Raw genomic sequence first — 72,089 nt, forward strand, 5'->3', positions numbered from 1 at the left:
CCTATATCACGACCGGTTTCGGGCTAATAGATGACTGTCATTAGGTGTAATATTACTGAAAACTAGCAAGAGATAATGTTGAGGAATTATGCTTGTAAGCAGAAGGCAGTGGATACCAATAAGATCTTCCCTAAACCGCGCTGTCGTCAAGTATCGAGAGCGGCGCAAGAAGTATGTATTACCGCAGGGATACTGCACAACAAAGTTGTATCACGAGGAGCCAATGAGACTCTAGGAAGAAGCCACCGTCGGGCCTCTGCCCAGAAATAGTGTCGCCCCAAGTCAGGAGGGCCGTTTTGTTCGAGATCGGATCCTGCCCAGTTCCAGAAATTCCTGTTGGAATTACGTCGTAGTGCTGCATATTCGCCGTGGCACAGCCCGTGCCAACCGTCGGGGAGTGAAGAGACTTCCGTCTCCTATGAACTGTACCTAAGCGCCAACGCTATCAGAACTGTCACAACAAATGTTGACGAACTTGTGTTTCCTAGTGACTGTGGTTGGTTCAAATGGCTCTGAGCACTATGGGACTTAACTTCTATGGTCATCAGTCCCCTAGAACTTAGAACTACTTAAACCTAACTAACCTAAGGACAGCACACAACGCCCAGCCATCACGAGGCAGAGAAAATCCCTGACCTCGCCGGGAATCGAACCCGGGAACCCGGGCGTGGGAAGCGAGAACGCTACCGCACGACCACGAGATGCGGGCTAGTGACTGTAGTTATTTATTTAATCGTATGGTGATTTTATACAATATACAGTTTATATAAGGCAGATGATTTTATACAATATCCATATGATATTAGACAAAATTAAACCTTAAAGTCCGTGTTTTTCAACCAGTTAATTAAGCTGGGTGTGAGAGCGAAGAAGTCACCGGGAATTCCAGGGTATGAATGAAGTGAACAGCGCTGGACTAAGTGTTCAATTGTCTGCTCTTCTTGATTACATTCACACATTAGTGAACTGATCCAGTCCCATTTGTACCTGAAGTACCTATAACAACCATGTCCAGTACTTAGCCTGTTGAGGCGGCACCAAAGGTTCCTCGGTAGGTCAAAACCTTTTGGCTTCTTTGTGGGATCAAGCTGATGGGTTCGTGTTCCCAGTGTTTTTGTTGACCATTCATGCTTCCAGCTTTCATTTAGATCTAAACCATCCGCGATGAGTTGTCCTGCAATAACACTTGCTGGTCTTCTTGATCGCAATCGTTGCTGTGGCGGATGACAGAATTCCTGGTGCAGTGGTAGAGAGGGTGATGCAGAGATTTTCTTGGCTTCCCTCAGTAGAGCTTGTTTCCGCCTTAAGTGAGGTGGAGGGATGTGACTCAGTACAGGTAACCAGTGGCATGGGGTTGATTTGATGGAACTAGTAATGCAGCGCATTGTGTCGTTAAGTTTTGTGTTTACCTTCTTCACCTGTACACTTTCCAACCAGACAGGTGCACAGTACTCGGCAGCAGAGTACACAAGACTGATGCCAGTTAAACGCAAACAGTCAGCAGGGATTCCCCAGGTGGTGCTGCTGAGCTTATGCAGTATGTTGTTACTTGCAGCAGCTTTATGTGACAGCTTGGTGATGTGCTCTTTGTAGCTCAGGGGGACGATCGTTGCTTACGTCCGTAGTAATAACCTATATTACCCTACACGTGACCCCTGGGTGGTGCTAAACGAGCAACAGTGTCATAGGTGATATACAATATGCCCGGAAACATAACCAATAACCGTCCTTTTCAGGATCATCCAACTAGAGACGAGAAACACCTAGTTCGTATTATGCAGCTTAATATTGAAGGCATAGGCTCTACCAAATGTATCTACAGAAACAACTACATGAACTTAACATTGATGTTGTCAACATTCAAGAAACACATACCAAAGATGAGCAAGATCTTCAGCGTAGAGGACGAATACCTGGTTATGCATTGGTCGAAGCTATCCACCATCCACAATATGGAATAGCCACTTATGTGAAGTCAAGCCTAAGAGGAGTGCACGTAATTGATTCTACAGACGTTAACCACATCTGCAATAGTGACTGTAGTGAAGACACAGTATGGCTATTCTGTACTTGCATCAATTCGTCACTCAGTAATCGTGGCCCATTTAGTATGTTCTGAACCGCAAGTCCACTTGCGTAGTTTAATAGCTACAACCGAGCTTGACGAGCAAAGATAAATCAAGTTGCAATTAATAAAGTATTACTTATCTGAGGCTTATAATTAATTATAATTATTACTAGCCACCTCAGTGTGCAAGTAGCAGGGCACAACAAAAATTTTATATGCGGTCGGGCTAGCAGAACACGTAGTTACGGTCGGCAACGCATATATAAGACAGCAAGTGTCTGGCACAGTTGTTAGGTGGGTTATCGCTGCGACAGTGGCAGGTTACCAATGAGTTTGAACGTGATATTATAGTCGGCGTACGAGTGATAGGACACAGCATCTCCCAGATAGCGGTGGAATGGGGATTTTCCACTACGGTCACTTCAATAGGGTATCGTGAATAACACAAATCCGGTAAAACATCAAATCTACAACACATCTGCGACCGGAAAAAGATCCTGCAAGAACGGGACCAACAACGGTACTGAGAAGATCGTCCAGCGTGACAAAAGTGCAATTCTTCCGCAGATTGCTGCAGATTTCAATGCGGAACCATCAGAAAGTGTCAGCGTGCAAACCACTCAACGAAACATCATCGATATGGGCTTTCGGAGCAGAATGCCCGCTCATGTACCCTTGTTATGTTATGTTAACCGGGGACCTATAAACGACGGAGAGGCTCCGTACCGGCCGCCGCCGCAGTGGTCCACAACCCCAGACGACTACCGCAGTCCACTCCACCCCTCCGCCGCCCCACACCGGACCAAGGGTTATTGTGCGGCTCGGCCCCGGGTGGACCTCCCAGGGAACGTGTTTTGGTTGGCAGCAGAGCCAACACCGTGTTACTAGAGGTAGCCGAAAGGCACGCATTTTAGCTCACGCAGCCTGGCGTGAGGTCTCGAACAGGACAAGGAAATTAGAATTTAGAAAAATGGACGTAGCTGGTGGAATACTTAACTTTAATCCGTTAGTGAAGAACGTCGGTCTTGCCGGTACATGATTCACAATATCAATGGTAACTGATAATGGCGCCTTGCTAGGTCGTAGCAAATGACGTAGCTGAAGGCTATGTTGAACTATCGTCTCGGCAAATGAAAGCGTATTTTGTCAGTGAACCATCACTAGCAAAGTCGGTTGTACAACTGGGGCGAGTGCTAGGAAGTCTCTAGACCTGCCGTGGGGCGGCGCTCGGTCTGCAATCACTGATAGTGGCGACACGCGGGTCCGACGTATACTAACGGACCGCGGCCGATTTAAAGGCTACCACCTAGCAAGTGTGGTGTCTGGCGGTGACACCACAGAACGTCTCACACCAGACGAAGACGAGTTTAACCCCTATGCCTGCGTGGGAGAGTAGAGGTGGTGTACGCGTACGTAGAGAAATTGATTGCGCAGCAATCGCCGACATAGTGTAGCTGAGGCGGAATAAGTGGAACCAGCCTGCATTTGCCGAGGCAGATGGAAAACCGCCTAAAAACCATCCACAGACTGGCCGGCTCACCGGACCTCGACACAAATCCGCCGGGCGGATTCGTGCCGGGGAAAGCTGTGCGTTAGACCGCACGGCCAACGTACCCTTAATGACTGTACGACAAAGCGTTGCGCCTAGTCTGGGCCCGTCAACACCAACACTGGACTGTTGATGACTGGAAACAAGTTGCCTCGTTGGAAGAGTCTCGTTTCAAATTGTATCGAGTGGATGGACGTGTGCATATGTGAAGACAACCTCATGTCAGCAGGGGACTGTTCAAGCTGGTGGAGGTTCTGTAATGGTGTGGGGCGTGTGCAGTTAGAGTGATATGGGACCCCTGATACGTCTAGACACGACTCTGACAGGTGACACGTACGTAAGCATCTTGCCTCATCACCTGCATCCATTCATGTCCATTGTGCATTCCGACGGACTTGGGCAATTCCAGCAGGACAATGAGACACCCTACTCGTCCAGAATTGCTACAAAGTGGCTCCAGGAAAACGCTTCTGAGTTTAAACACTTTCGCTGGTCACCAAACTCCCCAGACACCAGCATTATTGAGGTCCAGGAAAACACTTCTGAGTTTAAACACTTCCGCTGGTCACCAAACTCCCTAGACATCAGCATTATTGAGCTTATCTGAGATGTCTTGCAACATGCTGTTCAGAAGAGATCTCCACCCCTCGTTTACGGACAGCTTGCGGGAATCATGGTGTCAGTTCCCTCCAGCACTACTTCGGGCATTAGTCGACTGCATGCCACGCTGTGTTGCGGCACTTCTGCGAGCTTGCGGTGGCCCTACACGATACGAGCTTGGATGTGTGTAATGTCCTTAGGTTAGTTAGGTGTAAGTAGTTCTAAGTTCTATGGGACTGATGACCTCAGCTGTTAAGTCCCATAGTGCTCAGAGCCATTTGAACAATTTGTAGCAATTTCTTTGGCTCTTCTGTGTAAGAAAGTTCGCAGAACATTAGCAGTTGGGGAAGCAAGAATAGAAACAGAGTGTATACAGATGAAAAAGCATTATACAGAGTTACAGGCTGAAATCCATGTCGTGCGTTGCGACCCTGAGCGCCACAGGACTTGATAGGGCTGAGGCGACCACCACAAGCAAGAGCGGGGAACGGAGTGGCGCAGATGGAGGACAGTAAACAGGCCAGCTACTCAGTCGATGAGGCAATGCTGTTAGGACGACTGGGAAGTCTCGCGAAAGCGACTAGTCCGGCCGTTTACTGACAGTCTAAAATAGGAGCTGAGAAGGTATGCTACGTTGTTGTTGTTGTTGTGGTCTTCAGTCCTGAGACTGGTTTGATGCAGCTCTCCATGCTACTGTCCTGTGCAAGCTTCTTCATCTCCCAGTACCTACTGCAACCTACATCCTTCTGAATCTGCTTAGTGTATTCATCTCTTGGTCTCCCTCTATGATTTTTACCCTCCACGCTGCCCTCCAATACTAAATTGGTGATCCCTTGATGCCTCAGAACATGTCCTACCAACCGGTCCCTTCTTCTTGTCAAGTTGTGCCACAAACTCCTCTCCTCCCCAATTCTATACAATACCTCCTCATTAGTTATGTGATCTACCCATCTAATCTTCAGCATTCTTCTGTAGCACCACATTTCAAAAGCTTCTATTCTCTTCTTGTCCAAACTAGTTATCGTCCATGTTTCACTTCCATACATGGCTACACTCCATACAAATACTTTCAGAAACGACTTCCTGACACTTAAATCTATACTCGATGTTAACAAATTTCTCTTCTTCAGAAACGATTTCTTTGCCATTGCCAGTCTACATTTTATATCCTCTCTACTTCGACCATCATCAGTTATTTTGCTCCCCAAATAGCAAAACCCCTTTACTACTTTAAGTGCCTCATTTCCTAATCTAATTCCCTCAGCATCATCACCCGACTTAATTAGACTACATTCCATTATCCTTGTTTTGCTTTTGTTGATGTTCATCTTATATCCTCCTTTCAAGACACTGTCCATTCCATTCAACTGCTCTTCCAAGTCCTTTGCTGTCTCTGACAGAATTACAATGTCATCGGCGAACCTCAAAGTTTTTATTTCTTCTCCATGAATTTTAATACCTACTCCGAATTTTTCTTTTGTTTCCTTTACTGCTTGCTCAATATACAGATTGAATAACATCGGGGAGAGACTACAACCCTGTCTTACTCCCTTCCCAACCACTGCTTCCCTTTCATGTCCCTCGACTCTTATAACTGCCATCTGGTTTCTGTACAAATTGTAAATAGCCTTTCGCTCCCTGTATTTTACCCCTGCCACCTTTAGAATTTGAAAGATAGTATTCCAGTCAACATTGTCAAAAGCTTTCTCTAAGTCTACAAATGCTAGAAACGTAGGTTTGCCTTTTCTTAATCTTTCTTCTAAGATAAGTCGTAAGGTTAGTATTGCCTCACGTGTTCCAACATTTCTACGGAATCCAAACTGATCTTCCCTGAGGTCTGCTTCTACCAGTTTTTCCATTCGTCTGTAAAGAATTCGCGTTAGTATTTTGCAGCTGTGATTTATTAAACTGATAGTTCGGTAATTTTCACATCTGTCAACACCTGCTTTCTTTGGGATTGGAATTACTATATTCTTCTTGAAGTCTGAGGGTATTTCGCCTGTCTCATACATCTTGCTCACCAGATGGTAGAGTTTTGTCATGACTGACTCTCCCAAGGCCACCAGTAGTTCTAATGGAATGTTGTCTACTCCCGGGGCCTTGTTTCGACTCAGGTCTTTCAGTGCTCTGTCGAACTCTTCACGCAGTATCATATCTCCCATTTCATCTTCATCTACATCCTCTTCCATTTCCATAATATTGTCCTCAAGTACATCGCCCTTGTATAAACCCTCTATATACTCCTTCCACCTTTCTGCCTTCCCTTCTTTGCTTAGAACTGGGTTTCCATCTGAGCTCTTGATATTCATACAAGTGGTTCTCTTCTCTCCAAAGGTCTCTTTAATTTTCCTGTGGGCAGTATCTATCTTACCCCTAGTGAGACAAGCCTCTTCATCCTTACATTTGTCCTCTAGCCATCCCTGCTTAGCCATTTTGCACTTCCTGTCGATCTCATTTTTGAGACGTTTGTATTCCTTTTTGCCTGCTTCATTCACTGCATTTTTATATTTTCTCCTTTCATCAATTAAATTCAATATTTCTTCTGTTACCCAAGGATTTCTATTAGCCCTCGTCTTTTTACCTACTTGATCGTCTGCTGCCTTCACTACTTCATCCCTCAGAGCTACCCATTCTTCTTCTACTGTATTTCTTTCCCCCATTCCTGTCAATTGTTCCCTTACGCTCTCCCTGAAACTCTGTACAACCTCTGGTTCTTTCAGTTTATCCACGTCCCATCTCCTTAAATTCCCACCTTTCTTCAGTTTCTTCTGTTTCAATCTGCAGTTCATAACCAATAGATTGTGGTCAGAATCCACATCTGCCCCTGGAAATGTCTTACAATTTAAAACCTGGTTCCTAAATCTCTGTCTTACCATTATATAATCTATCTGATACCTTTTAGTATCTCCAGGATTCTTCCAGGTATACAACCTTCTTTTATGATTCTTGAACCAAGTGTTAGCTATGATTAAGTTATGCTCTGTGCAAAATTCTACAAGGCGGCTTCCTCTTTCATTTCTTCCCCCCAATCCATATTCACCTACTATGTTTCCTTCTCTCCCTTTTCCTACTGACGAATTCCAGTCACCCATGACTATTAAATTTTCGTCTCCCTTCACTACCTGAATAATTTCTCTTATCTCGTCATACATTTCATCAATTTCCTCATCATCTGCAGAGCTAGTTGCCATATAAACTTGTACTACTGTAGTAGGCATGGGCTTTGTGTCTATCTTGGCCACAATAATGCGTTCACTCTGCTGTTTGTAGTAGCTAACCCGCACTCCTATTTTTTTATTCATTATTAAACCTACCCCTGCATTACCTCTATTTGATTTTGTATTTTTAACCCTGTAATCACCTGACCAAAAGTCTTGTTCCTCCTGCCACCGAACTTCACTAATTCCCACTATGTCTAACTTTAACCTATCCATTTCCCTTTTTAAATTTTCTAACCTACCTGCCCGATTAAGGGATCTGACATTCCACGCTCCGATCCGTAGAACGCCAGTTTTCTTTCTCCTGATAACGACGTCCTCTTGAGTAGTCCCCGCCCGGAGATCCGAATGGGGGCTATTTTACCTCCGGAATATTTTACCCAAGAGGACGCCATCATCATTTAATCATACAGTAAAGCTGCATGTCCTCGGGAAAAATTACGGCTGTAGTTTCCCCTTGCTTTCAGCCGTTCGCAGTACCAGCACAGCAAGGCCGTTTTGGTTAATGTTACAAGGCCAGATCAGTCAATCATCCAGACCGTTGCCCCTGCAACTACTGAAAAGGCTGCTGGCCCTCTTCAGGAACGACATGTTTGTCTGGCCTCTCAACAGATACCTCTCCGTTTTGGTTGCACCTGCGGTACGGCCATCTGTATCGTTGAGGCACGCAAGCCTCCCCACCAACGGCAAGGTCCATGGTTCATGGGGGGGCATGCTACGAAATTATGTAACTGGCGCCGAAGGCGCATAAAACGTACCAGGGTATGGTAATAGAAACTCAAACTGACCATTTGGTGTAAAGTAATGTCGCTGAAGACACATAGAATGTAGAAATTGCAAGAAGACAGACTAATAGACTAGATAAATCATAATAAGGAAAACAATAGTTTTTACGTCGACGAATAGAAAGTCAGTGAACCAAGCTAAGAACCATCCTAGGTACTAGGAATGTGTCATTTAACGAACAAACATAAAAGTGGCATGCCAGCAAGGTCTCTTCGATTCCTGAGCTATGCCACTGCGCGCCAGGTGTAGCAAATGGGTATTGTAGCAGCTTTATTAATTCTCTTAACATGTATGTACTCCGTCTCTTTCTCTGTCCCTCGGTTCCCCTTCTCTCCTATATTACTCCTTCGTAAAGTGTAATGCTAGACTATACAAATATAAATTGTAAATAATATGTAAATATATTTTGTGTGGTATACAGACTTTTATTAGAATATGTGATTTTTTTTCGGAATCTAAGTAAGTGATAACGTAAATAGCAGATAACTAGACATATCAATTTTAGATAAAGAACCTGAAACAAAAGTCGACCGGGTCGTAAATTATGAAGCCCAATCTGTTGCGCAATATTCTGCCAGTGGAATATGAAAATCTATGAATCGCTGCTTTGCTTGTATGAAGTTTTACCAAGACCTATTATGCATGTAGTTGTAAACATTGTGTGATGGGCAAAGCCGACCAACATGTGGGCGGACATCATAGTGGTTTTCGTGGCCAGCTCGTTCAGCTGATCTCATCCACGAGCTTTCCTCGTTTGCCATGACATGAAAAGCTTCTTTTATGGTTTACACTTATGATCTAGGGGTAGTATCTTTAATTAGGAATCAAAATGTCCTCGGTCCCTGGTTCGAAACCCGCCATCCCTTGAATTTTGATTAATCAGCAATGGCGGCCGAAGTCTTCCGGCATAAGAAGTCAGCCTCATTCTGCCAACGGCCTTGTCAAAGAGGGCGGAGGAGCGAGCATAGGTTCAGGGCACTCTCTTGTCCTTGGGGATGGAAACTGCTCCTAAAGGCGGAAGAACCATCTATGATCAACGGCATAAAGATGCAGAAGGCAATGAAAACTACTGCATTAAAGACACATAACGTGTATCCTCAGGGCATGTGGCCTGTAATTGGAAAAATGTCATGATGATCTCTCTACTGGCAAACGTTTCCGGAATAATCCCCCATTCAGATCTCCGGGAGGGGACTGGCAAGGTGGAGGTGACCATGAGGAAAAGATTGAATAATCAACGAAACGATAACGTTCTACGAGTCGAGGCGTGGAATGTCAGTAGGCTGAACGTGGTATGGAAACCAGAAAAACTGAAAACGAAAATGCAAAGGCTCACTCTGTGTATAGTAGGGATCAGTGAAGTAAAATCGAAAGACGACAATGATTTCTGGTCAGATGAGTATAGAGTAATATCAGCAGCAACAGAAAACGGGAGTAGGATTGGTTATAAATAGAGAGGGAGGGCAAAGAATGTCTTACAGTGAACAGTTCAGTGATAGAATTGTTCTTATCAGAATCGACAGCAAACCAACACCGACAACGATAGTTCAGGTATACATGCCGACAACGCAAGCTGAAGATGAAGAGAAGGAGGAAGTATACGAGGGTGTTTAAAGGGTAATACAATACATAAAGGGAGATGAAAATCTAATAGTCATTGGGGAGTGAAAAGCAGTTGTAGGGGATGGAAAAGAAGAAAAGGTTACAGGAGAATATGGGCTTGGGGCAATAAAAGAGAGAGGGGAAAGACTAATTGAGTTCTGTAATACATTTCAGCTAGAAATAGAGAATACTCCGTTCAACAGTCACAAGAGGAGGTGGTATACTTAGAAAAGACTGGGTGATACGGGAAGATTTCAGCTAGATCATGGTCAGACGGAGATCCCGAAATCAGATATTAGATTGTAAGCCGTATTCAGGAGCAGATATACACTCAGATCCCAATAAAGTAGTGATGTAGAGTAGGCTGAAGTTCAAGAGATTAGTAAGGAAGAATCAATACGCAGAGAAATGGCTCTGAGCACTATGGGACTTAACTGCTGAGGTCATCAGTCCCCTAGAACTTAGAACTACTAAAACATAACTAATCTAAGGACATCACACACATCCATGCCCGAGGCAGGATTCGAACCTGCGACCGTGGCGGTCGCGCGGTCCCAGAATGTAGAACCTAGAACCGCTCGGCCTCCCCGGCCGGCAATACGCAGAGAAGTGGGATACGGAAGTACTAAGGGGTGACGAGACACGCTTGAAGTTCTCTAAGGCTATAGATACAGAAATAAGGAGTAGCTCAATAGGCAGTACCGTTGAAGAGAAATGGATATCTCTGACATGAGCAATCACAGAAGTTGAACTGAAAAACATAGGTGCAAAGAAGATAACTGCGAATAAACCATGAGTAACAGAAGAAATGTACAAGTTGATCGATGAAAGAAAGAAGTACAAAAATGTTCAGGGAAATTCAGGAACACAGAAATACAAGTCGCTGAGGAATGAAATAATTAGGAAGTGCAAGGAAGCTAAGAAAAAATGGCTGCATGAAAAATATGAAGAAATCGAAAAGAAATGATTGTTGGAAGGACTAACTTAGCATGTAAGAAAGTCAAAACAACCTTCGGTGTCATTAAAAGCAAGGGCGGTAGCACAAAGTGTGCAAAGGGAATTCCGTTGTTAAATGCGGAGGAGAGGACGAATAGGTGGAAAAGGTACATTGAAGGCCTCTATAAGGGGAAGAATTGTCTGATTTGATAGAAGAAGAAACAGGAGTCGATTTAGAAGAGATAAGAGATCCAGTATTAGAATCAGAATTCAAGAGAGCTTTGAAGGACCTAAGATCAAACAAGGCAGAAGGTATAGATAACATACCATCATAATTTCTAAAATCATTGGGGGAAATGGCACCAACAGAACTCTTCACGTTGGTGTGTAGAATGTATGAGTCTGGCGACATACTATCTGACTTTCGGAAATATATCACCATATAATTCCGAAGACGGCAAGAGCTGACAAGTGCGAGAATTATCGCACAGTCAGCTTAACAACTCATGCATCCAAGTTGCTAACAGGAATAATATACAGCAGAATGGAAAAGCAAATTGAGGATGTGCTAGATGACGATCAGTCTCGCTTTAGAAAAGGTAAAGGTACCCGAGAGGCAATTCTTACGTTGCGGTTGGTAATGGAAATAAGACAAAGAAAAATCAAGACACGTTCATTGGATTGGTCGAAATGGAAAAAGCTTTCGACAATGTAAAATGGTGCAAGATGGTCGAAATTCTGAGAAAAATAAGGATAAGCTATAGGTAGAAACGGGTATTATACAATATGTACAAAAGCTAAGAGGGAATAATAAGAGTGTACGACCAAGAACGAAGTGCTCGGATTAAAAAGGATGTAGGACAGGGATGTAGTCTTTCCCCCTTCCTGTTCAATCTGTTCATCGAAGAAGCAATGATGGAAATAAAAGAAAGGTTCAGGAGTGCAATTAAAATTCAAGGTGAAAGGATATCAATGATACAATTCGCTGATGACATTGCTATCCTGAGTGAAAGTGAAGAAGAATTACATGATATGCTGAATGGAATGAACAATCTAATCAGTACTGAATATGGACCGAGAGTATGTCGAAGAAAGACAAAAGTAATGTAGCAGAAATGAGAACAGCGGAAAACTTAACATCAGGATTGACGGCCACGAAGTAGATGTAATAAGGAATTTTGCCACCTAGGCAGTAAAATAACCAAAGACGGACGGAGCAAGAAGGACATCAAAAGCAGACTGGCAATGGCGGGAAGGGCATTTCTGGCCAAGAGAAGTCTAGTATCAAACGTAAGCCTTAATTTGAGGAAGAAATTTCTGAGAATGTACGTCCGGAACACGGCATTGTATGGTAGTGGAAGATGGACTATGGGAAAACCGGAACAGAGAAGGATCGAAGCATTTGTGATGTGGTGCTACCAGCGAATGTTGAAAATTAGGTGGACTGATAAGGTAAGGAATGAGCAGGTTGTGTGCAGAATCGGAGAGGAAAGGAATATGTGGAAAACAGGAGAAGGGACAGGATGACAGGACATCTGTTAAGACGTCAGGGAATGACTTTCATGATACTAGAGGGAGTTGTAGAGGGCAAAAACTGTAGAGGAAGACAGAGATTGGAATACATCCAACAAATAATTGAGGATGTAGGTCGCAAGCGCAACTCTGAGATGAAGAGGTTGGCACAGGAGAAGAATTAGTAGCGGGCAGCATCAAACCAGTCAGTAGACTGACGACTCCCCCCCCCCCCCACTTCCACCCCTCCCCCCCCCCCAAAGAAAAGAGAGACACTTATAGAGAATGAGGAGAGCCTCCTACTAAGAATTCCCTCTGCCTATGACATTGTTCAGATAAATCTAGGTTGTCTGAATATACACAACAAACGTTTGTGCAACGTTACCATACTTGTACAGAGGCTGGGTACATAAGATTAAATAACTGTTGCGAATATAGCATCTTTTTCAGTTTGTCTAGTAAAATAAAATTATTACAAAAATGTTTCTACTTGAATTTTTTGCGAATATATCCTCAAGGCCCTTGCTATACTTTGATTCATTACGATGTTTCGGCAACTGCCATCATTAGACTGAAACATAACGCATAAAATAAAGTTCATTGTCAGCTGCCATATAACCTACTAAAGTTACAGAAATGTAGACTCCTAGCAAGTTATGTCGTAGCTATCAGATAGATAGATAGAGATTAGTGTTTAACGTCCCGTCGACAACGAGGTCATTAGAGACGGAGCGCAAGCTCGGGTGAGGGAAGGATGGGGAAGGAAATCGGCCGTGCCCTTTCAAAGGAACCATCCCGGCATTTGCCTGAAGCGATTTAGGGAAATCACGGAAAACCTAAATCAGGATGGCCGGAGACGGGATTGAACCGTCGTCCTCCCGATCGTAGCTATCAGCCCAGAAGTATTTATAGACTTTTGATGCTCACAAGGCAGTCGAAAGCATTGGTGAATTTGCATGAACGTTTGACTCAAATATACTTTATACTTAAGAAAGGGTATGACGGGGGATGGTACAAAGCACCCTCCGCCAAACATTACCCAGTGACTTGCGGAATATGTATGCAGATGTAGATACGTAGATGTAGAATTGAGATAAGGAAACGTCATACCAAAACAGACAAATAAATAACGATAGGATGTCTGTATTCTAGTGTGCTTCAGTCAAGTCATCGGAAGTAGCTCAACAAGATGAATAACCTCTTGCATTGGTGATGGTTCCCCTTTAGTTGTTAACTGCGACTGCCATTGCTCCGTATAACTATTCTTATTGTACTAATGATCGCGCGAATCATAATACTTTATCGTTAAACTGAAATAATCGTCTGACATTCCTTGCAGGACCTTGTAACTCACGGCACTTACAGATTAAAGTACACTGCCAAATCACATATCGTATTAGAGCAGCACTGTTGCCTCATGCATCGAAAACGAGCTAAGCGTTCCACTTACTCGTCGATACAAAGCAGTTTCTATCGCACTTCACTCTTATTGCGTCAGCTACCAAAGAAAACCATTGTGGTAGTATTATATGCTCTAGATAACCATCTTTACGTACTTTTGATAAACAGTCTACTAAAGAGATGGCGGCGTGCCGTTATATGCTCACTGTTGAAAGTACTGTGAAATAATGTTGTGCAATAACGTCACTGAAAGAAATATCTGAGGTACAAATCGATATTTGGAAAAGTCTACGACAACACTTTTGTCTGCAGAATGGATTGCATTGATAGTGTAAGAGACGCGATGTTTCTTTCTCAAGTTCCTTCGAATTTCAAGGGCAACTAGAGCGTGTTCACAATCAATGCTTGATATTTCTGCTCTCAAGCAGCTAATCTTTGCTGTCAACGATAAGCGGGCAGGCGCATGATAAAACATTATCCTTCTCTCGCAGATGGGTATTTAGCATACATTGTTTGAAATTATCAGATCAGACAACTGAACAACACAGTAAATATAATGCTGTTACATAATAGGAAAAAATGGTAAGTCGTACAGTCATGCATTGATATGACCGCAACGAACAGTAGTAAAGAGTTACCATAAAAAGTCGTATGCCAGTTGGTCTAATAACAATAAGGGCCCTCAGATGGAACAAGAAGAAGAACTCATCCTTGAGGAGAACTTAACATGTATTTTGCCACTGGTCTCCGCCACTGAAACAGAGAGCAATACAGAAAGAAAAAGAAGAAAAAAGCAGGATTCACACAGCGAACAGGACCTCTTCGCAACTATCTCAGACTGCATGGGCATAGGAAGTTCAGTAGTTCTCTTTTTCAGCTACACAGGTGAAATAAAATACAAATGCATTTAATATGTATAAAAGACGATTTCACACTATTTCTTTGCGAGTACAGTATTAGCGCTTTTATACTGATTCTGTAGTCTAAGTTCTTTATATATAGATGGTAGTGAGGGAGTGGAGCATAAACCTTCCGCTGTTCCCGATGTTCTTGACGTATGAAGGTCATGTTTAAAAACGCAAAGTATATTTACATACAGTCCCATGTAAATACAAAATAGTGCAACCTAAGGGTAAAACAACGAATGTACAAAATTACAAATCAATATATGTAACATCCACCTGGTGCTGCACCCAAGAGTATATTTCAAGCTGAAACATTATGGCGTACCTCGCAGTAAACTGCTTCTCTGATCGCGGGTTTTTTATTCCCTCGAAATATGTAGCAAGTTTCTGAAAGGAGTTCTACATTTTACGATATAGCCGGCTGATGACGGAATATGCAAGGGCGCGCTGAAAAGCAAAGTCTCCCAATTTTTTTATTTGAAAGCTCTTAAGACTTATAAAATAAAACAAACGTTATTAACTTTCTATATCTTTATTCTTAATGTCTACATAGTGACTATGTCTACATAGTGACTATGGCAGCGAACACATTTCTCCCAACGAGAGACCAGTTTGTTGATACCGTCGCTGTAGAATCTCTGACTTTGTCGACGGTACCACATCCTCAACTCTTCGTGCACCGCTTCGTCACTATCGGAATGAAGTCCTCGAAGCTGTTCTTTAACTTTTGGAAACAGATAAAAATGGTACAGGACCAAGTTTGGACTGTATGGAGTGTGATCGATGACAGTGCACCGAAGGCGTCGGAATGTTGCTGATATCGCGACGCTCGTCGTGTGGTCTGCCACTGTCGTGCTGAAGCAGAGGGTACTCTGTATGTGGACGAGCTCTTCAAACTTGGAACACAGTTACAGCGGGCTGTCGCCTCGACATAGTTACGTTACATACCGCTATGCTACACGCTGCCATTCGGAGCCCTGTAGCAGTAGAGGTCTCCAAGTATGTAGACTTCAAGAACATAGATGTATAATTTCAATAGCGTTTATTTCGTTCAAGAAACTTGAAGAGTATCCACTTAAAAAGTTCTGAAGCATTACTTTTCAGCACACCCTCGAACTACGAAGAGTTTTAAAAACAGACGGAACATATGAAAGCAGTAGGAGAGACTGTAAGACGACGTCGAAATTCTAGCAAGTGTGAAACCAGCAGCAGATATTCGTACGGCGAAGGACTTAATTTACAGAAATATCGATTTAAGCTTTGGAATCGTATTTTCTTTGATCAACCTTGCAAAGAAGTCGCTGCAGTGCACCTCCGATTGCTGCATTGATATTCCAGCGCGAATCGAGTGTCCCACCACATACTCAGTTCACACGAAGTTCTTTGCAGCCGAACACCATCTCTGGCCCCAGCGTATCCCGTGGCCGCAGGCGCAGTGTTTAAAATAGCTGAAATGAAAGCCGTAGATAATGTCTGTCTGCTGACTTGACATATGGCCGGAAAGTATACGTCCGAAGTATCAGTTGAAGAAATTAAGTTTCTGCAGATGAAATTTCGAAATCTAATGTATTTGTTGGGAGTACTCTGACGAGAAGTGACTCATCTACAAACGACAATATTGCAACCATCAAAGGAAAAATTTATTGTGTACATTAATGAGCCAAATACTATGACCACTACTCACCAAGAGATTCAGTCCCATCACTTTAAGGAAGATCTATGGGCGAAGCACAGACGAGAATCAATCTAGCGACGATACTGGGGAAATCCACCGACATAAACGATTTTGACAAAAGGGCTGACTGTTATGGTCCAACATCTGTGATCGAGCATCTCGGAAAACGCGAACCTATTGGTTGTTAACGTGCTGTTTTTGTGTTTATGGAAAGAGGTTGAAAAACGCTGAAACCACGAGCTGGGGCAAGATGTCGAGCGTACCTGCCTCGTCTCAGAACGTGATGGTCGGTGGCTTCCCCGTTCTTTGAAACAGAATAGAGGCAGATCTAAAGATAGAGGACAGTATTCGTGTTGGCGCAAGTGTTTTGGAACACAGCGTGATATACTGTTGAGCATGAGGGTCGGCAGCTGCTGACCCCTACATCTTCCCATTTGAGCCGACGACATCAAACGATTCAAATGTCTCTGAGCACTATGCGACTTAACTTCTGAGGTCATCAGTCGCCTAGAACTTAGAACTACTTAAACCTAACTAACCTAAGGACATCGCACACATCCATGCCCGAGGCAGGATTCGAACCTGCGAACGTAGCGGTCGCTCGGTTCCAGACTGTAGCGCCTAGAACCGCACGGCCACTCCGCCCAGCCCGACGACATCGTAAATTACAATTCCAGCTGGTAGGGGACCATCGAAGTTGGACGTCTCTTTTTTTTTTTTTTTTTTTTTTTTTGTTTATCAGTCTACTGACTGGTTTGATGCGGCCCGCCACGAATTCCTTTCCTGTGCTAACCTCTTCATCTCAGAGTAGCACTTGCAACCTACGTCCTCAATTATTTGCTTGATGTATTCCAATCTCTGTCTTCCTCTACAGTTTTTGCCCTCTACAGCTCCCTCTAGTACCATGGAAGTCATTCCCTCATGTCTTAGCAGATGTCCTATCATCCTGTCCCTTCTCCTTATCAGTGTTTTCCACATGTTTCTTTCCTCTCCGATTCTGCGTAGAACCTCCTCATTCCTTACCTTATCAGTCCACCTAATTTTCAACATTCGTCTATAGCACCACATCTCAAATGCTTCGATTCTCTTCTGTTCCGGTTTTCCCACAGTCCATGTTTCACTACCATACAATGCTGTACTCCAGATGCACATCCTCAGAAATTTCTTCCTCAAATTAAGGCCGGTATTTGATATTAGTAGATTTCTCTTGGCCAGAAATGCCTTTTTTGCCATAGCGAGTCTGCTTTTGATATCCTCCTTGCTCCGTCCGTCATGGTTATTTTACTGCCTTTGTAGCAGAATTCCTTAACTTCATTGACTTCGTGACCATCAATCCTGATCTTAAGTTTCTCGCTGTTCTCATTTCTACTACTTCTCATTACCTTCGTCTGTCTCCGATTTACTCTTAAACCATACTGCGCACTCATTAGACTGTTCATTCCGTTCAGCAGATCATTCAATTCTTCTTCACTTTCACTCAGGATAGCAATGTCATCAGCGAATCGTATCATTGATATCCTTTCACCTTGTATTTTAATTCCACTCCTGAACCTTTCTTTTATTTCCATCATTGCTTCCTCGACGTACAGATTGAAGAGTAGGGGCGAAAGGTTACAGCCTTGTCTTACACCCTTCTTAATACGAGCACTTCGTTCTTGATCGTCCACTCTTATTATTCCCTCTTGGTTGTTGTACATATTGTGTATGACCCATCTCTCCCTATAGCTTACCCCTACTTTTTTCAGAATCTCGAACAGCTTGCACTATTTTATATTGTCGAACGCTTTTTCCAGGTCGACAAATCCTATGAAAGTGTCTTGATTTTTCTTTAGCCTTGCTTCCATTATTAGCCGTAACGTCAGAATTACCTCTCTCGTCCCTTTACTTTTCCTAATGCCAAACTGATCTTCACCTAGCGCATTCTCAATTTTCTTTTCCATTCTTCTGTATATTATTCTTGTAAGCAGCTTCGATGCATGAGCCGTTAAGCTGATTGAGCGATAATTCTCGCACTTGTCAGATCTTGCCGTCTTCGGAATTGTGTGGACGATGCTTTTCCGAAAGTAAGATGGTATATCGCCAGACTCGTATATTCTACACACCAACGTGAATAGTCGTTTTGTTGCCACTTCCGCCAATGATTTTAGAAATTCTGATGAAATGTTATCTATCCCTTCTGCCTTATTTGACCGTAAGTCTTCCGAAGCTCTTTTAAATTCCGATTCTAATACTGGATCCCCTATCTCTTCTAAATCGACTCCTGTTTCTTCTTCTATCACATCAGACAAATCTTCACCCTCATAGAGGCTTTCAAGGTATTCTCTCCACCTATCTGCTCTCTCCTCTGCATTTAACAGTGGAATTCCCGTTGCACTCTTAATGTTACCATCGTTGCTTTTAATGTCACCAAAGGTTGTTTTGACTTTCCTGTATGCTGAGTCTGTCCTTCCGACAATCATATCTTTTTCGATGTCTTCACATTTTTCCTGCAGCCATTTCGTCTTAGCTTCCCTGCACTTCCTATTTATTTCATTCCTCAGCGATTTGTATTTCTGTATTCCTGATTTTCCCGGAACATGTTTGTACTTCCTCCTTTCATCAATAAACTGATGTATTTCTTCTGTTACCCATGGTTTCTTCGCAGCTACCTTCTTTGTACCTATGTTTTCCTTCCCAACTTCTGTGATGGCCCTTTTTAGAGATGTCCATTCCTCTTCAACTGTACTGCCTACTGCGCTATTCGTTATTGCTTTATCTATAGCGTTAGAGAACTTCTAACGTATCTCGTCATTCCTTAGTACTTCCGTATCCCACTTCTTTGCGTATTGATTCTTCCTGACTAATGTCTTGAACTTCAGCCTACTCTTCATCACTACTATATTGTGATCTGAGTCTATATCTGCTCCTGGGTATGCCTTACAATCCAGTATCTTATTTCGGAATCTCTGTGTGACCATGATGTAATCTAATTGAAATCTTCCCGTATCCCCCGGCGTTTTCCAAGTATACCTCCTCCTCTTGTGATTCTTGAACAGGGTATTCGCTATTACTAGCTGAAACTTGTTACAGAACTCAATTAGTCTTTCTCCTCTTTCATTCCTTGTCCCAAGCCCATATTCTCCTGTAACCTTTTCTTCTACTCCTTCCCCTACAACTGCATTCCAGTCGCCCATGACTATTAGATTTTCGTCCCTCTTTACATACTGCATTACCCTTTCAATATCCTCATACACTTTCTCTATCTGTTCATCTTCAGCTTGCGACGTCGGCATGTGTACCTGAACTATCGTTGTCGGTGTTGGTCTGGTGTCGATTCTGATTAGAACAACCCGGTCACTGAACTGTTCACAGTAATACACCCTCTGCCCTACCTTCCTATTCATAACGAATCCTACACCTGTTATACTATTTTCTGCTGCTGTTGATATTACCCAACACTCATCTGACCAGAAATCCTTGTCTTCTTTCCACTTCACTTACCACTACTATATCTAGATTGAGCCTTTGCATTTCCCTTTTCAGATTTTCTAGTTTCCTTACCACGTTCGAGCTTCTGACATTCCACGCCCTGTCTCGTAGAACGTTATCCTCTCGTTGATTATTCAATCTTTTTCTCATGGTAACCTCCCCCTTGGCAGTCCCCTCCCGGAGATCCGAATGGGGGACTATTCCGGAATCATCATGACACTTCTTCAATTACAGGCCACATATCCTGTGGATACACGTTACGTGTCTTTAATGCAGTGGTTTCCATTGCCTTCTGCATCCTCATGTCGTTGATCATTGCTGATTCTTCCGCCTTTAGGGGCAATTTCCCACCCCTAGGACAAGAGAGTGCCCTGAACCTCTATCCGCTCCTCCGCCCTCTTTGACAAGGCCGTTGGCAGAATGAGGCTGACTTCTTATGCCGGAAGTCTTCAGCCGCCAATGCTGATTATTTATCAAAATTTAGGCAGTGGCGGGGATCGAACCCGGGACCGGAGACGTTTTGATTATGAATCAAAGACGCTACCCTTTTTTTTCTTTCTTTTTTTTTTTTAAATCTCATTTTGGTCGCTTTTGTTCGTTGCATGTGCTCGGCGCGGACGTCGTAAGACATCCGTTTACGTTCGTTGTTGATCGATTAGCTCAGTTTTTTTATTACAGAGGGCTGCTAACCCTCTGACCGAACACGCTGAGCTACCGTGCCGGCAAATGAAGGGGAGCCAACAGTCTCTTTGACAAGGCCGTTGGCAGAATGAGGCTGACTTCTTATGCCGGAAGTCTTCGGCCGCCAATGCTGATTATTTATCAAAATTTAGGCACTGGCGGGGATCGAACCCGGAACCGGAGACGTTTTGATTACGAATCAAAGACGCTACCCCTAGACCACGGCTACATCAGATTACCTATCAGTGTAATATGAAAATTTATGCCGGACCAAGATTCGAGCCTGGGATCAGTACTTGAACCCAGTTGGATGTAGACAGTGTGACGTATGGAAGTTTGAGTCACTTCGGGGGGCGTGTACGGATAGTCGATGTGGTTAATGCGACACCTTGCAATAAGCCGGAAATCCGGGTTCGAGACCCGGCCCGGCACAAATTTTCAGTTGCCACTATGAAGTAATAAAGCTACACCTAAAACAGCTGTTGTCACGTTAATTCGCATTCAGCGAAGTTACTTCGAATTAATTTCGAACGTTTGTCAGTCGTCTTTATTGTCCGTTAACGCAGACATGGAAATGTTAGTGATATACACTGCCCACCTCGACCTCAGATGCGGGCACGTGATGCTGTGACAGCGGAAAAGACACGGACATCACCCTAGCGAAGATATCGGCTGCAAATGTGGAAATACATTGAGATAGGCGACTTTGACGAAGGCCAAATTATTATTACGCAGAGCCTGCGGACGAGTATCTCGAAAACAACGGAGCTGGTAGAATGTCTTGAGCATCTACGTAAAGAGATAGAAGGACAGTGAAACAACCACTAGGTGTAGAATGGATGGACGTCCACGACTCTTCACAGAACGTGGGGTTCGGAGGTTTGTCTGCTCTGTAAAGTAGAGTGGATGGCGATCTTTGGATCTGTGCCCAAAGAGCACAATGCTGGTGCACACGCAAGTGTTTCGGATCAAACAGTTCACCGTACGTTGTTGAACATGGAGCTCCGCAACAGGCCACCCCTACATGTTCACAAGTCGACCCAACGGCATTGTCAATTATGATTGCAGTGGGCACGGGACCATCGAAATTCCACCGTCTATCATTGGAAAAGTGTCGGCTCTCCGGGTGCATCACCTTTTTGCTACACTAGATCGATGGTCGTCACTACAATCGCCGTCATCGAGGTGAACGGCGGCTCGAAACGTGCAGTGCGCCACGGATGCAGGCTGGTGGAAGATATTCTCCTGCTCTTACATGGGACCTGCGGTAGCAATCGAAGACGTGCTGGAAGCTGCAAACCAGCTGCATCCCCTCTTGCTTGATGTCTTCCCCGACGGTTATGTCATCTTTCAGCTGTTGAATTGTTCTTGTCTCGGAGCCAGAACCCTGCTACAGTAGTTTGAGGAGCATTATAGTAAACTCATTTTGATGTCTCGGTGACATATTCGCCTGATGTAAATGGTATGGAATGCATCTGGTTCGCTATCGGGCGCCATCACCACGTACGCAAATCAGTGGCCCGTTATTTATGCGAATTACATGACCTTTGCGGAGACGTGTAAAGCGATATACCCGCACAAACTTACCAACAAACTGTCGAATGCCTGTGGCTCATCAGTGTAATTACAGTTTTAACCGTTCTTCTTGCCATCCTTTCTATGGATTATATAAAGGAAATCGGTAGTACATTCAGCTACATCTACATATATACTACGCTAGCCACCACGCGGTGTGTGGCGGTGGGCACAATTCGCTCCAAAGTCATTATTCCCCCCTCCTCCTCTGTTCCACTCGCGGACCGCGCGAGGGCAAAGCTACTGTCTGAACGTCTCAGTACCTCTAATTTCCCTTATCTTTGAATGGTGATAATTGCGCGATTTGAAAGTTGGTGGTAATAATATATGCTCCACATCCTCAGTGAAGATCGGATTAAGGAATTTAGTGAGCAACCCTTCCGTTTAGTGCGCCGTCTATCTACAAGTGTGTCCACTTCAAACTTTCTATGAGATTTGTAACGCTCTCGCGATGGCTAAATGTACCAGTCACAAATATTTCCGCTCTTCTTTGGACCTTCTTAATTTCTTGAATCAGACCCAACTGGTAAGGGTCCCATACAGACGAACAATACTCCAAGACTGGACGAACTAACGTATTGTAAGCTAATTTCTTTGTTGAAGGACTCCATCGCTTCAGGATTCTACCAATCAACCGCAATCTAGAGTTGGCCTTACCCGTTACTTGTGTAATCTGATCATTTCGTTTGAGATCATTTCGAATAGTCACACCCAGATACTTGACGGGTGTTACCGCTTCCAAAGACTGGACATTTATTTTGTACTCGTACATTAATGGGGATTTTCGCCTTGTTATACGCAGTATGTTACACTTACTAATATTGAGAGATAACTGCCAGTCATTACACCACGCATTTATTTTCTGCAAATCCTCCTTGATTTGTTCACAACTTTCGTGTGATACTACTTTCCTGTAGACTACAGCATCATCGGCAAACAGTTTAATGCTGCTGTCAATACCTTCAACCAGATCGTTTATGTAAATCGTAAAAAGCAGCGGACCTGTTACGCTGCCCTAGGGCACACCTCAATTTAAGCTTGTTTTTGTTGAACTCACCCCGTTCAGGACGACATACTGCCCCCTGTCTGTTAGAAAACTTTCTGTCCAACCGCATACGTCATTGGATAGACCGTAAGCGCGCACTTTTTGTAGCAAGCGACAGTGTGGAACTGAGTCGAACGCCTTTCGAAAGTCGAGAAATGTGGCACCAGCCTGGGAGCCGGTATCTAGAGCCTGTTGTATATGTATTATGCACAAAGAGGGCCAGCTGTGTCTCGCATGACCGCTGTTTCCTAAAACCGTGCTGGTTTCTGCAGATGAGCTTCTGAGAGTCTAGAAAGGTCATGTCTGAACACAAAATATGTTCCATGATTCTACAACAAATCGATTTCAGTGAAATTGGCCGGTAGCGAGTAACAGCTCAGACAGTTTTGGGTAGCGCTGCAGCCGAGAATAAAGTACTTGTGCTAGTTTCAAATAGGGCACAGAGTGGGCGGTGTCTATGCAGGCTGGCAGCTGTATTGACGTAATCAGGGCCAGATGCCCGATCGCCGTGATCGCGTCGTTAGAGGCGATTGCTGCACGTAATCCGAGCACCTGCCGCATTACCGGGTGACAATTGGCATTAACACCCGCTGTGCAGCCGAGCACGTGACCCGCTAGGCGGATCTCGGCTCCGCGACCGCTGCACTGCCCTCCAGCGCTGTAGCCACGTTGGCTAACTCCGCAGCACACTTATCTATTTTATTGTTACCGGTGCTAGATCACCTCTCGGCGCTCAACGTCAAGGTTACTAGCAACCGAATACGCTTATTTTACCATAACGACAGTAATAGTCCTAAAATACACTACTGGCCATTAAAATCGCTACACCACGACGATGACGTGCTACAGACGCGAAATTTAACCGACAGGAAGAAGATGCTGTGATATGCAAATGATTAGCTTTTCAGAGCACTAACACAAGGTTGGCGCCGGTGGCGACACCTACAACGTGCTGACATGAGGAAAGTTTCCAACCGATTTCTCACACACAGACAGCAGTTGACCGGCGTTGCCTGGTGAAACGTTGTTGTGACGCCTCGTATAAGGAGCAGATATGCGTACCATCTTGTTTTCAACGTTGATAAAGGTCGGGTTGTAGTCTATCGCGATTGCGGTTTATCGTATCGCGACATTGCTGCTCGCGTTGGTCGAGATCCAGTGACTGTTGGCAGAATATGGAATCGGTGTGTTCAGGAGGGTAATACGGAACGCCGTGCTGGATCCCAACGGCCTCGTATCACTAGCAGTCGAGATGACAGGCATCTTATCCGCATGGCTGTAACGGATCGTGCAGCCACGTCTCGATCCCTGAGTCAACAGATGGGGACGTTTGCAAGACAACAACCATCTGCACGAACAGTTCGACGACGTTTGCAGCAGCATGGACTATCAGCTCGGAGACCATGGTTGTGGTTACCCTTGACGCTGCATCGCAGACAGGAGTGGCTGCGATGGTGTACTCAACGACGAACTAGCGTGCACGAATGGCAAAATCTCTTTTTTTTTCGGATGAATCCAGTTTCTGTTTACAGGATGATGATGGTCTCATCCGTGTCTGGCGACATCGCGGTGAACGCACATTGGAAGCGTGTATTCGTCATCGCCAGACTGGCGTATCACCCGGCGTGATGGTACGGGGTGCCATTGGTTACACGTCTCGGTCACCTCTTGTTCACATTGACGGCACTTTGAACAGAGGATGTTACATTTCAGATGTGTTACGACCCGTGGCTCGACCCTTCATTCGATCCCTGCGAAACCCTACATGTCAACAGGATAATCCACGATCGCATGTTGCAGGTCCTGTACGGACCTTTCTCGATACAGAAAATGTTCGCCTGCTGCCCTGGCCAGCACATTCTCCAGATCTCTCACCAATCGAAAACGTCTGGTCAATGGTGGCCGAGCAACTGGCTCGTCACAATACGCCAGTTACTACTCTTGATGAACTGTGATATCGTGTTGAAGCCGCATGGGCAGCTGTACCTGTACTCCATCCAAGCTCTGTTTGACTCAATGCCCAGGCGTATCACGGCCGTTATTACGACCAGAGGTGGTTGTTCTTGGTACTGATTTCTCATGATCTAGGCACCCAAATTGTGTGAAAATGTAATCACACGTCAGTTCTAGTATAATATGTTTGTCTGATAAATACCCGTTTATCATCTGCATTTCTTCTTGGTGTAGCAATTTTGATGGCCAGTAGTGTACTTCAGCTTAATACCCAATAAAATACATCATGGGGGCAGATAACACAAATCATCCAAAATATGTACAGAGCGTTTAAATGTATCGAGGTGCGAGTTTCGCCGAAGTTATAGCGGACGAAGTGGCAAAGTTTATGACGTACGCAAAGAATTTGTAACTCTTGTACCTGACGAATTATGACATCGGCTATGCTATTATTAACCCGGCAGCACATTGTGACGCTGGAAAGTGTCTTCGAATCGGGCTTCACCGACTTAACACGTGTGGAATCTAATCAAACAGTGTTATAAAGCGATTCCTCACAGACAATATGACACGTTGAATTTCGTCTGATCGCAGCCAAGGCCTCCGTGATATGGCATTTTTGGGGACCCCTTGTTGTAATTTTCTCCATAGATAACATTCTAGAGTCCTTTAGTTTGGTGAACGTGTAGGAGATTTTGTGTTTCCTGAACGACCGATCTGTTATCTCTAATTTTTCTGTTCGCGTGGTCTGTTATTATCTGGGAGAAACATCCGACATCCCACTACCACATGGATTGTGGAATGTCTTCACATACCTGCAGGAGTAGGCTGTTAGGTGCTGTAGAGAGACTCCCGTCAATAAGAGAAGGACCAATGATGTTGCAAAAATACAACAGCAAAAACGGTGAAAATCGCGGGCTTCAATACATGTGTGGTCCGCTGTAGGGCCCCCCTTCCCCTCAAGCCAAAAGTGTAAGATGTGTGTTCATACGACCCTGCGACATCCTGAAGGCTCTTCCTTCATTCCGCCTCTAACTAGTGTAAAGGACTTTACAGCTGAAGTGCATGCTATCCTAATTGTTGCCTGAACGCGTTAGAAGGACGTTTGAGAGTGCAAGATACGTCAGGGTGAATATTTTGTAGAATGCGTTAACCACAGTGGCAGTGAGACGTCAGTTGTTATATCGCTACAGTACCGCTATTCGGGATACGTCAGAAAAATGGAAAAAAGGGGTCTGAAGATAATTCGTTGACAAAAGTGTGGTAATTAATGGTTGCTCGCATTATAGAAAAATATGGACTTGTACAACATGAACGATGGGGAGAGGAGAGGAGGCGAAGGGAGGAAGTGAGGAGGTGACCAAGTGGGGAATGGGGAACTGCAGAAGTGTGGAAGTACAGAAGTGCAGAAGTGATGAAGAACAGAAATGGTGAAGTGCAGAAATGGTGAAGTGCAGAAATGGTGAAGTGCAGAAGTGCAAAAGTGGTGAAGTGCAGAATTGGAGAAGTGCAGTAGTGATGAAGTACAGAAGTAATGAATTGCAGAAGTGGGGAAGTGCAGAAGTGGGGCAGTGGGGAAGTGGGAAGTACAGAAATGGTGAAATGGTGAAATGGAGAAATGCAAAGGTGCATCTGGGAAAGAGGGTAGATAGACAGTTGGTCAGATGGGGAAGTGGGGAAAAGGGGATTTGAATGGGAATACCTCCACCAGCTACATGAATAGTACCATGTTGATAAGAGAAACACATTGCTCAGCTGGTTTTGAAGGCAGTCATTCCGTGTCATCAGCTTGTGCTAACATTTACCTGACTCACCAATTTGGGCGAAGTTTTTCGTTGATTCAAGCAACGGATGATAGAGTTCATGCTAATCTCTATCCCCCGTGACGTGAGATGCTGAGAGGTACTTACAGAATATAGTTTGAAGGGCTCGTGTAAAGGTTGGTTTTGTTGACATGTTCCCAGATAGTAGCGGAGATAGTCACGAGACGGATGGGTCCATACGATAGGCCAGAACTTAGCAAACATGTTTAAGTTTACATTTGTTAGCAGAGATAATTAACAGGTGAGAAGGATGTGTGTTGTTTATCGTAGTGACACCCAACAGATGCGCTAAATGCGCCCAACTGGTAACATAGAGATTGCTCAGAGGAGTTCAGCGTGTCCAGATGCGGTTGTTACAGACCTAGTTTGCTTTCTTGACTACACAGTGTGGTTGCATTAACTGATTTACATGCACGGTAAGGAATCCTACACAGGGAAGAATCTTCTCCCTTGCACTTCACTGTGTACGACATGGATGTCGATGTGGGGAATAAAAGCTGTCTAATATCTCTCAAGATGTACGACAGGTGTGGCCATGAGCTATATGTCGATGTGGAGCTGAAAGAGTGCCTACTATAATTTCTTCTATTACATTTACAACAACATGCTCTCCTTCCACTAAATGTGAAACATTTTCCGTAAAGAAAAAGTTGTAAGAATAAAATACACTCCTGGAAATTGAAATAAGAACACCGTGAATTCATTGTCCCAGGAAGGGGAAACTTTATTGACACATTCCTGGGGTCAGATACATCACATGATAACACTGACAGAACCACAGGCACATAGACACAGGCAACAGAGCATGCACAATGTCGGCACTAGTACAGTGTATATCCACCTTTCGCAGCAATGCAGGCTGCTATTCTCCCATGGAGACGATCGTAGAGATGCTGGATGTAGTCCTGTGGAACGGCTTGCCATGCCATTTCCACCTGGCGCCTCAGTTGGACCAGCGTTCGTGCTGGACGTGCAGACCGCGTGAGACGACGCTTCATCCAGTCCCAAACATGCTCAATGGGGGACAGATCCGGAGATCTTGCTGGCCAGGGTAGTTGACTTACACCTTCTAGAGCACGTTGGGTGGCACGGGATACATGCGGACGTGCATTGTCCTGTTGGAACAGCAAGTTCCCTTGCCGGTCTAGGAATGGTAGAACGATGGGTTCGATGACGGTTTGGATGTACCGTGCACTATTCAGTGTCCCCTCGACGATCACCAGTGGTGTACGGCCAGTGTAGGAGATCGCTCCCCACACCATGATGCCGGGTGTTGGCCCTGTGTGCCTCGGTCGTATGCAGTCCTGATTGTGGCGCTCACCTGCACGGCGCCAAACACGCATACGACCATCATTGGCACCAAGGCAGAAGCGACTCTCATCGCTGAAGACGGCACGTCTCCATTCGTCCCTCCATTCACGCCTGTCGCGACACCACTGGAGGCGGGCTGCACGATGTTGGGGCGTGAGCGGAAGACGGCCTAACGGTGTGCGGGACCGTAGCCCAGCTTCATGGAGACGGTTGCGAATGGCCCTCGCCGATACCCCAGGAGCAACAGTGTCCCTAATTTGCTGGGAAGTGGCGGTGCGGTCCCCAACGGCACTGCGTAGGATCCTACGGTCTTGGCGTGCATCCGTGCGTCGCTGCGGTCCGGTCCCAGGTCGACGGGCACGTGCACCTTCCGCCGACCACTGGCGACAACATCGATGTACTGTGGAGACCTCACGCCCCACGTGTTGAGCAATTCGGCGGTACGTCCACCCGGCCTCCCGCATGCCCACTATACGCCCTCGCTCAAAGTCCGTCAACTGCACATACGGTTCACGTCCACGCTGTCGCGGCATGCTACCAGTGTTAAAGACTGCGATGGAGCTCCGTATGCCACGGCAAACTGGCTGACACTGACGGCGGCGGTGCACAAATGCTGCGCAGCTAGCGCCATTCGACGGCCAAAACCGCGGTTCCTGGTGTGTCCGCTGTGCCGTGCGTGTGATCATTGCTTGTACAGCCCTCTCGCAGCGTCCGAAGCAAGTATGGTGGGTCTGACACACCGGTGTCAATGTGTTCTTTTTTCCATTTCCAGGAGTGTATAACATTGGAGGTATGAATTAAGCAACGCCTTCAGTCAAAACTTTTTCGCGTGGGTCCGGAATGCATCGTGTAGTCAATAAAACACGAAAACGTTGTGACTGAAGGCGCTGCTTAATTCATACCTCCAATCGTTTGAATACAGTCACGTTTTAAGCTGCAAGATATGGATAAATATGTGTTCATCGTAAAATTCTTTTTAAACAATTTGGAATTCTAAGTGCATCTTCTGAGCATATCTACTAATCAAATTAGGCACATTAAAAAAGTCATAAGTAGTTATTATATTAACGGATTGTTGATGACTATGGAACGAAAACCAGACCTAAGTTACAACAACTGTGAAACATTATGCAACAAATTCAAAACAGTATTTTCTGCCAGGGAATAAACTGTACCACAAACTATCCAAGATTCTGGAAGAACTTATTAAGACCAACGTGTACAGAGCAACAGCTAAAGCAATCCTATTAAATAATACACGCTATACTATAAAAAGTTACTTAAAGGAGACGAAGCAGAGGTTTGTAACAAATGTTAGAGTTGGTAAAAATTAAAAAGTAAACATATTTCTGATTCCAAAATATACTTTCAGAATACCGTTCATGCGACTAGAAAACTATTTGCCAAATGCCTGTGAATACGCTAAACCCCTTTCATCTTTCTGAGAGCAATATCTTCTCCTTGATTGAGAGATGGTGATTCAGTTTTTCAGACAGACAAATGTGAACGCACAAGGAAAGTAATGAAGAGGCAGAGCCCTGTTACCTGTCAAAAGTGAGTGCAATGTATTCAGCGACTCGTTGTGAGATTTGAATAAACTGTGTAACATTAGTTCTCAAATTAACTTGACATGTAATAATTATAATGGCGTTTGGTACGGGTTGTCTGTATGTGGGGGTAACAGCGGCGACCATCTTGAAATGCGCTCCCTTGGATCTGAGGTATGTGCTTCAAATGGGAAGGGAGTCATGTGGCACATCATTTTGAACTGCCTCTTCTCAATAATAGACATGTGGAATCTGTTTCAAGATATCTTTATTTGCGTAAGAGTTATGAGCTGTTAAAGTTTAGGACACTTGTCAGAGTCAGTATTACAGCATGTGCTCCATATGACCTCCATTGCACTGGACACACAATCGGAGTCTTTTTTGGCAGTCCTGCAGCACACGTAACACGACCTGTGGGTCAACTGAGGCACACGCCTTCTCAATATGCCGGGAAAGATGGACTACGTTGTTGACTTTTACCTCAGACACAGTTGACATCAGATGTCCCCACAGACGAAAGTCAAGGGGTGTAAGATTAGAGGACATTGGTGGCCATTCGATACGATCCCTACTACCTATCCAGCGGCCTATAAAACGTTCATCCAGAAACTGTCTGATTTCAGTAGCAGAGAAGGTACACATTTTTGTTGACAGAAGGTTGGGAAACTACCCTGCGGACTCAACAGCACTGGAACCACATAATCACGGAGCGTGTTAAGATACCTCTCCCTGTTCAAGGTTCCATCAATGAACACCAGATCCACGACTCTCCTGTTTAAAATCCCACACAAAACCATCACTTTTTCACCACCAGCACCTTTACATGATCCACCCACGAGGGGTTTGCGTCTGACCTGTAACGATGGTTCCGTTAGCTTCGCCAGTGAACAGCACCTGTCGTTTCGATTCCTGTTACTCTGATCCACAGTCCATTAGGCAAACTGCACCCGCCGATAATGATCTTCGTCTGAGAGATGATGTTGCAACTGTAACTTGTACTGATGGTGTGTGTGCAACACACGTAGGATCGAACACTGACACCGGATATTGCTTATAACTGGCGCGTGATGCGATGTAGACTTTTCACAAACGGTGGCACAATTCTTATGCGGAATGTCATTTCTCTCTCGATGCCGGGCACTGAAGTCAGCAGCAATTACTCCGGTGCTTCGTCCACCACTCATTAACACAATTTGAATGCGTTCCTGTTGTGTAAGTGCCATTGTAAATCACCTGCAACAACAAACAGAATTGATCACCTGCTTCCAATTTCAATTTTTAACAGGTCATAACAGCTACACAAATATCGTAAAATCGATTTCACTTGTGTAGTCCTGAGACAGAGGCAATTCAAAATGATGAGCCACATGACCCCACGTCACCCAAATCTAATATGGTGCATTTCAAGATGGCCGCCGCTGTCGCCACAGCTCCTATACGTTGCTGCCCTCCGGCCCCTCCACCTACAGATAACCCGTACGAAATCCATTATGATTTCCCGCACCGTTTGACTTTTATAGGGGTGTATCCAGACCAGTGCCTCACCCTATATTAAGCGTACATTGTATAGTGATTATTAATAATTAATATCTGATACGCAGCACTGCACATCGGCTGCAGAATAATCTCTTTAATACTGACAAATAGAAGCTAGATTTTGGAACTTTAACGAGTAATTAGACTTTAGAGACGTATTTCACAAATTTTTCAATCATGCATCGTATTTTCTAGGGGAGCATGTCTGTAGTATATAAGTGCTAATTTAAATTTCCATCGATGAATGCGATAATATTTTGCTTTCCCACACGCAGTCCATTATTGTATATGACTGCTGTTTACAACATCATAGCCGGCGTCCTAATCGCTGTTGTTGTACCTTGGTAGCTATTTTACGTTTAAATTTGTCTTTATCTGAAAACTGTGGGTCTGATACTGTAAGCTTTTCTAATATAATCAGCATAGGCTTCATTGCTTGTTATGAGGATAAAGTAATGAACTCAATAGTGAAAATTTATTTTGCGGACTAAAAATGGTTCAAATGGCTCTGAGCACTATGGGACTTAACATCTGAGGTTATCAGTCACCTAGAACTCAGAACTACTTAAACCTAACTAACCTAAGGACATCACACACATCCATGCCCGAGGCAGGATTCGAACCTGCGACCGTAGCGGTGGCGCGGTTCCAGACTGATGCGCCTAGAACCGCTCGGCCACACCGGCCTAAATCCGGCTCTCTAAATAAGCGGTCTATATTCTTGCTTTCGCACTATAATTCTGCATATTACAAATTATAGAACGAAACGTAGTAACAACGATCCGCTTAGACCGACCAATTAATTGAAACATATGATGTGCTTTCTTACATTGCATTAAATTCCCAGTCTTTATAAGCCTATTAGCAATGTAAACGAAACCGTATGTACATATATTAGTCATGACAGCTTGCAAAATACTTCCCTTTTATTCTTCCAGTTCTCACTGTTGGTACCCATCACACAAGTCAACAAGAAACGACCTTGATTTTTTGCCAATACTCGCTTGTAGATGTACTGAGGCGGGGTTAAAAATGATTTATATGCGAAATTCAGATAAGAGATACTTCAACGAGATAACGGTATCAAGTTATGAAATCTCCGGTCGTGATAATAGTCTGCTCGGCGTCTGGTGAGACGAATATCGCTCTTCATATCAGACTGTGTTCAGGGTTAGCTTCTCTTTCAAAGTGGCAGCGGAATTACTGTGGTAGATGTCCTGTCAGCTTTCCAATTGAGTGATATAACTTCACAGCACCTGAGCTTCAAGTAGAAAGTAAAGTTCTCCACTACCGTTTTTTTCGTTAAACAGCAACAATAATTTTCACAAACACTATCACATGGTAAAGAAAATTATCAGCGTAAAAATTAATGATTTCGTTATTTCAGCTGGAGCAGTAGTATTCTCTCTAATCAACCAACGCAATCAGTCATCCACATTTTGGTTTGCCGTTGTTTTCCCAAAATCGTTTAACGCAGATGTCGAGATGGTTCCTTTGAAAAGGATACCGTTCATTTACTTCCGTCATATGTTTCAATCCGAACTTGTACTCTCTCGCTAAGGACCTAGACATCTTTACATTCACTCTTAGTTATTTTCCTCTTCGTGGAAACATATTTACAGTTAATCATTGAGGATCACTTTATGAACATTAAGATAAGCGTGCTACTTTTATCCCATCAGTCAAAGTTTCCTGTTCCCAATAATTACTTTTGACGATATCGAAAGAAAAGTACAGGAGTAACCACAGAAAATACTCTAGTTACACAGTTATGGACCTGCTGTTACTTCTCAATACTTCCTCAATGTAGTGACAATAATAGTGCCGAGTGAACAACTGATGTATAGAGGCAGACTATGAAACATTTTCGCTGTATCAGTTGTGGTCACGTGATGCGGAGCAGAGACAAATGAGGAATCATTGAAGCGACGATACGATTAGTAAATGGGTAACTCCCCTGACTTCAGCTGCTTTGACAAAGAGGAAATTGTTATGAACCATCGCCTGGAAACGCATCTCTGGAACGGCGAAGGCTGTTCGCGTGCTATTGTTGTGAGTATCTACGGAAATAGGGTGAAGGATGGTGAAACCATAAGGAGACGACAAGGCTTTGAGCTTCCTCATCACAAATCGTGAATGTCTGAGGCTTGCACGTTCTACACTACTGGCCATTAAAATTGCTACACCAAGAAGAAATGCAGATGATAAACGGGTATTCGTTGGACAAATATATTATACTGGAACTGACATGTGATTACATTTTCACGTAATTTGGGTGCCTAGATCATGAGAAATCAGTGCCCAGAACAACCATCCTTGGCCGTAATAACGGCCTTGATACGCCTGGCCATTGAGTAAAACAGAGCTTGGATGGCGTGTACAGGTACAGCTGCCCATGCAGCTTCAACACGATACCACGGTGCATGAAGAGTAGTGACTGGCGTATTGTGACGAGCCAGTTGCTCGGCCACCATTGACCAGACGTTTCAATTGGTGAGAGATTTGGAGAATGTGCTGGCCAGGGCAACAGTCGAACATTTTCTGTATCCAGAAAGACCCGTACAAGAGCTGCAACATGCGGTCTTGCATTATCCTGCTGAAATGTAGGGTTTCGCAGGGATCGAATGAAGGGTAGAGCCACGGGTCGTAACACATATGAATTGTAACGTCCACTGTTGAAAGTGCCGTAATGCGAACAAGACGTGACCGAGGCGTGTAACCAATGGCACCCCATACCGTCACGCTAGGTGATACGCCAGTATGGCGATAACGAATACACGCTTCCAATGTGCGTTCACCGCGATGACGCCAAACACGGATGCGACCATCATGATGCTGTAAACAGAACCTGGATTCATCCGAAAAATGACGTTTTGCCATTCGTGCACCCAGGTTCGTCGTTGAGTACTGCATCGCAGGCGCTCCTGTCTGTGATGCAGCGTCAAGGGTAACCGCAGCCATGGTCTCCGAGCTGATAGTCCATGCTGCTGCAAACGTCGTCGAACTATTCGTGCAGATTGTTGTTGTCTTGCAAACGTCCCCATTTGTTGACTCAGGGATCGAGACGTGGCTGCACGATCCGCTACAGCCATGCGGATAAGATACCTGTCATCTCGACTGCTAGTGATACGAGGCCGTTGGGGTCCAGCACGGCGTCGTATTACCCTCCTGAACCCACAGATTCCATATTCTGCTAACAGTCATTGGATCTCGACCAACGCGAGCAGCAATGTCGTGATACGATAAATCTCAATCGCGATATTTACTATTAAAAACAGTGTTAATCACGAGTTATTTGTTAAGGTTACCTTAATAAATAAATCGTAATCAAGACTGTTTTTAATAGTAAATATTTGTAACACATTGATCACTGTCACTCCCATAATGTATTCAAAAGCAATCGCGATAGGGTACAATCCGACCTTTATCAAAGTCGGAAACGTGATGGTACGCATTTCTCCTCCTTACACGAGGCATCACAACAACGTTTCACCAGGCAACGCCGGTCAACTGCAGTTTGTGTATGAGAAATCGGTTGGAAACTTTTCTCATGTCAGCACGTTGTAGGTGTCGCCACCGGCGCCAACATTGTATGAATACTCTGAAAAGCTAATCATTTGCATATCACAGCATTTTCTGCCTATAGGCTAAATTTCGCGTCTGTAGCACTTCATCCTCGTGGTGTAGCAATTTTAATGGCCAGTAGTGTATATAGCAGAGCAGTTGGTGATTTGTTGCAGGTCTAACGACAGAGAACGGTGCTGATGCAGGAACAGTTTTTCGGAGCACATCGTTAAACGCACATTGTGATACTTGGGACTCCGCAGTTGACGACCCCTACGTGGTCCCTTGTAGACCCAACGACACCATCAATTACGACCGTTGTAGGCACTGGACAGTGGATAAGCGGAAGTGTGACGTGGTTGGATGAATCACTTTCCTTGTTACACCTAGTTGACAGTCGCGTCTTGGATGTATCGTCATCCAGGCGACTGGCCACTTGAAACACACAGACCGCCATGGACGCAGCCTGTTGGGTACCGAAACATGAGCGTCCATGGGGCCTGTTGTACTAATGGAAAGCACCAGACTACTTGAACATTAATGCCGGACATTTGCATCCCTTCACGCTTGATGTGTTTCCCTGTGATGTCTTGATGTCTTTTCCAGGAGGATAAATGTTCCTGTCAAAAGGCTACAGACGTGCTACGGTGGTTTGGGAGGCATGATAGTGTACATATGTTAATGTCCTGTTCACCAAATTTGGCTAATCTAATCGTAATGGAACATATCAGTGAAACATTAGAACGCTATCTCCATTGCCTCAAAACATCGGCCAACACTGTACGGGAATTGTGATCCTTTGCCGAGACATCTGGTTTTATATCCCTCCAGAAATCTACCAAGGACTTGCCGAATTAGTGCCACAAAGAATCGCTTGTATATTGCGTCTTAAATGTGGACCAATACCTTACTGACCAGGTGGTCAAATTGTCTCAGCTCTTCTGTGTATACATTTTCTGTTCACCTTCATGACCAGTTGTTTCCATTCGCAAATGCTTCCTAACTGAATGTGAATGGTGCACAATCCTTGCGAAATTAATAACCATAGGGTGATACATAAGCAGGGCGGAAACAATAAAATAGTCTTATTGCTATTCATCAACAAAGCTAACTCTCCTAATGCGTTATCGTTGAGCCGTGGCGGCTCGGTTTGCGGGCCTAACTACCTCTAGCGTCGGTATCGATAGTCGCCTCCCTTGTGACTTATCTTTGGTTTTCCTTGTTGTGGTGTGGAGGCTCGACGCGGCGGGGTGAGTTGTGAACGGCAGGTGACGGAAGGAGGGGGGGCTGGAGCAGCAGTGCCTTGCGGCGAGGTTTGGTTGGGGAGATTTGGGATGGACAACCCATGTACCCAGCCGGAACGCTGAAAGACTTGTCCAATCTTGGGCAGCCGCTGAAGTAGGTGACGAAGGTCATACTCTGGAGGTCTGGCGACGGGGGCCTCCTCCTGTTATATGAAGAGAAGTCAAAAGGATAATTCACGGTGGGGATACTGCACCGGACCCTACTGCCTATGGACATTCTGACCCTGTGCTTTTATTGTTTAAAGGAAAATTGTCGCAATATTATTGTGTCGTGTTCAGTGAATAATATGTATTTGTTTGTTCTGCAGTGTGCCTTGGTTTTAGAGTGGCCAATCGTTGTTACTGCATCTTCACTGAAGCCACATGATTCTGTTAATTGGCAAACCGCTTGTTTGCACCCGCTTGGGGTGCGAAGTTATGAACTGAAGTGGTAACACCAGTGAGTGTCACTGTACCCGGTGGCAATGTCATTGCACTGTATCAGGTACTGGGTATGAACTTGAAATCTAACAGTGGTTTAGTAAAGAGTATTCATTGTAACCTACATTGATGTGTTTTAGTCATCATTGAATTACGTAGGGCTGCTACTGAGAGAAATTTTCTGCCTTGCTTAAGGGTTTAACTGCAGCTGGTCTCTTTGTATCTGCACCTTGTCGGTTTACATGTACTCGCTTATCATCTTACCTAGGCAGAGGTGTGTGTATTTAGGCCACTGCTTTCTCCCAGCTTTCGGACAGCATACTAATCCCGCAGTGTATAAACTGGGGATCTTTTGAGGGGAGCCATGAACCGATCCAGTTTTGCAGTTGTTCATATGACCGCAAGTACTTGTCAGCTAGGTCGTGTGCCATAGATCGAGAAAGGTGGGAGTCAGAGGGAGGAATGTCTGGAGAATATAGCGGGTGGGGTAGAACTTCCTATTCCAACGTTTCCAAGTATGTTTTGATGGGATTTTCGACTTGGGGTCGAGCATTGTCATGCTGAAAAATCATTTCTTCATGTCTATCGCTGTACCGTGGCCGCCAGTCTTTCAGTGCTCGGCTCAAACACATCAATTGCTGTGATTGTTCCCGTCGGTTGTAATACACTCCTGGAAATTGAAATAAGAACACCGTGAATTCATTGTCCCAGGAAGGGGAAACTTTATTGACACATTCCTGGGGTCAGATACATCACATGATTACACTGACAGACCCACAGGCACATAGACACAGGCAACAGAGCATGCACAATGTCGGCACTAGTACAGTGTATATCCACCTTTCGCAGCAATGCAGGCTGCTATTCTCCCATGGAGACGATCGTAGAGATGCTGGATGTAGTCCTGTGGAACGGCTTGCCATGCCATTTCCACCTGGCGCCTCAGTTGGACCAGCGTTCGTGCTGGACGTGCAGACCGCATGAGACGACGCTTCAACCAGTCCCAAACATGCTCAATGGGGGACAGATCCGGAGATCTTGCTGGCCAGGGTAGTTGACTTACACCTTCTAGAGCACGTTGGGTGGCACGGGATACATGCGGACGTGCATTGTCCTGTTGGAACAGCAAGTTCCCTTGCCGGTCTAGGAATGGTAGAACGATGGGTTCGATGACGGTTTGGATGTACCGTGCACTATTCAGTGTCCCCTCGACGATCACCAGTGGTGTACGGCCAGTGTAGGAGATCGCTCCCCACACCATGATGCCGGGTGTTGGCCCTGTGTGCCTCGGTCGTATGCAGTCCTGATTGTGGCGCTCACCTGCACGGCGCCAAACACGCATACGACCATCATTGGCACCAAGGCAGAAGCGACTCTCATCGCTGAAGACGACACGTCTCCATTCGTCCCTCCATTCACGCCTGTCCCGACACCACTGGAGGCGGGCTGCACGATGTTGGGGCGTGAGCGGAAGACGGCCTAACGGTGTGCGGGACCGTAGCCCAGCTTCATGGAGACGGTTGCGAATGGTCCTCGCCGATACCCCAAGAGCAACAGCGTCCCTAATTTGCTGGGAAGTGGCGGTGCGGTCCCCTACGGCACTGCGTAGGATCCTACGGTCTTGGCGTGCATCCGTGCGTCGCTGCGGTCCGGTCCCAGGTCGACGGGCACGTGCACCTTCCGCCGACCACTGGCGACAACATCGATGTACTGTGGAGACCTCACGCCCCACGTGTTGAGCAATTCGGCGGTACGTCCACCCGGCCTCCCGCATGCCCACTATCCGCCCTCGCTCAAAGTCCGTCAACTGCACATACGGTTCACGTCCACGCTGTCGCGGCATGCTACCAGTGTTAAAGACTGCGATGGAGCTCCGTATGCCACGGCAAACTGGCTGACACTGACGGCGGCGGTGCACAAATGCTGCGCAGCTAGCGCCATTCGACGGCCAACACCGCGGTTCCTGGTGTGTCCGCTGTGCCGTGCGTGTGATCATTGCTTGTACAGCCCTCTCGCAGTGTCCGGAGCAAGTATGGTGGGTCTGACACACCGGTGTCAATGTGTTCTTGTTTCCATTTCCAGGAGTGTAGTATCAAAAGCTTCCTCTCTTTCACAACCATGCCGGTCTTCAACGTCAAAATCACCATTCTTGAAGTATGAAAACCATTTTCTGCAACGTTCCGTCACTAATAGGCGTCTCATCATAGTTCTTACCCAGCTTTTTATGAGCCTCAGCCGTAGATTTCTTCATATCAAAGCAGAAAATTAAAACCTCTCGCAGATGACGAGAATTGAGCTCGTCAGCTGATATATTCAGTCGAGAGTAACTCTATGATGTAACCAAAAATCGACTAATATTTTGATGGCGTTATGTTCTCAAATGCCTAAGCTTACTGTATACCGTCTCTAATGACCTCGTTGTCGACGGGACGTTAAACACTAATCTCCTCCTCCTCCTCCTTACTGTATGACACGACCTACGACTTGCACCATTACTTTCCACTATTGCCGTCTATTGCAAAACGGTGGAAGCAAATTTGTAGACCTAATATATAATACTTAACTGTTATTTAAGTTTGGCTTTAACTATTTGTTTTATCTAAGGTTACGAGTTGTATTTATCTTTCTAAAGCGAGTTTCATGTTCTGTTATAGTTTGAGGGTGCTGCCTCGCGTGTGATTTATGTTCGCTGTTGATTGCAAAACACGCGACTCTACCTTAGTGCTTGCAACCGTGACTCCTGGGCCGCTACCTTGGCGGCATCCTGCCCAACGTCCGAGGTCCAAGTTATTGATCAGTATGTTTTTCTTAGATAAATGCTAATTTGTTGAAATCGACGAACTATCTGATGGGTCTCCCGTCCACGTGTTGATGTTTGATCCTTTCCTACCCTGAATCTGTTGCCTGGGGTACAATTGTATATATATAGTATTTGCTGCGCGTAACGCTAAGGAAAAAGACGTCGTATAGATGCAGTTGCTAAAAGATCCGTAGGAAGTGAGCAGCGAATGTAGGCAAGAGAGGGGGTTGCCATCCTGTATGCTAATCGTAGTCAACTATCTTATCATAAATAAGTACGTTATTATAAATAAAGCATGTATTTGGACACTGTACACCGTTAACAAATGCTGAAGGCACGTTGTTTTAAAGCGTTTCGATCAAAACGGAAAACCAGCATATCGTAACACATCGTACAATTACAGCTGTATGAAATTCCGTTGTGTGTCACATGTACGTGAAGTTAGTCGCATACAGCAGTGTCAGCAACATTCAGTAGCCTTTCAAAGAATCTTGCTTCATATTTAGTCCCGCAGCGCAGTATACTGATAGAGTTATTGATTCTACACTCCTGGAAATTGAAATAAGAACACCGTGAATTCATTGTCCCAGGAAGGGGAAACTTTATTGACACATTCCTGGGGTCAGATACATCACATGATCACACTGACAGAACCACAGGCACATAGACACAGGCAACAGAGCATGCACAATGTCGGCACTAGTACAGTGTATATCCACCTTTCGCAGCAATGCAGGCTGCTATTCTCCCATGGAGACGATCGTAGAGATGCTGGATGTAGTCCTGTGGAACGGCTTGCCATGCCATTTCCACCTGGCGCCTCAGTTGGACCAGCGTTCGTGCTGGACGCGCAGACCGCGTGAGACGACGCTTCATCCAGTCCCAAACATGCTCAATGCGGGACAGATCCGGAGATCTTGCTGGCCAGGGTAGTTGACTTACACCTTCTAGAGCACGTTGGGTGGCACGGGATACGTGCGGACGTGCATTGTCCTGTTGGAACAGCAAGTTCCCTTGCCGGTCTAGGAATGGTAGAACGATGGGTTCGATGACGGTTTGGATGTACCGTGCACTATTCAGTGTCCCCTCGACGATCACCAGTGGTGTACGGCCAGTGTAGGAGATCGCTCCCCACACCATGATGCCGGGTGTTGGCCCTGTGTGCCTCGGTCGTATGCAGTCCTGATTGTGGCGCTCACCTGCACGGCGCCAAACACGCATACGACCATCATTGGCACCAAGGCAGACGCGACTCTCATCGCTGAAGACGACACGTCTCCATTCGTCCCTCCATTCACGCCTGTCGCGACACCACTGGAGGCGGGCTGCACGATGTTGGGGCGTGAGCGGAAGACGGCCTAACGGTGTGCGGGACCGTAGCCCAGCTTCATGGAGACGGTTGCGAATGGTCCTCGCCGATACCCCAGGAGCAACAGTGTCCATAATTTGCTGGGAAGTGGCGGTGCGGTCCCCTACGGCACTGCGTAGGATCCTACGGTCTTGGCGTGCATCCGTGCGTCGCTGCGGTCCGGTCCCAGGTCGACGGGCACGTGCACCTTCCGCCGACCACTGGCGACAACATCGATGTACTGTGGAGACCTCACGCCCCACGTGTTGAGCAATTCGGCACTACGTCCACCCGGCCTCCCGCATGCCCACTATACGCCCTCGCTCAAAGTCCGTCAACTGCACATACGGTTCACGTCCACGCTGTCGCGGCATGCTACCAGTGTTAAAGACTGCGATGGAGCTCCGTATGCCACGGCAAACTGGCTGACACTGACGGCAGCGGTGCACAAATGCTGCGCAGCTAGCGCCATTCGACGGCCAACACCGCGGTTCCTGGTGTGTCCGCTGTGCCGTGCGTGTGATCATTGCTTGTACAGCCCTCTCGCAGTGTCCGGAGCAAGTATGGTGGGTCTGACACACCGGTGTCAATGTGTTCTTTTTTCCATTTCCAGGAGTGTATTTTTGTGCCTGTCGAATTCAGTTGGCACAGCGTGAAAATATTGTCGAATTGTACAAGCAAACAATAAGTGATACCTACATAAAACTAACATTTCAGAGCTGTGACTTTGATGTTCCGTCCACTCGTACCCGTCACGTACATTTAATAAGTTATTATCTGTCAACGGAAATGTTTCCTCCCTGGCTGCTCACAGAATTTGAAAAGATGAAAATTAGTAACAACTCTAATGCGTTATCTATTAGTTGAATTAAGGGATAAGTACGCAGAAACTTACTTTGGAGTACCATAGACTGTGCGCAGTTCTTGCAATAGTAATGCTGCGTAATGAGCAGTCTAATCACATAACAGTAAACAAACAGTGAAATTGACTCACTTTATTCACGATCAATAAATTGTAAAAACAATCATTTTGTCTAGAAACTCTTCCGTCGGTCCGTGCATAAAAGTAACAATATGCGATTGTGGGTCAGCCTTGAGGCAAAAGTGTTTTGTTTATATATATTTTATTTTCTTTCGCAAACGACTTTCACCGACAATATCACACCACAAGTGGATTTTTTTCTTTAGTCTAAAACATGCAAAAACAGCCTCGTTATAAACATTTCAAAACATTTTCACATGCGTAATGTTTGGTCCCAAGTACTGTATTCCGTGAATAGCTTCATATACCTTATTTATTTTAAGTCACAGCGTGGCTTTTACATCTGTATATTTTCTGTGTTTTTGTTGCCGTTTCTTCAGCAAATATCATGTCATCTGAAACTGTAGGAGTGGCTGTTATTTACAAATATAAAAAAGTGAGCTTGTATACGTCAGCGTGGATACAATTTTGGTGTGCACCAATCTGTTACGTAATTTGTTACGTACACACGTTTGTTGGTCGACTCGTAGCTGATTTTAAACATACAATGTTCAAATGTGTGTGAAATCTTATGGGACGTAACTCCTAAGGTCATCAGTCCCTAAACTTACACACTACTTACCCTAAAGTATCCTAAGGACAATCACACACACCCATGCCCGAGGGAGGATTCGAACCTCCGCCGGGACCAGCCACACAGTCCATGACTGCAGCGCCCCAGACTGCTCGGCTAATCCCGCGCGGCGTTAAACACAGAAAAACATATTTTTTGCACTTTCGTTGTAATTCAAAACATTACGCCATCTCGCTGTTAGCTTGTGTCGCGAGAAAGTATCGCTTATTGCGAGATTTTTGAAAATTGTAGCTGGAATTCTAACGATTTCTGTTCCTTATTTACGTCTTTTTGGGTGATGGGGAAGTGATATGTGTGGGTGTGTGTGTGTGTGTGTGTCTTTGTTTCTGTTCTGTGTCCTGTGTCAGTTCTGCTAGAGCCGTCAGGAGTATGTTGCTTCCAAAACGTTGTGGTTTCATTCCTTATGTTTCTCCCTTTCACCATAGTCTTTTGTATGTAATAATTTTCTTCATCATTTATCTTCGGTGCAAAATGTTCTTGTGTTTCAGGATTTGTACACATTTGTTATGTTCCTCCTGGTTGGTACACAAAAATGTTAGACCATTACACAATTTATCAACTGTTTCAACATAAGGCATAAACAAATGCAAACTATTGTATTGGCTACGTAGATCCCTTCCAGTAAATGCTGACTGCTGTCACGATACAATACTTCGTATTAAAACTGCATGTCAGCCCAATGCTCGAAGCTAAACTTTCTTCACCAGTGCTCTTAGTATCTGCAATGGGCTACCAGAAATAAGATCGAGAAGCTAGCTGAGAATCTCATACTGACTCTACAAAACGTCTAGCCTGTTGCTACACAGTTTATTCACGTAACAGGCATGCTGAAGAAATGGTCAGTCTGGATTATAGAGGAGAGGTGTGGGAAGTGTGGCATCATCGTCGCCACTGTAGTCTTGTGTCAAGGAACAAGGGATAGGATGTGGGTGGCCGATATCCTCTTTCTAAGCAAAAATGCACATGTTAATTAACACGGTGTGCCGGCCGCGGTGGCAGAGCGGTTCTAGTCTCTTCAGTCGGGAACCACACTGCTGCTACGGTCGCAGGTTCGAATCCTGCCTTGGGCATGATTGTGTGTAATGTCCTTATGTTAGTTAGGTTTAAGTAGTTCTAAGTTCTAGGAGACTGATGACCTCAGATGTTAAGTCCCATAGTGCTTAGAGCCATTTGAACCATTTGAGCCAATTAACGCAGTGTTTTATTTACATGAACATTTACTTACCTTGAGCAGAGTCAATATGTTGTGGTAAAAGTTCTTCTGTAATAGTCTTCTTGCAGACAATATAGGTAATCTTGCTATTATAAATATTAGTCTCTAATTTGGTCGCTATGCACTGTTGTAACCAGAGATGAACTACACCCGCTCTGCGACCGAACTGACAGACACCATACAGGAGTGTGAGTAAGTGTTCTCCGGTCAGCGGCGGCGGCCTACATACATGCTGTCCAGAGAGCGTTGGCGGCGTGTTGCTTGTCGGTGTGTCTGTGGTCTCTCTTGCTTGATCCAGCGCCTACCATCGATCTTCGCACTACATCTTTGCCGACCGGTGTGGTGGCGACAGCTTACACCAGCTCAGAAGAACTGCAGCTGTGAGGGCTGGTCGCAAGTGGCGCATCGAAACTTTTCACTTCTCTGATTTTTAATTTCCAAGAGGATTGTCTTAGTTTTCCAGAGAGTTATTAGTTTCTTCAGAGGATTTTTTAGTCTCCAAGAGGATGTCTGGCTTCCAGGAGGAGTTTATCTTTCTAATTGTTCTTTTAGTTTCTCAAAAGGAATTTTAACTCCTCAAGAAGATGATTTTATATGCTCAAGAAGATTCTTAATTTTTCAATTTAATTTTTAATATTCTCAAGAGAATTTTAAATTTAAAAAAAGTTTTGTGTTTTGTTATGAATTTTTAGTTCCACAAAAGCATTGGGTTTTACGAGTATCTTTGGTTCATGAGAAGTCAGTTAATTTAGCCAGACGCTAACTTCGACGAAGGTGAGTTTTTGTGAGTACAAAAAAAAAAAAGCTTTGCCGGTAGGAGTTTTGCCCAGAAGAAGCAAGTATTTTGTTTCAGGTACCAACCCACATATAGTTTTAACCGTTCGTGAAATTTAATGACACAGACAGTACACTCTGGAAAATTCATAGTGATTAGTCATGGCATACACTCTTGACATTTCGTAACAGTTTGAGGAGAGGCTATATATATATAAGTAGTGAAAGGGATTTGTCGGATCTGTTTCAGATGCTTTAACACGTAATGGCGTTGGTGGATTCTTAACGTCTCTAGCTAACTGAATGTGATTGAAGTCAACCAGAGGGAAGAAAATGAGCTATGTTTCTCTTTTTCCTTCCAAACATTGCATCTATATTTTGGTACCATAATTCCTTCTCCTAAGTCCTAGCCCCGTGTTTTAATTCTGCATCTCTGGTTTGAGAACGTGAGATGAATGTGTTTTCTCATGGATGAAGGGAGTCTCGTAAGCTACAGGAGCGGTCTAGTCAATGTAACCTGGTTAATCGGAAGTGTAGAGAGGCTAAGGGACACTCGGAGACAGGTGCTATGGTAAGAGAGTTTACGAAAGGGTTGGTATCAGGTAGCAGCGGTGGCTTAGCCATTAGCGCTGTCTCCTCTCTCACTGCCGGATATGATGAGCGCTGACCAGTCGAGACATGGAACACTCTTGTACGACCTCTTGGTAAGTCAGGCTGTGTCTCTTGTAGGTACTCAGAGCTGTCGATACAGATATTGGAATCGTTTTGGTATGCGTTATTCATTTTCAGTGTCTTTTCGCACGTGCGTGGTGTCTCTTATTTTTACATGAGTAGTATTTTGTCTGTAGATCGTTTGCCTACTACTTTGGGTGGAAAGACAAAGGAACACTACTTAGATACTTTACCAGGTTATTTCGATAAGTAAAAGTGATATATTTGTGGTTAACATGATTTTGGAATTCTAAACTTTCCGAATTTTAACAGACTTTGCAAATGGTTCTTTGTCTCAGCCACATTTTCGTGTGATACTCTGACACATCTACATCTACATGACTACTCTACAATTCACATTAAGTGCCTGACAGAAGGTTCATCGAACCTCTTTCGCAGTATTTCTCTAGTGTCCCACTCTCTAACAGCGCGCGGGAAAAACAAACAAATCTTTACCTGCGAACTCTGATTTATCTTATTTTATTGTGATGATCATTTATTCCTATGTAAGTGCATGTCAACGACATATTTTCACACTCTGAGTAGAACGCTGGAGACTGAAATTTCGTGAAAAGATTTCGTCCTGCGAAAGACGCCTTTGTTTTAATGATTGCCATCCCAACTTGCATATTGTATCCGTCACACTGTATCCCCTTTCTTGCGATAATACAATACTAGGTGCCCGCCTTTAAACTTTTTCGATGTGCTCTGTCAGTCCTATCCGGTAAGAATCCCCTATTGCACAGCACTAGTCTAGCAGAGGGCAAGGAAGCGCAGTGTAAGTAGGCTCTTAGTAAACCTGTACTTCCAATAAAACGTAGTCTTTGGTTTGGCTCCCCACATCTATGAGATGGTTCCAATTTAAGTTGTTTGTAATTGTAATTCCCAGGTATTTAGTTGAATTGACAGCCATTAGATACATGTGATATATTGTGTCACCGGAATTTAAGAAATTTCTTTTAGTACTGATGTGGATGACTTCACACTTTTCATTATTTGGAATCAGTTGGCACATTTCGCACTTTATATACATCTTGTCTAAATCAGTTTGCAATTAGTTTTGATCTTATGATGACTTTACGAAACGGTAAATGACAGCATTATCTGCAAAAACAGATGCCCGCTCAGGCTGTCTCCTAAATCATTTATATAGATTAGGAACAGAAGACAACTTGTATACTTTTTTGGTTAAGCCAGATATAACTGCTGTTTTACTCGATTACTATAAACTGTAACCCTTCCCATAGAAATCCCGAAACCAGTCGTACAACTGAGACGATTCTCCATAGGCACGAAATTTGATTAGAACTTGCTTGTGAGGAAAGATATCAAAAGCATTTTCTAAATCTGGAAATATGGAATCTATTTGAGACCCCTTACCGACAGCACTCATAACTTGATGCGAGTAGAGCTAGTTGTGTATCACATAACGATATTTTCTGCATCTGTGAGGATTGTGTGTCAACAGATTGTTTTCCTTGAGGTAATTCATGGTGTTCGAACATGGCATATGTTCCAAAATGCTACTGCAGATCGTCGTCAGACATATGGGTCTGTAATTCATGGGGTTACCCCTGTTTCCACTCTTGAGTGTTGGTGAGACCTCTACAACTTTCCAGTCTCTACGTACGAATCTTCTGCGGAGCGAGCGGTTGTAAAAGATTGTTAAATGCTGAGCTGTTATATCAGCATACTGTGAAAGGAATCTAACTGGTATACAATCTGGAGCGGTGGGCGTGCCGTTATTAAGTGATTTAAGCAGCTTTGCTACAACGAGGATAACTGCTTCTATGTTTCTGTTGTGTCATTGCTTTCAGGAATAATATGCATCAGACCTAATGGCAACAAAAAGATTTCATGGAGGATGTCCATTTTGACAATGGTTTAGTGACCATGAGGCACTTATGGCAGCAACGGTTACCAAAGTATAAATCGCCAACTTAATTGTTAGAGATATGTGCAAGTGGTGGTGGTTAGAGTTTAACGTCCCGTCGACAACGAGGTCATTAGAGACGGAGCGCAAGCTCGGGTTAGGGAAGGATTGGGAAGGAAATCGGGCGTGCCCTTTCAAAGGAACCATCCCGGTATTTGCTATGTGCAAGTGCAATAAACTATATAATGAGAAATTATTGTCATATCTCTGCTATGAACTAGAAACATTTGGCTCTGAGCAGTATTGCGAGGGTTATGTAGAGGAACTGTAGCTCACGTTTAAAAAAATAACTCATCAAGTATTGGACTGATAAGTACCCAGTAGGACAGTCCGTGATGCGCTCTGAAGGAATAGCGAGTGTCGCACAGTAAGTGTAGAAGCGTGGGGTAATAGAAAGATGAAAATGACACGTTTGATTGTCAAAAGGACAACGCTTAAAGCCTTCAGCGACGCCCTTAACCCAGTTCTAAAAGTAAAGTAAAAAATATAAAAGATACTGAAAGAAATTATGGTTATGTGTAAAGGTAATCGTCACCACCAGAATTAATGTGTAGACACTCATACAAGACACAAGAGATGGACTAGAGCTCAGCAAAGCCAAGTTGTAAGTTTGGAACTCTGTTTTTAAATCTGTCATTGCAAAAGAGGATCGAGGAGAGCTGTTTCATTATAATCTGCGAAAAATTTCCAAAATGAGTGATATAGACATATCAGTGGCTTTGAGAAACAGCTGAAATCGCTAAACTGGATGGAATCCCTAGCGGATTATATAAGGAATTTGCGGCGGAGTTAGCACCACTTTTAACCGGAACATGTGGCGGTAGCCCCCACTCCCCGCCTCCAAACAAAAACTGTGCCCACTACTTGGAAGTAAGTACAGGTCTCATCCGTCTACAAGAAGGGTAGAAGGCCACCAAAAGTCATTCAAGAAATACCATCCAATATCGCTGTTCTGTAATCTTAGAACATGCGCCGAGATCAAGTACAATGACTTTTCTCGAAAAGCGCGTCCCCGCCCATGAGCATTAGTATGGATTCCCAAACCATCGGCCATGCAGAACCCAAATTAAGCTTTTCTTATATGACATCCTGAAACCACCGACCAAGGCTATCAGGTAGATTCCTTGGCGTTCTAAAGGCGCTTGACTCAGCACCATGCTAAAGATTATTGGATTTCATGGATTCTAAGACGCACTACATTGTGGATGGCGAGTCACCGACAGTACAGAAATAACTTAAAGTGTACCTCAGGGAAGTGTGTTGCTACCATTCCTGTTCGCGTTCTATGTTAACGTCTTGGCACACAGTATTAAGTGTAACCTGAGACTTTTTGTTAATAATGCAATTATTTATAATGAGCCCTAACTAAAAAAAGTTACACAATTATTCGATCTGTTCCTGATAAGTTTTCAGAGTGGTGCAAAGATTGGCAAACTATGTTAACTGTTAATAAATGCCGGTCGGAGTGGCCGAGCGGTTCTAGGCGCTACAGGCTGGAACCGCGCGCCCGTTACGGTCGCAGGTTCGAGTCCTGCCTCGGGCATGGTTGTGTGTGATGTTCTTAGGTTAGTTAGGGTTAAGTAGTTCTAAGTTCTAGGGGACTGATGACCTCAGCGGTTAAGTCCCATAGTGGTCAGAGCTATTTGAGCCATTTTTTTGTTAAGAAATGTAAAAATGTGCATGTCAAGAAACACAGCAACTTAGTTTCATGTGTCTATAATATCAGTGAGCTACGACTGGACATTCAAGCTGATTGTAACAATTCGTAGGGATGTGAATTGGAATGATCACTTCGATTCATTTGTAAGATACTGGGCAATTGCAGTCGGGCTGCAAATATAATTACTTGAAACACTTTTCAGACGATCCTTAAACACTGCTCAAGTGTGATGGTCCCCATATCAAACAGGATTATCAGATGATATTGAACGTGTATAAAATAAGGTAGCACGAACTGTCACAGGTTTGTTTGATCACCGGAAGAGTGTCACAGAAATGCTCAAAAACGTGAGGAGGTGAACACCAGCTACTTCGCGAATGTCGACTTACGATGTTTTATAAGGACCAGCGGGAATCTAGGGATATACAACAGACCTCGACGTATCGCGCTCTTAGGAATTTCGAAAACAATATTTCCCTAATTAACCAGTTAATTCTCCCGTTCTCCATTCGCGAATGAGACGAGAATAAAGCTTAATGCGTGGTATAGTACAAGCACCATCCACCACGCTCTTCACTACGTTTTACGGAGTATAGATGTAGATGAAAAGTACATGCACGTTGTCTTATGAGAAGATAAAACACTGTTGGTAAGATCAAAACTATTTTAATACCACATCTTCCTTACTATAAATATTATTATTATTATTATTATTATTATTACCATTTTTGTTATTATGTACATGTCAAGTACTGTACTCTTTGCAGTGTCAACTCTGTAAGAGATCTACTTAGAGGCACAAGATGAAATAAATAAATAAAAATCGGATGGTACTCTCGAGACTATTTATTGGTGAATATAGTAACTATTTGCTGCATCGGAATTCAAATGACACGTATCTCGTCAGCATAATCTACAACAAGGCCCACGAACGTCGGAGTTACGGTTCGAGTGAAGTTATTATCATCTTATCTAGACTGGATACACTTTTCCTTGCCACTTTGGCTCACTGCTTCTCAGACGGTAGACGTCGGAACACGTCCTATTATGTGTGCAGACGTTGCCAAGCTCAATGCTAAAATAGTTCTCTCCGGGGCAGCATTTTTATACCTATTGTTGAACAATGAGATTTATTTCTGGGAACTCCATTTGGACTGCATTTGGTCCAGTGAATAATGAAGCAATTTGAGGTCAATTGCAGGGGCTATTTACGTATCCGCCACGGAAAAGGAAGCAAATTGGGGTTAGATGCTTAGCAGGCAGTTCAAAGCAGTGATGCAGTCTGGGCATGACGTACGACATGCTTCTCACGATGATCACACCCACTTATAAAAGCACGCTCTGTCTTTAAGTCCCACAGTCAGTTAGCTTTGGGGTCAAGAGGGGACCTCACAAAATTATCTGGTATAGAAACTTATCCGTTGTTTAAATTACTTAGGAGGCAATGTGAAAAGAAAAAGTCCTGACATGGTCAGATTAATTGAGAGTTATCTGGTGATTATCTGCTATATTCGATCCTGGGAGAGCCATCTGAAAGTGTGCTTTTAGTTGGTTTATATTCGGGGTCAAATTCATTATCTCTGGCCACAAATCAAGTTCTATCAACATCAAAATTTTATTTAGGTAACGGAAACGCAATATTCTCCATTCCAATTTAGGTCAAGTGCTTTATACACTAATGGCACATAAATGGATCAGAATGTGGCGCGGTGTGCATAGGAGATAATCTATGGTTTGTTTAATATTTTGCAAATGAAATTTATTTTCAAGTCTATTAGAGGCAGTCAATATACTACATGCGATAATAATCTGCGCTCTTACGAAGATTAACCATAAACATAAAGTTCCCCTTTATTTCAAACAGAAGCCAAGATCACTGTAGTGTATGTGAGTGCAGGGGAGGGGGAACTCGTAGTTTCGTGAGCAAAACGATAAAATCCGGAACCACACACTCGGTCACTTACACAAAAATGGATTTGGCAAGAGAGAATTTGCCACATCCTGTATCGAATAAAACTACTAAAAACTAGTCAGAAAAAGAAGGCATCACAATTAATGGGCACAAAAACGGCGAAAAATCAACAAAATCCAACTATACATATAGGTAGTGGTTATCAAGGAAAGAGAAGAATCGATCACGGAAAGCTATTGTACGCCCCAGCATAATTTGATGAGAACGTAGATAGAAACAATTACGTAAAAAAATCTCGAAAAGACATTAAATCAGAAATCAGAAAACACAAAAAAGTTAGCTATTTATTCAGGTACTGATTTTACGAAGAAAACTGAAGACATTTCAATGTTGAATACGAACAGGTACCTCAACATGACCTAGTGGAACACGTGATAGAACACTGACGAAAACGAAGAGTACGGAACCTGACTATTTAAACACAAAACCCACATCTTAATGAAAAATCATCAGCACTGTAGGCAAGCTCTGAAGGTTAGAAAACTTATGAAAAACTTTGAAAACAAAAGATATTGACCAAATCATATTTTAGAGAAGCCTGAAATTTAGCGCTAACTTCAATGCGAGATCTTTTAAAAGTTTCCACAACGGAACTCTGTCTCGAAATGTGGCAGAAAATCGAAAACGATACTGGTTGTGTGTGAAGTACACCTGCGGCAAAATACAATTAATACCTTCACTGCACGATGGTGACGGTAATGTAGTCGATGACAGCGTCACTATAGCAGAGTTACTAAATATGTTTATCAGAAATTTCTTCATGAAAGAAAATGAAGTAAATAATCCAGAATTCGAATCCAGAACTACTGCCATGGCGCAGTAGTAACGCAAGGCAGCAGTACAGAAAAAATAAGGTGCGAAGAGGACATGATAGTCCTAATCAAGAGATAAAAACAATAAGGATACAGTGAGTAGATGCGATAAAAGGAGAAAAGTGAATAGGGATGAAGGAGGCCGAAATAGCTTTAGAAATGAGATAGATATACTAGTTTTTGACTGGCTACTGGACAGAAATAAAGACAACTGGGATATACCAACACGGTAGCTATACCCGATAAAAACGAACTCAACCAACGCGAAACCCAACACGCTCTATTCTCTCGTGAAACCTGCATGCTGTTGATCAAGGCAGTCGAGTAGGGGCAGTATTTCTTGGCTTTCGAAAAGTGCTTGAGTAAGTCCAGTAGCCTTGTTTATTGAAGAAAATAAAAATCTAAATTTAAACTCCCACGGAACAGTAGATGAAGGCTCAAAGGTACCGACCGGCCACCGTGTCATCCTCAACTCACAGGCGTCATTGGATGAGGATATATTGATGGGCATACGTTCAGCACACCGATCTGCGGGCTGTATGTCAAAGACCGGAGCCGCTACTTCTCAATCAGGCAGCTCCTCAGTTTGCCTCACAAGGGCTGAGTGTACCCCCCTTGCCAACAGCGCTCGGCAGATCGGATGGTCACCCATCCGAGTGCTAGCCCAGCGCGACAGCGCTTAACTACGGTGATCTGACGGGAAGAGGTGTTACCACTGCGGCAACACATGCGATATCAGACCAGACTGGTGACTGGTTTGAGGAGTTATTTGTAAGGGTGATTCAGCATGTTAGAACGAGTGTCGTTGACACAGACATAAATAAATTCAGGTATGCCGAAGGGAAGTTAGTTGGGACCCTCGCTGTTCACGTTGTATATTAATGAGATGGTTGACAATATTTATAGTAAATGCAGACTTCTTGCATATTATGCAGTTATCTGTGATAAAGTATTGCCTGAAAAAGTTGCATAACTATTCTTTTTAGTTCCTGATAGTGGGTAGCGCGGTTTGAGGCGCCTTGCCACGGTTCGCGCGGCTCCCCCCCGACGGAGGTTCGAGTCCTCCCTCGAGCATGGGTGTGTGTGTTGTCCTTAGCGTAAGTTAGTTTAAGTTAGATTAAGTAGAGTCGAAGCCTAGGGACCGATGACCTCAGCAGTTTGGTCCCATAGGAACTCACCACAATTTCCAAAAAAATTTCTTTATAAGTGGGGCAAAGATCAGCAGCATGCTTTAAATGTTCAGAAACGTAAACCTGTGCACTTCACAAAACGACGATATATGATATTCCATGGCTGCAGTATCATTTATTCAAAACTGGATCAGTCATGTCTCACAGTTGGCTATATACTGTAATCTGCAGGAATATGAAATTGGATGATCACGTAGGCTCAGTTATGTGAAAGCAATGGAAGATTTCGATTCAGCAATAGGAGACAATACAGTCAGTCTACGAACGACTTTGCTTACATACATGAACCCTACGCTAGAATATTGCTCATGTGTGCGAGACCCATACCAAATAGGACTACCAGAGGCTACTGAATGCACACAAAGAAGGGCAAAATGGATGATCACAGGTTTGATTCGCCCATGATAGAGCAGATGCTAAATAAACTCAGCTGGCGCACACTTCTCAAGCTATGTACGCGAGCCGGCTGCTGTGGCCGACCGGTTCTAGGCGCTTCAGTCTGGAACCGCGCTGCTGCTACGGTCGCAGGTTCGAATCCTGCCTCGGGCATAGATGTGTGTGATGTCCATAGTTAGGTTTAAGGAGTTCTATGTCCAGGGGACTGATGACCTCAGATGTTAAGTCCCATAGTGCTTAGAGCCTTTGAACCTTTTTTTTTTTTTTTTTTTTTTTTTTTTTTTTTTTTTTTTTTTTTTTGAGCTATGTACATCTAATAGCATGAGAAGAAGCCCTAATAAGTGAAACAGTCCTAATCATACTCCGCCAAGCACTTCGCAATGGAGTGCATGGAATCAGATGTTCATTTAGACGCAGCTATAGGCAACAGATAAAGTTTTACTATTCCCCAGAATGCAGCGGGACTTTGCATCAAATACAGGCTACTGTATATTTTGTTCCACAGAACTATGGTTGAAAGGGAAAAAGAGATGAAGAAAGATTGTTATGTGTACCGCTAAGTGTAGCCAAGGCGCTTGCCATGTCAGATCTTGTGTTGCAGCTGTGGAATGATGACAGGTGTTTGACATTCGAGGCCCATCAACAAAGTGTCTCAGAGCAGTCACCTAGTCCTTGCACAGGAGCAGAAAGTTGCCAACGAGCGGGAATGCAAAGCAGTCGTGTAATGCGCAGAACAGAGAGTGTATTGGAGGCCTTTGGCAACGCCGCCACGTCTATCTCTGTCTGCACGTGTGCTGTGGAGACACCTCTTCAGGTACAGCGTTCACAATGAAACTGCTAGCATCTCATCTCCCGGGCCCATTACAACGCGCGACACACTACCTTTCATAGCTACCTCTTACGGCGTGGAAGCCAATGGTGTAATTTTATTGCTGAAACCGACAAGTCTAGTATGGACTCTAACAAAAGCTAGGTGACAAAACGGCGGAAGTGAAGGAGAACAAACGCGACAAAACGGAAACATTGGAGTGTCCAAAAATTCTGATCATAAATAAATCCGACAAAAATTGCGCCTTCATGGCCTGTTCGGGGGGAGTTTTTTTAGTATATAAATGATTAGGCAGCTAATGTCTAAAGCCCCATGAGGTTTTGAGGCTCTTTACCGTTTATCACATTCAAATTATAAGTAGCACATTAAGTGAAAGAGCAACTCAGACGGTTTTATTAGTACATCTGTGCTCAAACGGAAGAGCATGGAACGACCAAAAGTGACTGAAGAATGTGTAGAATGATTGAGAGAGTGTTTCACACGTAACCGCAAGAAATCATTTCGGAAGATTAGTAGTGAATTAACAATTCCGGTGACACGATTACAACTACGTCTACATCGTCTGCAGCTGTTACAAGCTCTAAAGCCTACAGACTACAGTTTAGGTGCCAACTTCACACACAAAATCCTCCTGGTTGACGACGAAGATTTTCTGGATTGTGTCGTACTCAGTGGTGAATAGATATTTCATCTAAGTGGAAATGTGAGTATACGTAATGTGCACATCAGGGAATCAGCAAATCCCCACGAGGTGGTACAGCTGCAACGAAACTAACCTAAATTAGATTCGTTTTTTACCATATCCTGGCAGAAAGTTTATGGGCCTTTCTTTTTCGTTGAAGCAACTGTAACTGGTGTTCTTATCTTGACTGCGTTAAAATCATACCATGTTCCTCAACTGGAAGAAGCTGAACCACAAAACATTATTTGGCAGCAAGATGGTACCCCGCCTCAGTGCCCTAACTCAGTACTTGACTGGTCGAACGACGTTACTACGGACCGCTGGATTGGCCGCAAGGGACCGAATGACAGAGCTTGTTTTGCCTGACCTGCACGTCCACACACGATCTGACGCATTTACCTTTGTGGGTTCATAAAGGTTCATGTGAACGTGCCTCTGCTGCTAGCTCATGTACCCGACTTTACTAACGGCACTGTTGCAATCTTACTGCAGACACATTGATAAAGCTTTGCGAAGAACTGGCCTATCAACTCGATGTGTGACGAATGGTGTGGTGTCACCGCCAGACACCACACTTGCTAGGTGGTAGCCTTTAAATCGGCCGCGGTCCATTAGTATACGCCGGACCCGCGTGTCGCCACTGTCAGTGATAGCAGACCGAGCGCCACCACACGGCAGGTCTAGAGAGACTTACTAGCACTCGGCCCCAGTTGTACAGCCGACGTTCATAGCAAAGGCTCACTGACAACTACGCTCTCATTTGCCGAGACGATAGTTAGCAAAGCCTTCAGCTACGTCATTTGCTACGACCTAGCAAGGCGCCGTATTCAATTGATATTTATTATATGAAGCGTGTATCATCAAGAGAGATGTTCTACAATTGTGGATTAAAGTTAAGTATTACATCATCTACGTACTTTATTTGCAATTCTCAAGATATTGTCCTGTTCCAGACCTCACGCCAGTCAGAGTGTAATTAAACGCGTGCATTTCGGCCTCCTCTAGAAACACAGTGTTGGCTCTTCTGCCAACACTACAAATGGTGTTTACATTTAACATTTGTAACAAAAACTGAGTTGCTGTTTCATTTCATATGCTATCTATAATTTTAAATTGAATCTAATAGATGCTACAAAACATTAAAACGCGTATATTGGTTTTGAAACACCCTATATACTGGAAAGCTGTAGTATCAGAAAACTGCAGTAAAACGGTATACGACCTGCAGAGCATCGACGCTAGGTGCAAGGATTGGCAACTGAACTTTAACGTAAATAACTGTAACGTATTGTGGGTAGTAAGGCGGAAACACTCATTACGGTTGGATCACAATGTGAGTGATAAATTACTAGACACCCTAAAATGGTAAAATACCTGGGAATACCTGCATGGAGCGTCCTAAAGATGAGTAACCACTTAAAATCAACTGTAGGAAAACCACATGTCCACCGAATGAGGTGGCACAGCACGATGGATTCGCATTCAGGAGGACGACGATTCAAACCCGCGTCCGGTCATCCAGAATTAGGTTCTTCATGATTTCCCTAAGTCGTTCTAGGAAAATGCCGGGATGGTTACTTTGAAAGAGCATGGTCGATTTCCTTCCCCAGCCTTGACACAATCCGAGCTTGTGCTCCATCTCTAATTACCTCAACGTTGACAGGACGTTAAACCCAATCTTCCTTCCTTCTTTTTTTTCCATTTTTTAGCACATGTCAGTCTGAGATTCAATGGAAGAATATTAAAGAAATATAATTAATCCATGCAAAATCGATTCTTAGTATTACTCGTCAGTGTGGGTCCGATGCCATGTAGGATTAATGGAGGACATAGAGACGATCCACAGATCCGAGAGGTGCAAGGCACCGCACGGAGGTTACTGCTGCAGTTTGGGGAAAGTGCCCAACAAGAAGTCAGGCCACATACTTGGTTCCGGTAGACACGTCCTGCGAAACGACCACGACGACAAAATCATAAAAAATAGAGCTCGTACAGAGGCTCACCAACAACCGTTCTTCCCATAAACCACTCGAGAAAGGAACAAGACAGGGCGCAAAAGGGCTTGCCACCAAAAGCGCCCTGATCAACACATTATAATGCGGCCTGCCGAGCAGATATTCAGGTGTAGATGGCACATGAAGTACTCACAAGTTGCTCGAACTCCTTTAATGTATCGTTCTAAAGAATGGGTACTTACTAACAAAAAAATGTGAAGCACCCAGAAGGAGAGAATGGAAAGAAATCAAACTTCACGGATTGAGAGCGGGTTGAGCGGATTATTAGAAAAAAAGAAGCACATTTACAAAGAACTTGGCGATATGAAGCCATTTACCTCTATGACGTTGCACCCCCTCTGTCCTGAATACATGCACAACTTCATCCCGGAAGGGCGTCATAAAACTGTTGCATCTTCTCCCGAGACAAGATGGACCACAACTGATCATGCTCAACCTTGATATCCTGAATATTGGCACTGGGTAGGAGTTGATGCCTGAGTTGGTTCTATCAGGGACAGAGCTGAGCACCTTGTTGGGCACGGAAGTACTTCAGCATCAGATCATGGAGACATGTGCCATGTTTGAACGAGCATTGTCTTGCTGAAAACTGACAACACGATACTGTCAGATGAGAAGTAACACATGAGGACGCATAATGACCGGGCCTGTGCTGTCAAAGTTCCTTCAGTTACTACCAGGTGTGATGTCATATTCGATGGCTCCTCACACCATGACGCCCGGTGTAGCATTGCTGCGCCGCGTCAAAACTTTGGAAGAATGGGACCTCTCCCCAGGCAGCCGCCATATTCGCTGACGACGCTAATCCAGAGTGGTACAGAACTGCGACCCAGTGCCGAACACGCGATTGAACGTTCCCATGCTGTCCAGGAACCGGCCAATATTACATCGGAATGCTCTTAAACCTGGCTATTCCACGATTCCACCAGCCAGCCAAACTGAGACGCACAATGAGTCTCCTTTCTAACTGTGTCAGGTACCGACATCGCTGTTTCACACAAGTACGCTGTTCCTCCGTGTCAGTCATACTGGTTAATCAGCGACTGACGCTGTTCACGCCCCTTACACGCCCTATCAGGCTCGGTAACAACGCTAAATTCGAACAAAAGTAATGCAGTTTGACGACCGTTCCACCTATCCCAGAGGATTGCAATCCTGATCATATACCAATCGATTGACGTCCAACAGTCACTTTTCGGTGCTTCGTTTGTTTTATCAATCATTGTGTAAATTACTTCCAGTTCGTCTGTTACGGATCTTGGTGTATTACTGGACGAGCACTACTATCACAGTGAAAATACCGTATCTCTGCTCTAACCGTATAATGAGGTTGCTTTTCTCTACCATGCAGAAAGGTACGTGCTTTCAGGGCAGGTACGATAGTACAACTGATTCAAAAAATGATTCAAATGGCTCTCAGCACTATGGGACTTAACATCTGAGGTCATCAGTCCCCTAGACTTAGAACTACTTAAATCTAACTAACCTAAGGACATCACACACATCCATGCCTGAGGCAGGATTCGAACCTGCGACTGTAGCAGCAGCACGGTTCTGGACTGAACCGCCTAGAACCGCTCGACCACAGCGGCCGGCTTCCACGGAAAGCACTCGTGCTTCCTACAGCCAACTGAGCCAAATTGTGGCCTTCTGAATGGCGGGATGGTCCTTTCGGAGAATTGCCACACAAGCTGGACTTGCCACGTCAGTTGTGAAACCATGCTGGAATCATTGCTCACGTGAACATTCTCACACCTGTAGACAAGGATCATCGTATTATAAGGGCGATTGTGTCAGATTGTACAGCTACCATATCACAAGTAAGAGGGTTTGGGAGCCCAGACGTGTCAACACGAACTGCTGTGAACCAGTCATTAGCTGTAGGTAAATACCGCATGCAGAGGCGTAAACTTGTTGGTTCACCAGCTTGCGTCCACTGTAAACTCGAGCGACCTTGGGTAATCTTTTGCTCAAGTTGTGACATGATTAACCATCCACCGTAGACTTGATTGTCATCCTGAAAATAGTACCGACATTAGAACTAGAATCGGTCGATTTTCGTAGTACTGACAAACATTATAATGTACGTGTAGGAACAATTTTGAAAAGAAACTTCTAGTTAAACTTCAATATTGTCGTGTTTAGGACAATTGAACCTTCTTAGAGATAATATTTAATATTGTTGTGTTTAGGGTTATTCAGTTTTTTATGTTGACGAGATGCGTTATTCTGACAACTGTTTTTTGTTGTCATATTGAAAATTGTGTAAAAGCGTGTATTTTTGTTCTAATATTGCGACGTTAAACATGTCATATCAACTTACACAATCGTCTTCAATTCTAAAATAAGTAAACCACAAATATTGCACCTTACACAGTGAATGACGTTTTGTAAAATAAGAAAAGCCCTTAAGGATATCGCTAGTCATGGAGTAGGTGGTGAAAAAAAATAAAATTCATTATATACGTGTACAAGAAGTAACTGAACACATTAAGAAATTGACCAAATATAAAACTATAATGTCATTAGCATTGTTGCGTGTTTCATAACAATCAATGAAATGAAATGTCGTGTGACGAGGGCATCCCGTCGGGTAGACCGTTCGCCTGGTGCAAGTCTTTCGATTTGACGCCACTTCGGCGACTTGCGCGTCGATGGGGATGAAATGATGATGATTAGGACAACACAACACCCAGTCCCTGAGCGGAGAAAATCTCCGACCCAGCCGGGAATCGAACCCGAGCCCTCTGGATTGACAGTCTGTCGCGCTGACCACTCAGCTACCGGGGGCGGACTATAACAATCAATAAAATATAGGTCCATGCTACGATAACTACATTTTTGCTACCTTCAGCATGTTTTTCAACTATTTATAGCTCACAAAACATATTTTGCAATTTATTTATGCTTCGTTTCCAATAATGTGATCTCATCAAGGTGTTTCGGACTATAGAGGGCATGTGGTTTACTAGTGCTTTATTGCTGTAATAGGCCTAATGCACTCTTCAGTTATGCACATGGAGACCGAAGGAGCCTTTTAGGCTACTGGTGCATAGCAAAAGCTCGCAAGTGGCGACTAGGCATAAGAAGCCTAACGAACATTTTTGTTAATTTTTTCGTGTAGTTTAGGATTTAATTACTTCGAGGTTCCACTACTAAGTGCAACAATAATAACCCCTCTTCGGCACAAAAAATTGGTAAAATTCAACAATAAATACATTATTAAGGGAATAGAAACTTTGGACTCCATTATCTCACTCATGACATTTTGGCGCTTGGTCTAGTGACGCGTAACACTTTCCAGTTAGTGGTAGTTTCCCGACTCGATAGACCACAAGCGTCCTGTATCAAACTGTTCGTCTCAACTTTCTCTAAATTACTGTAGTACGTTGTACACAATGACAATGTCTGAATAATGTTGTTGTTGTTGTGGTCTTCAGTCCTGAGACTGGTTTGATGCAGCTCTCCATGCTACTCTATCCTGTGCAAGCCTTTTCATCTCCCAGTACCTACTGCAACCTACATCCTTCTGAATCTTCTTAGTGTATTCATCTCTTGGTCTCCCTCTACGATTTTTACCCTCCACGCTGCCCTCCAATACTAAATTGGTGATCCCTTGATGCCTCAGAACATGTCCTACCAACCGATCCCTTCTTCTGGTCAAGTTGTGCCACAAACTTCTCTTCTCCCCAATCCTATTCAATACTTCCTCATTAGTTATGTGATCTACCCATCTAATCTTCAGCATTCTTCTGTAGCACCACATTTCGAAAGCTTCTATTCTCTTCTTGTCCAAACTATTTATCGTCCATGTTTCACTTCCATACATGGCTACACTCCATACGAATACTTTCAGAAATGACTTCCTGACACTTAAATCAATACTGGATGTTAACAAATTTCTCTTCCTCAGAAACGCTTTCCTTGCTATTGCCACCCTACATTTTATATCCTCTCTACTTCGACCATCATCAGTTATTTTGCTCCCCAAATATCAAATCTCCTTTACTACTTTAAGTGCCTCATTTCCTAATCTAATTCCCTCAGCATCCCCCGACTTAATTAGACTACATTCCATTATCCTTGTTTTGCTTTTGTTGATGTTCATCTTATATCCTCCTTTCAAGACACTGTCCATTCCGTTCAACTGCTCTTGCAAGTCCTTTGCTGTCTCTGACAGAATTACAATGTCATCGGCGAACCTCAAAGTTTTTATTTCTTCTCCATGAATTTTAATACCTACTCCGAATTTTTCTTTTGTTTCCTTTACTGCTTGCTCAATATACAGATTGAACAACATCGGGGAGAGGCTACAACCCTGTCTTACTCCCTTCCCAACCACTGCTTCCCTTTCATGTCCCTCGACTCTTATAACTGCCATCTGGTTTCTGTACAAATTGTAAATAGCCTTTCGCTCCCTGTATTTTACCCCTGCCACCTTTAGAATTTGAAAGAGAGTATTCCAGTCAACATTGTCAAAAGCTTTCTCTAAGTCTACAAATGGTAGAAACGTAGGTTTGCCTTTCCTGAATCTTTCTTCTAAGATAAGTCGTAAGGTCAGTATTGCCTCACGTGTTCCAGTGTTTCTACGGAATCCAAACTGATCTTCCCCGAGGTTGGCTTCTACTAGTTTTTCCATTCGTCTGTAAAGAATTCGTGTTAGTATTTTGCAGCTGTGACTTATTAAACTGATAGTTCGGTAATTTTCACATCTGTCAACACCTGCTTTCTTTGGGATTGGAATTATTATATTCTTCTTGAAGTCTGAGGGTATTTCGCCTGTTTCATACATCTTGCTCATCAGATGGTAGAGTTTTGTCAGGACTGGCTCTCCCAAGGCCGTCAGTAGTTCCAATGGAATGTTGTCTACTCCGGGGGCCTTGTTTCGACTCAGGTCTTTCAGTGCTCTGTCAAACTCTTCACGCAGTATCACATCTCCCATTTCATCTTCATCTACATCCTCTTCCATTTCCATAATATTGTCCTCAAGTACATCGCCCTTGTATAGACCCTCTATATACTCCTTCCACCTTTCTGCTTTCCCTTCTTTGCTTAGAACTGGGTTTCCACCTGAGCTCTTGATATTCATACAAGTCGTTCTCTTATCTCCAACGGTCTCTTTAATATTCCTGTAGGCAGTATCTATCTTACCCCTAGTGAGATAGGCCTCTACATCCTTACATTTGTCCTCTAGCCATCCCTGCTTAGCCATTTTGCACTTCCTGTCGATCCCATTTTTGAGACGTTTGTATTCCTTTTTGCCTGCTTCATTTACTGCATTTTTATATTTTCTCCTTTCATCAATTGAATTCAATATTTCTTCTGTTACCCAAGGATTTCTACTAGCCCTCGTCTTTTTACCTACTTGATCCTCTGCTGCCTTCGCTACTTCATCCCTCAAAGCTACCCATTCTTCTTCTACTGTACTTCTTTCCCCCATTCCTGTCAATTGTTCCCTTATGCTCTCCCTGAAACTCTGTACAACCTCTGGTTCTTTCAGTTTATCCAGTCCCATCTCCTTAAATTCCCACCTTTTTGCAGTTTCTTCAGTTTTAATCTACAGGTCATAACCAATAGATTGTGGTCAGAGTCCACATCTGCCCCTGGAAATGTCTTACAATTTAAAACCTGGTTCCTAAATCTCTGTCTTAACATTATATAATCTATCTGATACCTTTTAGTATCTCCAGGGTTCTTCCATGTATACAACCTTCTTTCATGATTCTTAAACCAAGTGTTAGTTATGATTATGTTGTGCTCTGTGCAAAATTCTACCAGGCGGCTTCCTCTTTCATTTCTTAGCCCCAATCCATATTCACCTACTATGTTTCCTTCTCTCCCTTTTCCTACACTCGAATTCCAGTCACCCATGACTATTAAATTTTCGTCTCCCTTCACTATCTGAATAATTTCTTTTATTTCATCATACATTTCTTCAATTTCTTCGTCATCTGCAGAGCTAGTTGGCATATAAACTTGTACTACTGTTGTAGGCATGGGCTTCGTATCTATCTTGGCCACAATAATGCGTTCACTATGCTGTTTGTAGTAGCTTACCCGCATTCCTATTTTCCTATTCATTATTAAACCTACTCCTGCATTACCCCTATTTGATTTTGTGTTTATAACCCTGTAGTCACCTGACCAGAAGTCTTGTTCCTCCTGCCACCGAACTTCACTAATTCCCACTATATCTAACTTTAACCTATCTATTTCCCTTTTTAAATTTTCTAACCTACCTGCCCGATTAAGGGATCTGACATTCCACGCTCCGATCCGTAGAACGCCAGTTTTCTTTCTCCTGATAACGACATCCTCTTGAGTAGTCCCCGCCCGGAGATCCGAATGGGGGACTATTTTACCTCCGGAATATTTTACCCAAGAGGACGCCATCATCATTTAATCATACAGTAAAGCTGCATGCCCTTGGGAAAAATTACGGCTGTAGTTTCCCCTTGCTTTCAGCCGTTCGCAGTACCAGCACAGCAAGGCCGTTTTGGTTATTGTTACAAGGCCAGATCAGTCAATCATCCAGACTGTTGCCCTTGCAACTACTGGAAAGGCTGCTACCCCTCTTCAGGAACCACACGTTTGTCTGGCCTCTCAACAGATACCCCTCCGTTGTGGTTGCACCTACGGTACGGCTATCTGTATCGCTGAGGCACGCAAGCCTCCCCACCAACGGCAAGGTCCATGGTTCATGGGGGGTCTAAATAATATAGAAAATAAATAACAGTGTACATTAAATGTGTTCTGTCTCGGAAACCTTTCGAAATAGGGCATATGTCTATACGGTGTCGTTTGTTCAGAATGACTAATACTATCACCTCGTGGTCTCGCGGTAGCGTTCTCGCTTCCCGAGCACGGGGTCCCGGGTTCGATTCCCGGCGGGGTCAGGGATTTTTCCTGCCTCGAGATGACTGGGTGTTGTTGTGTCGTCTTCATCATCATTCATCCCCATTACGGTCGGAGGAAGGCAATGGCAAACCACCTCCACTAGGACCTTGCCTAGTAAGGCGGCGCGAGTCTCCCGCGTCGCTCCCCTACGCTCTGTAAAGGAGTATGGGACTCATCATCATCATCATCATCACCTCTCAAAGGGTGCACCTTTTCTCTTGAGTCACCCTGTAGTGGTGTAAAACTCCCTTGGGGTATTCCCGACGAGGATTTCTTGTGCTGTACTAGGGTTCAATTCTTGTCCTGGTTTGAATATTGAGCCTGGACAGTTTAAAGCAGCAAGGCCACTCGGAGAGGAGACAGCAGTTGCCTCACCCTGTCGCGCGTGCCCAGAAGTGGCCACCGAGGCGCGCCAAAGCGAGACGCCTCCTCTCCTTTCTCCCCACCGAGTGGTGTGGGCAGCGGCAGTCGGACATCGAAAGCGGCGTCGCCTCTCGGCTCCAACCCTAGCCTTGGCAGCGCCGGCCCGCCTCCTAAACAGCCTCCGGGTCGATGTGGCTGTCCCTCCCTTCAACCCCCTCCCCCCCTCCACCCAAACCGCCACTTTATATATTTAGCGGCGGCGGGCCTCGCCAAACTCTACGGCTGCTGTTTTCTTACTCGGCGCTGTTTGGCGCGCCACCGCCTCCTGTTGATAAACCAGCCGCTGGCGCGAGGTGGGCCACTGCCGCTGAAACACTTCCAGACCCTACCTGCCGCCCGCCGGAACCCGCTTCGCAGCTCTGTTTGTTTAGAGAGTCTGCGGACCAGGTCATTAGGGCTGGGTCAGAGGTCAGAGCCGGTGCCACTCCTCTTGCCAGTCTCAGTGACAACGTAACCAGAATACAGGCTACAAGATGGCGGGTGGTCTCAACTGCTCGTGAAGTGGTCAGCTGCAAATGCGGTTACTTTTCGAAACAGGTCAATTGCGCATGCTGATCAGTTTTTGAATCAAGTCAACTGTGTGTGGATGAAAACACAAGTTAAGATGCCACTGCAGCATTTTCCTTACTATTTTCATAGACTCGTGGCTCTCCGTACTGCTAAGCTAGACCAGTCATAGGTATGGTTAAAAATCCATACATATTACTAAAATGGATGTACATGTATATGTATATATCAGGACGAAATGGATATAGACAAAGGGGAGAAGGAGATGAGGAGAAAGAGGAGAGGAGGAAATGGACAAAGAAGAGGCGGAGATGGAGAGAGAAAGGAAAGATGAGATGTACAAAGACACGAGGAGGGAAAGATGGGCAGAGTGGGGGCGGTGGGAGAAGAAGAGAGAGGGGAAGGAAGAAATGGAAAGAGAAAGGAGCAGGAGGATATGGACAAAGAGAGGGACAGGAGGAGATGGAATTAAAGGGAGGGGATGAAATGGGAAGAGAATTAAGGAGCAGATGGAGAAGAGTGAGAAGCAGGTGGATAGAGAGAGGAGTAGGTGCAGATGGACGAGAGAGGGGCAGGAGGAGATATAAAGAGAGTGGACAGAGGGTAGCGGTGGACGAGATGGACAGAGAGGGGGGTGAAGAAGGAGATTGACAGAGAGGGCGAAGGAGGAGATGAACTAATAGAACACTGGAGCACACCTGTATACATACCCGGGCAATGCCGCGTGCTCAGCTAGTACTCGATAAAATACTCTTGCCTATAATGGCGACTCATCAAGGTATTTAAAAAGGTACAAACTATTTTCATTCCTTATGATGATAATAAGAATTCTCCTATACCGCTAGGACAGTTGCCAAAGATGCTCTCCCCACCCTCCTTCCTACAACTAATTTTCTGCTTTATTTTTCCCACACAGATTTAGAAAATGTTATAATGTTGTGACGATGATAGACGACAATGAGACACGATTGAAAATATTTACCCGCTTCGGTAGTCGAGTTCGCACAGGGACATCTGTACGGTGGGGCTCGGTTCGAAGGTAAGCCAGGCGAAAACTTTTTGCCGCCAGTGTTTGGCTGGCAAGGGGAGCAGAGGTAAAGGCGTAAATTTCCTTTAAATCAGTCTTTGCACCAATGTTCTGACTAATTCTGAAAGAGCTCCGCATTGTCTTATGAAGTGACGGCATGTGACACTTGAATGTGATCCACCCATCGGATGAGGACATTATGCTCGGGAGCCATCTTGGTGCTCTTGGAAAGAAGTAGGCTGTATACCGGCATTGGGTTTCATTCACACCTTTCCTTTCATCCATTGCAACACAAAACCCACCCTCCAGCGTACAAGCATTCATCGCAATTATCCACAAGACACAGAAACTAACTTGACACTTCAAAACAGGTCAGAGGAGGGCAATAGCAAGACACATCCACCAGGGCCGTGCAGTGAACGGCCATGCCTGTGTCTGCACCCCTAAATTCATTCCCTGGGTTTGGGCATATTTCGACTTTTTTAACTGAAAATATTCCTTTGATGAACTATATTGCACACAAAAAATTAAATATCTCCTTTTAAGGTAAATCCAGGTTCGCCGATGACATTGTAATTCTGTCAGAGACAGCAAAGGACCTGGAAGACCAGTTGAATGGAATGGACTGTGTCTTCAAAGGAGGATATAAAATGAACATCAACAAAAGCAAAACGAGGATAATGGAATGTAGTCGAATTAAGTCGGGCGATGCTGAGGGAATTAGATTAGGAAATGAGACAAAGTAGTAAAGAAGTTTTGCTATTTTGGGAGCAAAATAACTGATGATGGTCGAAGTAGAGAAGATAAATGTAGACTGGCAATGGCAAGGAAAGCGTTTCTGAAGAAGAGAAATTTGTTAACATCGAGTATAGATTTAAGTCAGGAAGTCGTTTCTGAAAGTATTTGTATGGAGTGTAGCCATGTATGGAAGTGAAACATGGACGATAAATAATTGGGACAAGAAGAGAATAGAAGCTTTCGAAATGTGATGCTACAGAAGAATGCTGAAGATTAGATGGGTAGATCACATAACTAATGAGGAGGTATTGAACAGAATTGGGGAGAAGAGGAGCTTGTGGCACAATTTGACTAGAAGACGGGATCGGTTGGTAGGACATGTTCTGAGGCATCAAGGGATCACCAATTTAGTATTGGAGGGCAGTGTGGAGGGTAAAAATCATAAAGGGAGACCAAGAGATGAACACACTAAGCAGATTCAGAAGGATGTAGGTTGCAGTAGGTACTGGGAGATGAAGAAGGTTGCACAGGATAGAGTAGCATGGAGAGCTGCATCAAACCAGTCTCTGGACTGAAGACCACAACAACAACATGGTAAGGGAAAGTCTGTGGCGCAATTTCCTGACCGAGCTACTTGCTTGATAGAGGGTAGAGTGCGGCGTTTCTTCGCCTTGGCATTAGGAGGCGGAGAGTGGCGAACCCATCTCCCCAGCCTCCTTTTAACCCTCGTCAATAACCCCGGTACTCATTTGATAACAGGCTGAGGGGCCCTGTGGCCGTCTTGGAGGAACAGAAATGAGAAAAAATTCCGTTCCCACCGGGGCGTGAACACGGGACCTGCAGGTTCTCAGTCTAGCACTCTACCCGCTGGAAGACAGCGCTCTAAAATGTCGTTTTCAAGAAAATAAATTACAAACTGTATAAATTTTTTAAAAATTTTTTGTCCCGGTATAACGTATAAGAAATAGTGTTGGCCGCCTATAGATAGAGTCTTTAACTGGTAATAAAAATATTCTGGGCCCGCGTTCCAAATAAGCCACTGCTGATATCTTGAATAAAAGTCATCAGCAATGACTCCTTACGACTTTCCGTATAAGCAATCACCCTCGTTTTGTCAGCTGACTTCTCAAATAGGGAGGAGGAGCGAACAGAGATTCAGTGTAATCTCTTGCCCTTGAAGCAGGAAGGGGTATGAGGATGCAGAAGGCCATGGAAAACACAACATTAAAGACATATAAGGTCTATCCACAGCACTTGTGACCTGTAATCTGTGCACTGGAAAAACATTCCGGACTAGTACCCCATTTTATGGTAGATATCAACGAGACTGCAGTTCGATTACAAGTGGAAATTAGTACTTACAATTCTTATTCATGTAAGTCAGCTCAGGTGAAGTTAAAGGTGAGATAACTGCAAAAATACTTTTTTGCACTTCTTGGTATAGGGCGAGATAAAAAATGCATTGCAATTAAGAGAGTCTCCATACAGTTCTAAATATTCTTGCACTCATTCGCGGTTTCTGATCGATCCCATTGTTGGCAATTCGTATAACCTGTTCAACCCTTAGACTAAATTAAAGTTGAAGCCTTGAGAGCAATATCGTTCCGAAAACCGTAGCCACACTGTCGACGATGAATATTTTGTTTTCCAGTATACAGGGTCTCCCAGAAATGTTGCAACAAATTTTGAGGGGTTTTAGAGCGTGTCTTGAGGAGTAAAAAGAGGATAGGAGCCCATGGCCGGATACGTCATCCACCAAGGCAAAGGGCAATCAGTCGCGATCACTGAATAATGAAAATAATTTTGAGACGTACCGCCTATGGTCCGTTAGTGTAAAGAGTCACGTTTGCTGCCAAGGGGATGGCATAGCGGAAGGCTCTAGCCCCTATAATTTCAACGCTCTGTAGCAGCGTTGGAGGAGGTTTCTGGGCACGGATTTCTATTGCGAAGACACAATGTAAAAACACTCGAAGTTTGCCGCAACATTTCTGAGAGATCCTTTAGACATACACTGCTGTAAAAAATTATTACATCTTTTTAGAGTTCTCCGAAACACTCAAGATTTATTATTGAAACAGTCCATATGGAGTACACGAAATGATTACATTTGCAAATCAATAGGACAAGCACCCATGTGGTGTGACCTCCACGGGCGGCAATGCAAGTGCTGACTCGCATTCAGTCGATCGTACAGATGGCGAGTACTGTCCTGGGATACGTTATTCCTGCTCGACCTGTTCACGTAGTTCTGTAAGGGTTGTTGGTTAACGAGTTGCACACGTCACTTCTCGTCCCATCATATCCAGTGACCGTGAGCGCCAGGGAGGTTGTTGCACGCCTAACAAAGTACACTCAATTTCACGGCAGTGTTTGGGCTAACATTATTGAACCCTGGTACTACTCAATTCTTTAGAAAATCAAAAATTACCATCTCACTACAGTTATTTAAAGGAAATAGGAAGCCCGGGATCACTGGTGATGGACAAGCTTGTGATTGCTTTACAAATTTAATTTGACTCAAAACAACCTTTATTATAAACTTCAGTTCGGACATTTGCCCTCTTACTGATGCAATATACAAACCATCACTTTAATTGAATTACATAAACACGAGCAAGAATCATATTTTGAGTCCGCAACCAAACTCATAAATAGTAGGCACGGTGAAATGATCAATCTTAAACAATCGTTCTTGTTTAATCATATCTCAAAAGACTAGTAACACTATACACTTCCAACTCAAAGTTACACAGCCACATAATACCACAACTTCATTAAAAAACACAGATCTTAAAGCTTAATAAAACTGAACTGCCCACTTAAAGGTCCACAGTGAAACATGCTTATATTAAAAATGCAAAGTGGGCCAACCCTGATCGCAAAACTGGCACACAGGAAAAATAACAAGTTGCTCATAAGAATGGCTAGTAATAACTCAACCAGTAAAATGACTTACAGAAGCGTTAATATTAACAAAGTGGCCTCAATTAACGGACATAATGACTCAGAATGATTCCCAAATTGCACTGAACTTTAAGAGACAGCGTTAAGACCGACAGCAGTATTTGGAAGCAATAACGCCACGGCCGGCAGGCAATACGAGCGTTCGCTCCCCACCGTTTGGGCACAGGCTCACTAGCAGGTGGTATATATTTGTATACATAGTCCGTCCGGCCTCACCATGAGCGGTCCTGACAAGAGTCCATAACCGCACCGACGCCAGGAAACGAGCAGACTTAACAAATGGGCTGCAGCACAAATAAATTGCAATGAAAACAAGGAGAAATCACAGTCACACTGGAATATATAATAAGCACGCCTCCAAATTGTTATGGAGCAATACTCTAACATTACCCGTCTCCCAGTAAATTAGCAGGAAACTTAGAGATCACTTCCACTTGCCTTAAGGCACTTTCAACATTAAATAAACATACCAAATCCTGCCGTGACAAATGATTAAACCATTAACTGCCGGGCGCGTTTTCAACACAAGTTGTCTCGTTGGACGCCGACCGGAGACTCTCCCGTCACACGTTAACCTGGAAAACCGCCGGGGGCAGCAGTCAAAGATAGCAAGACAGCCGAATATCGATATCAGCGACGCAAGTAGAACACCCTAGCGCCAGCCGCCAGGGGTCAATTATCCTGTTGGAACAACACATCACCTTATAGTTGAGATAATGACAAAAGAACGGATCTAACAACATTCTGCACGTATCGAGTGTTGGTTTGCGTGCTCTCCAGAGACACCGAAGATGAACGAGAGCTCTAGCTTATCGCACCCCTGGCCATAAGGCCTGGGGTGGGGCCACTGTGTCTTAGATGAATAAACTCTACATCAGTCACAGGTCTACGTCGTATGCGCAAACGACCATAACTTATACGCAAACAGAATCTACTTTCATCGCGTCATTTCATCTTCCAAGTGATCCTCGGACGGTACCAGTCGAGAAGTGCACGTCGATGCTGTGGCGTGAGTGGAAGACAGACTTTAGGTGTGCCCGTAGTGTAACTGGTTCACAGCAGTTCGTGTTGACACGTCTGGGATCCCAAACCCTCTTACTTGTGCTATGGTAGCTGTAGGATCTCACACTGTCGCCCTTATAATACGAGGATCCTAGCGGGCGTCCGTACTGCGTGGACGTCCAAAACCTCGTCTACAGGTGTGAGAATGTTCACGTGAGCAGTGATTCCAGCATGGTTTCACAACTCACGTAGCTAGTCCAACTTGTGTGTCAATTCTCCGAAATACCATCCCCCCATTCAGAAGTGCAGCACACTGAACCATCCGGCTCTGAGCGTTCCCTGTTAAAGAGTAGACACAGATGTCGCCCTGGTAGCTATGCCAGTACGCTCGCCGCGCGGGATTAGCCAAGCGGTCTTGGGCGCTGCAGTCATGGACTGTGCGGCTGGTCCCGGCGGAGGTTCGAGTCCTCCCTCGGGCATGGTGTGTGTGCTTGTCCTTAGGATAATTTAGGCTAAGTAGTGTGTAAGCTTAGGGACTGATGACCATAGCAGTTAAGTCCCATAAGATTTCACACACAAACAAACAAAACCAGTACGCTCTCTGTTAGCGGACGACGTAGAAACCATTTTCAGTACGTCTACTATTCCCCGGGTGGCATGTGCCGTCATCGGATCAATAGCGATATCGCCTTTCCAGGTGTACTATTTTGTTTCTGCCAGTGTAGTTAACCTCTGTAATTTTGTGGTGAGCGTGGCTGACAGCTACGGGGGAGGGAGGGACCAGGGTTCAATTACGATTTACAGAATTATTGTTAAATAATGTGCGCTGAACGGTTTAGTCCGAAATACTTTTACTCCACAAGCCTTGTATTCTGTCGCCAGATCGAGATGACTGGGTGTTTGTGTTGTCCTCATCATTTCATCATCATTCATGCACGTGGCAAGAGTTGACTGAGAAAAGGTTGGGAATTTGTACGGGCGCTGATAACCGCGCAGTTCAGCGCCCCACAATCCAAACATCATCATCATCATCATCCATCATCATCATCATCATCATCATCATCTGTCGCCAGATCTACTACACATTGCCGTCTACAGAGCTTTCCACAGTGGGGTAACATTAAGCCTGCACTTTCTGCGATGAGACGCCGACGTCCAGCACCTTGTCACCTATTCATGGTTTCACCATCCTTCAACTACATTCCATAGATTCTCACGACAGCACAAGCTTCGACGTTTGCGAGATACCCACTCCCAGGCGCAGAGTCATAAGGATCTGCCCTATGTCAAAGGCGTTGATGTCAGTAGATCTTCCTATCTCCAGAGTGTATCATCTAGGGGCTTCAGTCTGGAACCACTCGACCTCTACGGTCGCAGTTTCGAATCCTGCCTCGGGCATGGATGCGTGTGATGTTCTTAGGTTAGTCAGGTTTAAGTAGTTCTAAGTTCTAGGAGACTAATGACCTCATATGGTAAGTCCCATAGTGCTCAGAGCCATTTGAGCCATTTTTGAACCAGAATGATTCGCTGTTCGTCTCTGCTGCGTTTATATACCGCGTCACGTGCTCGCACCCCCACAAGGCAGTGGTGGGCAATGAACATAATGATTTGGTTCATCCGTGTATATATCAAGTTGTAAGTCATGTTCAAGTTGTTCATAATACACTGCAAGCGTCGATAGCATGCCATTAGCTATTAGCAATTAGCTATCGAAATCAGTCATGAAGTAGCCACTCACCCCACTCACCCTTAAGGCCTGCTCACAGTCGACGTAAGACTAGACTCCAACATCCTGTGGACTACAGAGTTGTTATGGACGATGGAAATCTCGAATAGACGAAGAAAAGTGGAGTAAAACTGGAATCATAAAGGCATTATCCTCGAGCGATTTATGGAAACAACGGGAAAGATATGCCGTGCGCCAGCAGTCTTGCGATTTGTCCTCTATTACCCATCCCTCTTAGCATGTGCTCTTTGGGCGCTTCTGTTGGAAGGCACTTTCGACCGGAACATTCGTAATTTGGCGCCAATGGTGTATTAGAGCGAAATGCGGTTCTCGTCGCTGCTCACGCCTGTGTTTAATGTGTTGTGTGTCAGTTAG

This window comes from Schistocerca americana, chromosome 1 (assembly GCF_021461395.2).
Source record: "Schistocerca americana isolate TAMUIC-IGC-003095 chromosome 1, iqSchAmer2.1, whole genome shotgun sequence".
NCBI classification, from domain to species: domain Eukaryota; kingdom Metazoa; phylum Arthropoda; class Insecta; order Orthoptera; family Acrididae; genus Schistocerca; species Schistocerca americana.